This window comes from Lactuca virosa, chromosome 5 (assembly GCF_052849685.1).
Source record: "Lactuca virosa cultivar CGN04683 chromosome 5, Lactuca_virosa_CGN04683_v6, whole genome shotgun sequence".
Lineage (NCBI taxonomy): Eukaryota > Viridiplantae > Streptophyta > Magnoliopsida > Asterales > Asteraceae > Lactuca > Lactuca virosa.
This window is the reverse complement of record NC_136430.1, coordinates 128158117-128230205: the sequence shown is the minus strand read 5'-3', so window position 1 is coordinate 128230205 and position 72089 is coordinate 128158117. Positions and strand designations below refer to the sequence as shown.

The window sequence follows — 72089 nt, the reverse complement described above, 5'->3', positions numbered from 1 at the left end:
CTCCTTGAAGTATAACAAGTTTCCGAATAGAACTAACTGCCAAATGAAACTATTTGCCGCCGCCGCTTTGCGCGGGTAACGACTAGTATATATATATATATATATATATATATATATATATATATATATATATATATATATATATATATATATATATATATATATATATATATATATATATATATATATATATATGAATTTTATGTTGGAATGGTTCAACATAAGGAAATTCTGTATATATTGCGTTCTCAAAATTCGATTATGATTACGGCATCCCTCTTCATAGTCGAATTATGAAAACATGGCAAATAAAAAATATTGTAGCAAAATATTGGTCTAGGATCATGTCTTTATGTGATACATCATGAATTGTGTCCCATATGCTTCGGGTATAGGATCGATCACATGTGCTATAATATTTATCCTTTCTAAATTTTGCAAATGCCTAGGACATTAAGAGGGGGAAAGGTCTAGAATTGGATATGACTAAAATGATTAAGCAATTGTCGAGGACAATCTGAGGTTTACCAAAGATTGGTTGCTCATGGACAGTTGGAAGTATTGTGTAAATTTTTGGAAAGGACCATATTGACATATTCTGAAAGGAGGCAACTCTTGTTCAGAAGTGATAGTCGAAATGGGAATATGGAAATGTTTCATAGGTGGAAGTTATTCATTCAATCTGTGTAAGATTAGAAAACTTAATGCAAGAAGGTTGTTCAAAGGAATCTACTTTGAATTTGAGACTTCGTTTCCATGGAATTGATCTCCATTGGAATACTCTGTAATGTCTGTTGACAAGTCTTTGTGACTTTGTGCATAGTCATTACAAAAAGGATCATCGCATATAAGTTTAGAATCCAACAGATTTCAGTAAATGGCAAAGAATCTTGTATTCTTACATTTATCATAAGGATTTGGGATTGTGAAATGAAAATCATTGGAATTATGTTCAATTGATCTATTCCACAAAGTAAGGATCATAGACAAACATAGTGTGCATACTTGGAGTATGGCATAGCTATTGTTTAGTAAACATAGTGTGCATGCTTGGAGCATGGGACAACTATTGTTTTGATTCAAGTATAAGGTTAATTATTTGAAACATTATGCAATTAATAATGTGTAATCAATATGGTGATTAAACAAAAGGTGTTTTATTTATATTCATAAGTTCTGAGACCATATTGGATTCGATTATTCTTGTGTTTCACTTTGCATGTTTTGACTTCCCGAATAACTAGGTTATTCAAACCGTCCACAGTCGATCATACTTTGGAAGTAGGTATTGAGGCAAGACTGTCATGAATGGGTCTGTAGTTTGTTTATAGACATAGTTGCAGTGTTCATGAGTGCTCCTGGAATGAGATTCGAGTATTGGGTTCAACCCACGCTCATCTAATCACTTCATGGATTTTATCACGGGTGATTAACGAGACGATAATATCTTATATTCTTGAGACCTAGACATGTGAGTTGTAACTGCAAGTCGGTTGCACATTGATAATATGAAAACGCTCCGGTAACTCGGTGTTATAAAACATATTGTTGTGTGTAATTTGATGAGTAAGTACAAGCGAACATTTGGGTCGAAGTTTATCCATTCCTTTAACCCTTGGAGAGATAAAAGTGATATATGTGGGCCCCTCGATTATTTAGTGATGACAAACGTAAGTTCTCGGTCAGGCCTGGACTGATTTGATTTGTTTAATCAGTCAGTCGTCATAAATCGGAAATCGGGAAACAACAAATGGACAGAGAGAATGATTATAATCCATGTCTCAGTCCATATGATATCTAGAATGGAGGAATATATGATCCATTGTCTAATGGAGGCGTCATTGATTTGGTCGGAGTTTGACAGCGGCTTTTAAGAGCTACGATTGCTAGTCAGGTTGCAGAGTCTTACTTGCAATAATAGTTATTAGACTTATCCAAGTGGGAGACTGTTGGATTAGTGTCTAAGTCCATAACTATAGATGGTATGTACTTGACCTGATTTGGCATGGTCCATTTGGGTTGCATGGCATCAGAACAATTTGGATAGACTTTGTGAGAAAAGGATATGTATGATTTATTAATATATTATAATTTCTAATATATTAATATGAAATCATATTATTTAATTAGTATTGATCAAGAATTAATTTGGAATTAATTATGTGATCAAAAGAGACTAAGGTGTTGTTTGTTTTTTTGAAGCAAAAATCCATAAAGTGTGTGGACCACCTCTGCAGCCCTCTGCAGTAGAAGAGGTGGACCAAACGGCTGCAAACTGTAATAAGAAGCGTGTTTGTTTTTTTTAACATCTGCATACTGCTGCAGATATTAAAAAAAAATAAAATAAACTGATTTTATAATCCGAATATAGTTTTTTAATACCAAAAATTTAATAATGTATGACATTTCGGCAATAATTTATGATATTTCAGCAAAAAATAATGATATTTTAACAAAAAATAATGATATTTTAGCATAAAATAATGATATTTCATCAACAAATTATTATTATTCAATATAAAAAAAAGAAAAAAAATTCAACAAGAATAAACAAAAAAACGAAAAAAAAAGTGAAATAAGATTTCAACAATATATAATCAATATTTTATCAAGAAAAAAAAAAGAAGAAGAGGTAGGAAGAGGTAGGAAGAGACAAAACAAGTGCTGCGCCAAGAAGAGCACGCGCAGATGTTTTTTAATCCGAAGACTTCTGAAAAACAAACAGCTGCGAGATGAAAAGTGTTGCGCGTGTGCTGCGTCGCGCAGCAATAAGAGGTTTGAAGAGGTTTTTTTTCAAAAAACAAACAGCACCTAACTAAACATATGGGGATTGATTATGTAAATCATTCATTCTTATATATGTGGGCTTATGATCCATAGTTCTTCATGTTGGGCTAAACCCATGGGTAACCCATGGATACTCCATGGAGGTTAAAACCCATGGATCATGAGGAATATGGAAAGTCATGAGTTACATGGTGTAACCCTAATAGCCACAATATATAAAGACCCCATAGCTCAAGAAATCGGCCCTAATGATTCATATGAGAGGGCTAGCCGATTTGGAGCATAATAACTTTTCTCTCAAGTTATTCCAAGTTGTTGGTGGTGTTGTATGAACCATTTGAGGAGTCACATTTGGGGTACTAGGCTCGAAAGTTCCATGGAATCAAGCTACAACAAAGAGGTATGTCATTCTACTAGATTCTTGTATTGTACATACTTCATATTATGCTAGTTAGGATGAAACCTTGGAATATTGAATATTTGCATGTATAATAGAGAAAACATAGATCCAAGGTTTATAGGGTTGTATGTGCACCATAGGATGTTGTAGTATACCAAAACCCTTCACATATGTCATCCATATACACCATAAGCCACTACCATGTTGACCAATGGCCCTATGTCATCCATATGCAATCCATGGACACCATAAGCCACTATAATGTTGACCAATCATCCATATGTCATCCATGGACACCATAAGCCACTACCATGTTGACCAATGGCCCATATGTCATCCATATACACCATAAGCCACTACCATGTTGACCAATGGCCCATATGTCATACATGGACACCATAAGCCACTACCATGTTGACCAATGGCCCATATGTGATCCATATACACCATAAGCCACTACCATGTTGACCAATGGCACATATGTCATCCATATGTAATCCATGGACACCATAAGCCACTACCATGTTGACCAATCATCTATATGTCATCCATGGACACCATAAGCCACTTCCATGTTGACCAATGGCCCATGTGTCATCCATGGACACCATAAGCCATTACCATGTTGACCAATGGCGCATATGTCATCTATATACACCATAAGCCACTACCATGTTGACCAATGGCCCATATGTCATCCATATGCACTCCATGGACACCATAAGCCACTAAAATGTTGACCAATCATCCACATGTCATCCATGGACACCATAAGCCACTACCATGTTGATCAATGGCCCATATATCATCTATATGTCATCCATGGACACCATAAGCCACTACCATGTTGACCAATGAACCATATGTCATCCATATGTAATCCATGGACACCATAAGCCACTACCATGTTGACCAATCAGCCATATGTCATATAAGGACACCATAAGCCACTACCATGTTGACAAATGGCCCATATGTCATCCATATACACCATAAGCCACTACCATGTTGACCAATGGCCCATATGTCTTCCATGGACACCATAAGCCATTACCATATTGATCAATGGCCCATATGTCATCCATATGTCATCCATGGACACCATAAGCTACTACCATGTTGACCAATGGCTCATATGTCATCCATATAAACCATAATCCAATACCATGTTGACCAATGACCCATATGTCATCCATGGGTATACAATGGACACCATAAGCCACTACCATATATATTGACATGACTCGTATGTCTTTTGTATATAAATTTCGGTTTAAACATAAAAGCATAAAGATGTATAGTTTATTAATGTTTAGTCCTCGTATATAATTTTAAATTAAAATTATACTATGAACACATCGTCAGTCTATGTTCTTTCTTGACGTTATTTATATGTATATACCCTATCTATCAATCCGTAACTACTTTAATAAATTTGAATTACTAAATATTTAGCGGTAATTAGCACAGTTCGAATTTTTTATTAGCGGAGGTTCAAAATATTTCACAATTCCTTTCCCTCCAACCTACACACGTTTATGCTGCATATTAGGGTACGTTTACTGATTAGAACTAGGCTTTACATTTTCTATAATCATCATCTATGGCGGGAAATTGATCGAAATCTTTGTTCATTATACATTTGTGCACTGACTTTGGCGATATAGGTTGTCACTCATCTAAAATTTATTTTTATTTAATTTACTGTTATTGTGATTATCGATCGATTTTTGTTCTCTGATCATCTTCATGTATATTATCATCTTAAATTACAAGTAAATTGGTTTTGATTGTATTCAATAGTTTGCATGCAAAGTAATGCCTTCATTTATAATTTATTTTTATTGTTTGTGTCTCTCTTGTCATCAATAGTTTATCATCTTTAATACATTGTTATTGACTACAGTTTTTTGTTAATTTTTAAGCCAGAAAGATGTCGACCTCGAAAGAAAAAGGAGCATCCGGTGTGAAGCCAACTAAATTCATTGCACCACAAGTTATGAAACGCAACAGGATACCAGCTGCAAAATTCGTAAACACACATTTACAAGATGAAGAAATCGACTTCCCAATACCAACAACCACATCCAAAGCACCTATAACATCTACCAATAAAACCCCTAAACCTATATCATTAACATCACCCATGACTACCACTTCCTCGGCATCACTTACAACATCCACACCCTCCTTAGAAAAAACATCTAAAACTTCAGAAACTGGAACAATACAATCCTTAACACTTACATCAATAACTAAAACTTCAGCACCTACATCATCTAAACCATTCTCAACACCGACACCCACTACCACATCATCAACACCTGTATCTACTACCACATCCTTAAAACCTGCATCTACACTACCATCCTCCACAACTACAGTAACTACCACACCCTCCTTAAGTAAAGGAACTACCACATCCTCAACATATACATCTATCCCAACACCTACCCCAGAATATACCCCATCAACAACACCTATCCCATAATCTACCCCATCACCAACACAACCAACCATGAATGGATCTGTAGTGGAAAGTGTATAAGGTGAAAACAATTCCTCTGAAGATTGTGGACTAGATGGACGTTTAACTGTTCATGTTTGGAAAAAAACGTGAGTTACCAATCAAATCTTAATTACAACTTTATCTATGTATAAACTTTTGGTTTACACGTACTTATCAATTCATAACTTAACACATCACATGATTACTTGCAGGCTAATGCCACCAGGCCCTTGTGCACACTTTATTCATCAGTCCTTTAAACAAAGAGTAGATCCAGAAGGGTACGCTTAGGCAAAAGTAAGCAAAGTAATGCGCGGATTATATTGGGAGGAGTTTCAGGTGATTAACTATATGTGATAAATTGTTGTTTGGTAAACATTTACACTTAAACTTGTGTTTATATTGTTAATGTGTAGAAAAAATGTTGTTGGGATGAAACAATAAACTCGTGGTGAGGCAAGCTTGGGCAAGGAAAGCGGCAGAAAGTTATGGTCAATATCTCTTCAACATGAGGAGCCCAAAAAGAAACAAACATGGCTTTAAACCAACTCATATTCCACAGGAAGTCTGGAACTCCTGGAAATTAAAATGGAATACATAAGAGTACAAGCTAAAATCTGAGCAGAACAAGAAAAATAGGCGTAACGGTGTGGCTGATGGAGTAGCAAAAGCTACACACAACGCTGGATCCGCAAGTCAATTGAAGATAACTTCTGATTTGGTAATTTTTTAAATGGTACATCGTATCAATGTTTGTATATGTTTATCTGTATATTTTACATTTTATATGGTATTTATGTAGAAGAGGAAATTAGGACATGAGCCACCCCATAGTGAATTGTTCATGTATACACACACGAAGAATCACGATGGAGTCACTTTCACAAATGAAAAAGATAGACAAATTCATGTAATATTCATTTCAGTTTAAACTTTTATATTGTAGCTACTCCATAATGGCATACCTAAATTTGATATCTTTTAACTTGTAATATTTTTATTTTGTAGGCGGCCTATACAGAAAAACGGGAAGAGTTGGAAGCTGAAGGTGTTGAATTTGAGGAGGACAAGCGATTTTATGATGTTGTAGGTGGTCATGATAAAAAAAAGACTTTATGGATTAGACGCTTTTGCAAAGGCGGTTCCCAATAGGAATGGCAAAACGGATGTATCTTACATTCCGGAAAAAAAAATGATGAAATAGAAGAAATGAGGGAGCTTGTTGCTAAACAAAAACAGCAAAATGAAGAGCTTAAAGAAATGATGAACGCCCAACAAGAGGAAAACAAAGCAAGGGTCGGGCATCTTGAAAAACAACTTCAAAAGGCATTGGATCTTATTAATGGCTTTACAACAAAACAAGAGTAGTAGGTTGATATATGTTTATTGCAGATTATGTATTTTAGAGTAGCAACTTTCTTTTTTCCATGTAATAAATAATTATTTTATTATTTTATGATATAATGGTTATAATTTTTTTGTTTTTTTTTTGTTTTTCATATATTACTACAAAATTATTTTGATATAATTTATAACTCAATTATCCATCGGTCCATATGGAATCCGGTATATAATATACACCACTAAAATTGCTAGGGATTCATGACCATGGAATTTACTAGGAAGTCATCAAACGAAATTTTCTAGGGATTCATGACCACGAAATTTGCTAGGAAATCAACAAACGGAATTTGCTAGGGATTCAGCACGACAGAATTTGCTACGGAATCACCACCACAGAATTTACTAGGGAATGACCACCATGGAATTTACTAGGGAATGACCACCACGGAATTTACTAGGGAATCACCACCACGGAATTTGCAATGGATTCATCACCATGGAATTTTCTAGGGAATGACCACTATAGAATTTTCTAGGGAATCACCACCACGGAATTTTCTAGGGAATCACCACCATGGAATTTGCTAGGGAATCACCACCATGGAATTTGTGATGGAATAACTACCACGGATTGGGCGATGGAATCCTACTACGGAATACAAGACGGAATACCACCTACCATGGATTTCATTCCGTTGTCACATTTGTGACGAAATTATCTTTTCCGTTGCAAACCCTCGCTACGGTGTTTTTAGGGACGGAAATAGGTTGTTGCAAATTCCGTCGCTATTAGTCTTTTCCAACGGAATTTTAGCTTTTCGCAACGGATTCCTTCCATAGCAAAAACTCATTTTTCTTGTAGTGAACCCTAACACCGAAGCGTATGTTTGTTACTGTAATCTATAGTTGTATATGAAAGTGTTGGTTTGTATGTCTGGATATCACCAATGAAACTGTATAGTATTGTTTTGTAGGAAAAACTATGGTATGAAATCCCTGGTTATTACGCGTAATGTATAGTATATTCTTGTATAAAAACCCTAGAATCCTCCAATATGTATAGTAGTTTTATTCTTAAAGTAAAACCGTGTATTCAATTTCCCTAGAATCCTCCAGTTGTAATGTATGTTAGTTCTATTAATGAAAATAAAACTAAGTGAAGAAATGAATCCCGTAAACAAATGGTTAGTTTATACTATTGTGAGTTTGGTATAACCATGCTTGATATGACCTAGTGACCCCTACGATGTTCTTCAGGCGTCGGATGTTATGACATTTGTCACCTCAGGCATGCCTGCCTAACTGTAGCTATCAGTTCAGGTGTGGGATTGTCAGTCCATCTATTCACAAATCTCACACTCTCCCTCCAGGAGACTCTGGTTATACTGTGTTAGGATTTAGTTCCGTACCCCGAAGGGTACAAATTTAAGTAGTGCCTCACAACCCTGTATTAACTAGTTCACGTGTAGTATTATAATGTTCTCTTGTACTTGAAACTGTATGTATACTTGTAGAGTAAAATAATTATACTCAAATAATTATTTAGTATTGTACTCTTGTTCTCAGAAAGTAGTAATATATGTCATGAACTATATCTAACATAGTTCATATGTTTGTTATTGTATAAACTCTGAACTTGATAAAAACGTGTTTTGAATCCCAAACTATACCTATTATAGTTTGCATGTATGTTATGTATTTGGTTCATGCTTTGTACTGAAAACTATGCAATTATGGTTGTATGTTGAAAAACTTCCATCATGCTCAGCGTATTACAAAAGGGATAAATTATCTAATATTTTACAAAATGTGGTGATCTCTTTGGTTGTATCAATTGCATAAGTTTCAATCCTTTTGAAATACTTTATATAAGAACACAAAAATCCCTTTATGTTTTGCTTGTATTTCCCCCTGAAAACGTTAAAAACAGTAAAAGTGTAGGGGTATGAACTCACTGTTGGTTGCGTGTAAGTGTCGGACAACGAGACTGAAATGAGGACCCTCGAGTTGTTGCACGTGAAATTAACGGAATCCTAATAATAATTAAACACATATGTGCATTTAAATTAGCGAACCCATTAGATAAAGTGTTAGAAAACACTTGCTTTTGGTTAAGGAATGTTACCGAAACTCGATCGAAGTGGAAAAAGTGGGTTTACAGCCAAGATTCCATTTCGGGGTTGATTGCGGCCGTAAACTGTTCTCGGCCGTTAACTGTTCTCGGCTCTTGAATGGTTTGCGGCTTTTGAATGGTTTACGGTCTGTTCTTGGTGAAATATAAAGATTTGAAAGGTTTACGGCCGTGAACTCAAGAATGAAGAGTGTTTGATTTGATGAAACGACGAATGCTTGATGCTCCAAAACGAGTTCCAAGGTGAACAGGATGATTTCCGGAGGATAGAAGAGAGAAACTTGAGTTTTCGGTTGGTGGGTTTAGAGAGAGAAAGTAGTTTTTTCGGCCAGAAATGTAAAAATGAGGGTAAAAACACGTATATATAGGCTGGGTTCACGGTTAGAGGTGGGGCCCCCCAGCCGTGAACTGCTTACGGCCGTAAACGTGTTTGCGGCCGTAAACAACGAGACTTGGTTGATTTTCAAATAAAAACTTGATTTTTCGCACGATTTTAGACCCGACACTTATATAAATTTAATTTATATAATCTAAGTTGTTTTCATTCCTTACGAGCTTGACAAAATAAATAAAATTCGAAATTTTTATTTAACGGAAATGACTTTTGTTAACTAGAAAGTATCGGGTTGTCACAACTTTGGTCCCACTAGAAGAGGATCCATCAAGAGAATTTCCCTTGTAGCTCTTAGAAGGAGCCTTCCTCTTCTTCCCTTTCCCATGTCCAATTGTCAAAACAAGGGCTGTAGCAGTAGGAGTAGGTACAACCGACTTACCTTTCAAGTTGCTTTCTGCAGTTCTTAGAAGGCCTTGAAGCTTGCTAAGAGTGACCTCCTCCATGTTCATATGATAGGTCATACGGAACTGATCATAACAAGAAGGCAATGAATGTAGGATGATGTCAATGGCCAACTCTTCATCGAAGTTGACATTCAACGTCAGCAAGCGGTCCACAAATCTCTGCATCTTCTGCAAGTGGGCCGTGATCGACTCTCCATCCTTCATTTTGGTTGTGATCATGGAGGCAATGATCTCATACCTTTCCTGCCGAGCACTTTGATGGTACATTTCCATCAAATCTTGGTGCATTTCGTAGGGCCAGAAGTCCTCATAGGACTTTTGAAGCTCAGCAGTCATGGTAGCGATCATTATACACGACACCTTTTTCGCGTCCCTCTCATGAACCCTATATTCTTCGATTTGTTCGGGAGTAGCATTTTGTTCATCAATCTCCTTCTGCTCTTTATATAGGACATATTCTTTGTCCTCATAGCAAAGGGCCATACGAATGTTTCTTATCCAATCATTAAAGTTTGACCCATCAAATATAGTTCTCCCAACCAAATTCATGAGGGAGAATGAGCTAGAAGGGTTTGATCCTGAAGCATTGTTTGGGATAGAAATCTGAAAAAGAAAAGAACAAAGTTTAGATGAGATGAGAATCCTTAATATAACACCCAAATAAAATATTAAGGCTAGGACCCAACACAATATTTTACAATTCGGAAGAGGGATGTCGTTATCCAATTGCTAAAATATTTGAAGGTAGGTAAATGACGATTTACCAATTTCCATCATGAAAAACGAAATTGATTATTAAGTTTTAATTGGATTGAAACTCCTACATTCTTTTGAGATTCATTTAACTTTTCAATGGCATGTTTAAATCTCGATTGTGCCCTCCAAGTTTGTTACCGGGATGCCGAGGATCACAAACAAGGTGTGAATAACCATGCAAATGTACTTGGTACTCTTAATGTTACAAATCACCTAATCAATATGCCGGTTAACCACACACGCTCCATTGATCTATGATTAACATCAAGCTACCCTTTGCCACTCTTGCCAGTCCCAGATTAGTGTGCCGGTTAACCAGACACGCTCCACTAACGACTTAGGAAAGTGCAAAGTGCAATTTCATGGAATAGCACCATTTTCACATTTTTCCTAAAGTAACTAAGATTGGGAATTTAATAAAAGTTTAGTTACTTTATAATTATCATTATACTTTTAACAAGAATTGATGTCCTATCCTACCCGTTCGGCTAACGACCCTCCACCAGTCAAGGAAGCGGTGGGTGAGAGTGGACACCCATTAAACTGTCATTTTATAGGCAGTAACCTTATACCCCCTTATAGACCGGCTTCGTGAAAGAGGCCTACTAACGGTAAGACTGACTTGTCTTATACATACATATATATATATATATATATATATATATATATATATATATATATATATATATATATATATATATATATATCAAATTTTTAATATTATAATAGTATAAGGGTTGAATTTTAAACTTTTAAAATTCTAAGGTTTGGAATTAAATGTTTCATTAGTGAGACTTTACAAATTCCAAAACTTGAGGGAAAGTTTTGTAACTTTCAAAACTTTTGGTTTCCATAACTGATGAAAACTTATGAGTTATTAATGTTCATGACTGAGACTCTTCACATAAATTGAGGACAAGTTACAAAAGTCAATTCAAAAACAACTTAGATCAATTTTAGCCAACAAGATTATCATATAATTTAACTATTGATCTAATCTAACTCATAGCAAGGCAATTCATATCAAATAATACAAATAATTACTTAATTATCTTAAAATTTGACAATTGTCCTTTAATTGGATGAGGATCATCATTACCAAATCAGAAAATACATTTTTTATGATTACAAAACAGTTTGTGGTAATGATCCTTAACAAATTCTGGCCAAGAACTCAAATTTCTGCAACCAGAGCCATCTACTTGACGAGTACATGAACCTGACTCGTCGAGTTGCCCTTTTACTGAGTGGACTCGTCGAGTCAGCAAGTGGACTCGGCGAGTTCATCAGTCAGAGGCCAGAAAAATGATTTTTTCAACTTTGAAAATTAGTAAGCATCAAATATAACAGAAAACAATTCTAGTCTCTGATACCACTGTTGGGTTTTAAGCACTATAACACTCCTATGGTGCACATGCAACCCTAGATGCTTTGGATCTATGTTTTCTCTAATTATACATGCATTTTCAAGTTTCCAAAGCATACATCCTAACTAGCATACAATGGAGGATATACAATACAAAACTCATAGTTAGATGAATACCTCTTCATATAGTTTTAGTTCTTGGCCTTAGAAAGCTTGAGCACCTCAATTGTGATGCCTCTAATGTGTCACAAACACCAAATGCAAGAGGAGTCTTGAGAGAATAATCTAGTTAGCACAAAATCAATATCAAACTCTTAGAATGATAGGTGTAACCGATTTTGGCTCTAGGGGGTTCCTTTTATAGTGTTGCAAAGGCTAGGGTTTCATCCTTGAAAAACCTAATGCACCATGACCTTTTATATTACTTAGGCTCCAGGGGTTAAACCTCCATGGACTATCCATGGACTATCACATTGGTTTAGCCCATCCTAATTAACCATGGATCATTGGCCCACACTATAAGAATCATTGATTTACTTAATCAGTCCCCGTATATTTAATTAGTCTCTTTTAATCACTAAATTAATTCCAAATTAAATCTTTATCAATACTAATTAAATAATATGATTTCTCAATTAATATAGTATACTTCTAATATATTAATAAATCACAAAAAGCCTTATTCTCAAAAGTCCATCCTATCAAATTGCACTGGTGAAGGCAACCCAAAAGGACCATGCTGCAATCGGGTCAAGTACATTCCAGTTATAGTTATGGGCTTAGACACCTAATCCAACATAAAAGATAAAAAGGAAAAGAAAGAAATTGGAAAAGAAAGCAAACTCAAACGACGAGTTGTCTCCCGCAAGTGCTTCTTTTTTAGGAGTCTTTAGCTGGACTCCTTCCCGCTCTATGTTGTGGCGGCTTCGAATGGAAATACCATCTTCACCCTTTGCTCTTTCCATCTTCTTTTGTAAGATTGAACTTTCTTTTTATATGCTTTTTTCAAGTCTTCCATTTTCTTTTTAGTGGCCTTTTCTTCATACTTATGCTTTGTTCCTTTCCTTCTTTTAATAAGCATTGTCTTCTCTTCTTATTTTTGTTGCCCCACCTTTTCCACGTCCATCTTATCTATCTCAACTTCCTTCTCACTCATCCCCTCATCATCACTTGAAATCACAGTTTCTGTCTCACTTTCTTCATACACTTGGGGATCGGGTGGTTGAAAGGTAAAGACTTCAAAAGTATTAGACACTAAGCCTCGAGGTTTGGTTCGTTTTTCTTTTGTTGGCTTAATTTCTTCCATTTTTCTGATCAATCTTGTGCAAGCCAATGGAAGATTTATTATTCCTATTGTCATTCCAAACCATGGTGTTCTTGTTTGGTTTAAGATCAAAAGTAACTTCCGCCTTGTTGTCTTTATTTGCTTCACCATATTGCGAATGTGGGTCTAAACATGCCGAGTTTGTGTCATAAACTCGACGAGTTTCTGTTTCAGAATTTCTTGTATCTTTTTCACTCACATTTCCTTCAATTAGATTCTCCAATTCTTGTATGCCTCTTTGAGCATCAAAGTTCTCTTCTAAATAACATGTAAAAACTTTTGAATTGTTTTCTTCCCAAAGCGCTAGTTCCTTTTCTAACAATTCGTCAATCGTATCCACCGAGGAAATCGCATCTTCATTAGACCATGAATGCTTTATCGCTTGATCGGCTCCAAAAGTGACCGACTCATCTCCCACTCAGAGAGTAAGTTTGGACTCTCGCACATCCACTATAGCACAAGCGGTGTTTAGAAACGGTCTTCCAAGAATAATTGGTACTTTATGGTCCTCTTCCATATCTAACACTATGAAATCAGCAGGAAACACCAATTTGTCAACCTTGACCAAAAGATCCTCGCAAATTCCCCTTGGATAATTTACCGTCTTATTAGCTAGATGGATTTCCATATGGATGGGCTTTGGTTCGGGAAGGTTTAACTTCTTGAAGAATAAATATGGCATTAGGTTTACACTAGCCCCCGAATCAGCCAATGCATAAGTAGTAGTCAAGTTTCCAAATTGGCATGGCAAAGTTATACTACATGGACCTCCCATCTTTTCTGGTGGTTTGTTCATGATAGCGGTTGAGCAATTTTCATTTAAAACTATCTCTGATACATCCTCCATCTTCCTTCTACTTGTGAGGAGTTCTTTAAGGAACCTTGGATACTTGGGCATTTGTGTTATTGCTTCGATGAACGAAATGTTAACTTGGAGGGCCTTTATGTGCTCTAAAAACTTATGATACTCTTCCTTTTGTCTTTCTTGTATGGCTCGACCTGGGAATGGCAAAGGAGGCTGGTACGGTTTTAATGGAGGATCTTTTTTCTCATCAGTTGTAAAACTCGACGAGTTGAGTCGACTGTTGGCGAATCTGGATTTTCTTTCTCTTCTTCATCCACCTCTTTAGGATCTTTGTTATGGATTGGTGTCATAGGAGTGATACTCTTGTCAGACCTTGTTGTTATTGCATTTACATGAGCTACTCTCGGGTTTTTGCTCGGTATTGCTAGGAAGTCCGCCTGGCGACCGCTCATTGATTTGCCTTGCGAGTTGCCCTAGTTGTTTCTTGATGTTGAGGATCAAGACTTGTTGATTCCTCAATAATGCTTGCTTCTCTTCCATCATTTCTTGTTGCTTTCATATCGCCGCATCGGTTTCATTGTGTCTCTTCTCAGACGCGGATGCAAAGCGTGTATGCATAACCTCAAAATCCATCTTCTTTTCTTTAACTGGCTTGTCTCTTTGGTAAAAACCTCTCGCCTTTTGTCTGAAATTCTCCTCCTTCGCCTTCTTGTATTCTTCATAGGGTAGCCACTCCTTTTTAGGTTTTCGCCAATCTTCGTCATACCTATCCCCGCTCGAGTAACAAACTTGAGCTTTCGGTTTCCATTCTCGTCCAAGTCACAGTCTTTGGTAAGGTGAGGCCCGCTACAAATGTCACAACCCACTCGGATGGCGTGGATGGATTGGTCCATCTTTGTCATCCTACGATCCATGCTCTCTAACTTAGCCATCACTGCCGCCATGTCATCAGAAACTGAGTTCACCGCCCCTCGAGTGGAGTCGTGTCGCGGGTTATGATATTCTCTTGAGTGTTTATAGAATTCTTCAATCAATTTTTTTATAACCGTGGGTGCCTTCTTCGTGAATGGTCCTTGGGAGTCAAGGAGCTGCCTGGTTGTCACACTCACTCCATCATAGAATATGGAGACTTCTTGCTGAATGTTTAGGTCATTATGAGGGCAGTTCCTCAATAAGCCTTTGTATCTTTCCCACGCCTCATAGAGTGACTCGCCTCCTTGTTGTTCGAAGTTTGCAATGGCTTTCTTCAACTTTGCTAGTTTGGATGGTGGGCAGAATTGATCTATGAATTCTTCGTGTATCTTTTGCCATGTCGTAATGGATCCTGGGGGTACTGATTTCAGCCAATATTTTGCGGCTCCCTTGAACGTAACCGATAGCATCCGAAGTAGAAAAATCTTGCGAGGTACATTAGGGATGTTGAAGTAGTTGGCTATGTCGTTGACCTCATAAATATGCTTGTACGTGTCTTCGTGACCTTTTCTATAGAATGGGATGTCCTTCAGTTGGACGAGAATGTGACCTTTCAATTCAAAGTTTTTTGATGTTGGAATCGTGGGTTACACGAGTCCTGGCCCGGTATCGTCACACATCCTTCGTTTGTATTCGTCCATGGGTATGTTTGCAATGTTTGCCATTTCTTCTTCTGGTTTGGTTTCACTCTCTTCTTCAAATTCGGGTGTTTTTGGCTCGAAATCCGACACCTTTTCGTCTTTACCGGTTGATTCCCCGATCCCTTTGTCCTTATTTTTACGAATAATTGATTCCGGATCTTCCACAGGTGGCACTACTAAAGGATTGGAACTCATATTCATAAACTTCCTGAAACAAAACAAAAATTATGCGTAAAACGAAGAAAAAAATAAACTGGGAACGCGACCAACTCGTCGAGTTCGGAAGTACACTCGACGAGTTCACCGCAAAAACAGAAAAAAATAAAAACGAAAATTTAAAATAGAAAAAAAAAGTAACTTTATGTGAAATAAATCACACACAAAGGATCGATAACACTAGCAAATAATATTAACTATTTAGAACCGTTCCCCGCCAACGGCGCCAAAAAACTTGATACGTGTTGATTGTACTAGTTTTAATCCTAACTAACTTAAACACAAAACAAACACACGAAAGGCAGTGTACCTATCAAGTAGCAGTTTAGTGTAGGCAAGTACGGTATCAAACACAGGAACGGTAAACAATTAAAACATTACTCATATTATCTAAGTAAACAATTATTAAAATGGGGGTTTTTCTCTAGTTTTGCAAGACTAGAAACTTAAGCAATTACTAAACACTTAAACAAAAGACAATTCTCTCTAATAAATGAAGGATTTTTTGTCACTTGTCACAATCTCATTCAATTTGACAAATGTCATTTTGTGGTTATTTTTAATTAATTTTTTTTTCCACATGTCATTTTATGAGTTTTTTCTATTTTATTAAATTCCACATAATATTTTCATATAACAATTGCAATAAATGTAGTAATAAATAGATATCATTTTTATTCATAAACTTACTTTTTAATTTCAAAATTCCTAAAATTGAAACTCATTAGTTTATTTTCTTTATTAAAATTATTTGTTTAAATTTAAGAGATAAAAAATATTTCCATTATAATAATTCATTATTTTTCTTATTTTCTTATAAATTCAAAGTTTTCAAATATTTTGACTTTTATATTTAACTTTTTTTTGAAATTAACCCATGTAATACATGGGTCTCACAACCAGTTAACAACTAAAAGAGGAATAAAAGACAACTAGATTCAATCAAATTAAAGAGACTTTCGTTTAGATTCGATTCACTTATTCCTATGGTTGATTTCGTGGCGAGTGCAATGGATTAGTATGTCATTAGTTACCGATTTCTAATGTGATTAGGTTCATGTTCACTATTACTAATCCTTTAGCAAACAAGTTAATTCAAACAATATCCAGTTGATTAAACTAATAGGTTTCCTAGTGTTCAATTCGAATCAAGTAAGACTTGTAACATTAGTTAATCAAATTGGTTGGTTTAATTAACTCATATGAGGTTGGTCATCACATATGCTCACACATTAACTTACTTATTTTCTAGTTAACCCTAGGTTCATGTTCACTAATACTAGGCATACAATCTTGCTTTCACAAAACTATAAGATTCAAGCAATCAAGAAGATGTTCATGCAACTCAATTACTTAGTTATTAACAGAAAATAATTATCATTAGCATGTAAGGATCTTTTAACAAGCTTAACAAGATAAATAAGCAAATCTATATAATCCAACCCACTCAATCAAACCATATTTATAAGATCATCTGATCTAAATAGAAGTATGAAGTTTTTAAATCATAACTACAACAAATATGTTAGGTCAAAAATATGGTTTATACTTTACTTTTCTAGGCATTAATAGTTTTTGGTCGTGTAATATATTTTTGCAGTTGTATTTACGGCCCAATGGGTGTTTACGGCCGTAAACCCATTTACGGTCGTAAACCCATTTATGGCCCATATTCCCCAAGTATATGTATAGGTGTTAGGTGGTTGAGGAGGGGATGATGAACAGAAGAGAGAAGAGAGCATATTGTAGAGAGAGAAACTAGAGAGAAGAAGAGTGTGTGTTAGTGTGTGTGAATCTTGTATTTGGATCTCCATTCTAATCATCAAATAATACAAGATTCATCATCTTCTTCTTCTCATTCTCTTCTTCATTTGATCAGGCATCATCCGTTTGATCGGGATTCCGCACCATCAAACGGATCTGATTGATACACGAGCAGATCAGAGACTTACAAGTGGTATCAGAGCTTGGATTGTATCAATCAATTTTGTTAGATCTGGAGCTTATTTGATCTTATTTTGAAAAGATTTTTTCGTTTTTGGATAGATCACTGAAAATTAGGGGGGGGTTTGTTCTTCGCGTTTTTCATAAAAACGAGTTTTTGATCGAGTTTTAGAGCAAAAAAGGATGAAAAACGTCGTTTTTTCGCGAAGCTGTTGAAGGTGTGCGGCTGGTTGAAGGTGTACGGCTCGGAGTGTGCAGCTCGGTGTGCGACTCGGAGTGTACGGCTCGGGGTGTGCGGCTTGGTGTACGGCTCGGAGTGTGCGGCCTCGGAGTGTACGGCTCGGAGTGTGCGGCTCGGACGTGTGCGGTCTCGGTGTGCGGCTCGGTCTCGTGTACGGTCCGATCCTCGCTTCCCACCTTGTCTCGTTCAGCAACAGCCTCGCAGCAGCGTTCATTAAAAAAAAGAAACTTGGAGGTGCCGGGGATCGAACCCGGGTATCCTGCACCATGACTTCAATGCCTTACCAGCTGTACTACATTGCAAGATGATATCTTCTTTCCGATTTTAATTCAAAAGCACTCCCTTTCGCACCCACTTTCGAAAATTTAACATTTTTAACCCAAAAATTCAAAATCTTTTATTATAAAATTCCATTTTCATGCAAAAATTTTAGTTTTTAAATTTTGACTTTTAATTTTGACATTTTACTTAAAATTTTGACTTTGACTTCCAAATTTGACCTTTGACTTTCTCATTTAACTTTTAAATTTTTAAATTTAGCTTTTCGGTTTGACTTTTAAGTTTGACTTTTGCGTTTGACTTTTTAAATTTGACTTTTAAGGTTGACTTTTGAGGTTTATAGTCAAAGGACATTTTTAAATTTAAATTTGACTTTTAAGTTTGATTTTGGCTTCTAGTTGTGTTTTTAATGGCTTTTGAGGTCAACAAGGGAAATGAAGAAATGAAAGAGAGTCAGGATATGTTAAGACAAAAATTCAACATGTTCAACTATATCCCTGGAGAAACCCTGGAAACTCAGTTGCAGCGATTTACTACACTTACTACTGAGATGAATATAGCTGGGATCTTCTTGACTAAATCTAAGATAAACAAAAAGCTGTTGAATTCACTTCCGAAATCGTGGGATATGAACGTGGATGTCATCAAGAAGACAAAAGATCTCAATCGTCTTAGTCTTGCTGTTGTAATTGAAGAACTTGACGCTTTGAAGTGTGGAAAAACAATGAGTTCCGCAAACCTTCTGGTCAATGAAGTTTCATGTTCTCAATCTTGTGAAACTACGATTAAATTTCTTCGGGAACAAATTGATTTATTAAAAAGAGAAGTTGAGGACCTGAGATATGAGGGCTATCAACTTAGAAAAGGACAAAAACCCCTAAAGGCCCAGTTAGAAACAAAAATAAAGGACTTTAAGAGAATTCAGGAAGAATACAGTGAGAAATATGAAAATTATGATTATATCAAGAGACATAATGATGAGTTAATTACTGAGCTTGATCCATTAAAGAGACAATTTGAAACTGCAAAATTTGATTTTAAAAGGTTTGATGTGTCAAGCGAGGTAGTTGCCAACATGATTGACCATTGCCTGCAGTTCAAACGAAACCAGCAAAAGGGTTTAGGATACGATAATGTACATCCTCCTTTTAATCATACATATCAGTATCAACCTTTGTCTAAAGAGGAGATTGCCAACGAACCATTCATGGTTTATGGCAAGCCATCTGGTTTTGTTTCAGGCGGATTTATTAATGTTGAAAGTTCTAACCCTTCTACCTCCCCTGTAGAGCAATCCTTAGATCAGTCAAAGCACGAAGTTGAAGGATCTGTTTCTGATAACAAAACTGAGTCTGAACATGATGTTTCTGTTTCGAATGAAAACTCTATTGTTTCTGATGTTAAAATTGATGATACATCTTGTGATGCTTCTGCATCCGATCATGTTAAGTTAAATTGTTTTGACATATTTGATGATTTGTTTGAAAATACTGATGTTCCTGTTTCTAGCACATCTACTTCATGTGTAGGTAAAGTAGCAGAGGATGAAAACAAGGAGAACACCATTGAACAAACCAACATCTCCTTGAACTCTGAATCTGTTGCTCCGAACTCATCTGCTTCTGATCAACCTACTGTTGAGAAATACAGGCCACCAATTCAAGTGAAACAGAGTGCCTGTTGTAATTGTGCTTGTGGGAACAATAAGAGACAAGGCAAAGATACGCCACCAGGGGCAGGAAGAAACAACTTCACAGTGAAGAAAAATACATGTTTTCACTGTGGAACACCTGGACACATTGCCATAAATTGTCCTAATCGCGCATACGTTCCCTACTATGCATACGGGTGGCAGAACGGGCCAAGAGGGAGATACTCCAAAAGAAACCCCTCAAGGTCACGTTCAGACAATGGTGACTGGAACGCACAGAAGGCCAAGAATCAAACCCACAAGGCCAAGAATCCGAATCCCAAGGGCAAGAAGGGAATGTCGGCCAAGAAGCCCAGTCTAAGAGATGCTCCAGTGAAACAAAGACCGGTTAGGTCAAAGTCATCTCAACGGCCGACATCAAAATCAAAAGCAAGTATTGAGCCACCCATCGGATCGAAAAAGAAATGGGTCAAACCTAACTACAAATGGGTTCCGAAAGCTCAATCTCCCAAATCAACTGATGACTCTAATATTTCTACATCTTCTGTTTGTGATAAACAGGACATGTCATGGGAGAATGTATCTTGCATAGATGACAAAGGTCGACCCAGTTTCAAAATGGACTGGGTTCCAAAGACTAACTAATCTCGCTCTGTGTCGGAGCAGCTATGGAGGCATATCATCATACTTCGGTTTGTTGGTAGTGGCTGTTCCAGACACATGATAGGGGACATCTCTCAACTATACAACATTCATAACTTTGTTTGGGAGTATGTGTCCTTTGCAGGAAAAGAAGAAAAAAAGGGATCACACATGGGGTTAATGCTTAATGACATGAAGAATTTTCGGATCTGTTCTGATATTATGCGTGCTGTTCTCAGACCTTCTGGATGCAAATTCAATCGGTGAATTACGGTTTGCGTTTTCTTCTCTATACTCCTGAATTTATCTTACACTGTTTCATTTCAAAGACATTTTTCTTTAAATTCCTTATATGTCTTTCTTTAGTAGGTTGTTTTGGGAAGTCATACAAAGTCTAGTGCTAAAGGGCAATTTATGATGCGAGTAATGCACTAAAGCCTAATTCTCTAGACTCTGTATTCAATGTGCTGGTAGGCACAAAGGATTCAAATGGACTAGACATTGATTGACCACGAAAGGACTAGACAATATAGACTTAGATAGTTTCATTTCGACTGACCATGCGACGCTCGGGTAGATTGATCAGTGAGATAAACATGGGAACCTGCGAGATACACTAAAAGTTAATTATCTAGAACTGTGGCTCAACATTTCCTTGATGTATGGACTTATGTCCTTATTTCCGGTATTGATGGGGCGACTTGGGAATTCCGATAAAGTAGGTCTGTAGGAAATTATTTTCTTGCTTTCTTTCTGTTAGTCATATGTTGCCTCCTCTGCGTGATTGAAATACATCCGACCTGGACTGCAACATATGCAACTCTATTTCCATGTATCTTCTATCTATGCAATTCTTTCTATCTGTTAGCCATATGTTGTCTCCTTTGCGTGATTGAAATACATCCGACCTGGTACACAACATATGCAACATTCTACTTCTAAATCCCTCTAAATCTGGTTAGTCATATGTTTCACCCTCTGCGAGATTGGAAGAGATCCGACCTAGGTGTATAGCATATGCATTCTAAATCTGACTTCTATCATAATAATTGTCTGCTCACCTAAAGTAAGGAGTACTTTGGAAGTTCCTGATTATTGGGGTATGTCATGAAGCGGGAAACATGTTCTAGTACATTTAAAATTGAACAATCACTAGGTTGTCTGTAGATCTCGCTGCTCAATTTAGGTGGACAGCAATATCTTTGGTCGTCGTCAGCTCAATGGTCCTTAAGGAATATTATCTAGGAACTTAGGATCACATTGTCTTGTCATTTATAGTATGTCCTAATTTTGTCACAATCTCTCGTGTTTAAGTGGACCACAATACCGGCGATTGACCAGATCTATTCATGAAGGGAGAGGTATTGATAAACGGATAAAGGCTGTCTAAAAACTTTGATCCCAAATCACTCTTAAAGTTAGATATCATTTTTATTTTTGTTAAATTTGTTCATAGTTTTCTTCTAATTTAAATATCAGGGGAGAATTAAAATTTTTAAAAATAAACCAAATAAAAATCAGAAAATTAAAAAAAATCCAAAAATAGTGTTATTTCTGTTTTATTTCTTTTTCAGAAAATATGAAAAATCCAAAAATATTGTGTGCTAAGTTTCCTTTTAGTTTTGTTTTGTCTTGAAAGGTGAATTCAGGTGTAGATGAGACTCATGGAGTTTGAATTGAAAATTTCTGAGCCAAGGCTTCATCCGTGAGCATCGAAGAATTCTCATTCGAAGGAGCAAGAAATGAAAGATTATTCTTTCAAACATTCAATCCTTCAACCCCAGAAGCAAGGTGAAGCTGACTTGAAGATTATGTGAAAGATTGCATTGAAGCCTCCTCAATCAATTTGCTGCTATCTTGTACCTGCTGAAGTGATCCAGAAGATTAGTTCTCTCTGATGTTCTCTCTAAAGATTCTCAAGCTGAAAGCGCTATCTTTCAAGAATCACTACAAGAAGCCTCCTCACCCAATGTGCGTTCAATGTCAAATTCTGAAGAAAAGCCCAACTGCTCAATATGAAGTCATTTATTGAAGATTCGTCAAGTTCATCTTGAAGCTGTGAAGAAATCGAAGATAAACGCTGAAGCCAAGCTCCCAATGAAGATTGACAAGAAGAGCCAGCTACTTTTTAGGGGGAGCTTGTTGGGTCAATTAGAAAAGAAAGCTATAAACCAAGGGGGAGATAAAAAATTTGATGAATCTTGTATTATTTGATGATTAGAATGTAAATCCAAATACACATATGGTTTAGAAGTAGAATGGTGCATATGTTGTGTACCAGGTCATATGGTTAATCACGCAAGGGAGACAGCATATGGCTAACAGATAGAAAGAATTTCATGGATAGAAGATGCATAGAAATAGAGTTGCATATGTTGCAGTCCAGGTCAGATGTATTTCAATCACGCAGAGGAGGCAACATATGACTAACAGAAAGAAAGCAAGAAAATAATTTCCTACAGACCTACTTTATCGGAATTCCCAAGTCGCCCCATCAATACCGGAAATAAGGACATAAGTCCATACATCAAGGAAATGTTGAGCCACAGATCTAGATAATTAACTTTTAGTGTATCTCGCAGGTTCCCATGTTTATCTCACTGATCAATCTACCCGAGCGTCGTATGGTCAGTCCAAATGAAACTATCTAAGTCTATATTGTCTAGTCCTTTCGTGGTCAATCAATGTCTAGTCCATTTGAATCCTTTGTGCCTACCAGCACATTGAATAAAGAGTCTAGACAATTAGGCTTTAGTGCATTACTTGCATCATAAATTGCCCTTTAGCACTAGACTTTATATCACTTCCCAAAACAACCTACTAAAGAAAGACATATAAGGAATTTAAAGAAAAATGTCTTTGAAATGAAACAATGTAAGATAAACACAGGAGTATAGAGAAGAAAACGCAAACCGTAATTCACCAATTGAATTTGCATCCAGAAGATCTGAGAATAGCACGCATAATCTCAGAACAGATCCGAAAATTCTTCATGTCATTAAGCACTAACCCCATGTGTGATCCCTTCTTTTCTTCTTTTCCCACAAAGGACACATACTCCCAAACAAAGTTATAAATGTTGTACAGTTGAGAGATGTGCCCTATCATGTGCCTGGAACAGCCACTACCAACAAACCGAAGAGTGATGATATGCCTCCATAGCTGCTCCGACACAGAGCGGGATTAGTTGGTCTTTGGAACCCAATCCATTTTGAAACTGGGTCGACCTTTGTCATCTACGCAAGATACATTCTCCCATGACATGTCGTGTTTATCACAAACAGAAGATGTAGAAATATTAGAGTTATTAGTTGATTTGGGAGATTGAGCTTTCGGAACCCATTTGTAGTTGGGTTTGACCCATTTCTTTTTCGATCCGAGGGGTGGCTCAGTACTTGCTTTTGATTTTGATGTCGGCCGTTGAGATGACTTTGACCTAACCGGTCTTTGTTTCACTGGAGCATCTCTTGGATTGGGCTTCTTGGCCGACATTCCCTTCTTGCCCTTGGGATTCGGATTCTTGGCCATGTGGGTTTGATTCTTGGCCTTCTGCGCGTTCCAGTCACCATTGTCTGAACGTGACCTTGAGGGGTTTCTTTTGGAGTATCTCCCTCTTGGCGCGTTCTGCCACCCGTGTGCATAGTAAGGAACGTATGCGCGATTAGGACAATTTCTGGCAATGTGTCCAGGTGTTCCACGGTGAAAACATGTGTTTTTCTTCACTGTGAAGTTGTTTCTTCCTGCCCCTGGTGGCGTATCTTTGCCTTGTCTCTTATTGTTCCCACAAGCACAATTACAACAGACACTCTGTTTCACTTGAATTGTGGCCTGTATTTCTCAACAGCAGGTTGATCAGAAGCAGCTGAGTTCGAAGCAACAGATTCAGAGTTCAAGGAGATGTTGGTTTGTTCAATGGTGTTCTCCTTGTTCTCATCCTCTGCTACTTTACCTTCACATGAAGTAGATGTGCTAGAAACAGGAACATCAGTATTTTCAAACAAATCATCAAATATGTCAAAACAATTTAACTCAACATGATCCGATGCAGAAGCATCACAAGATGTATCATCAATTTTAACATCAGAAACAATAGAGTTTTCATTCGAAACAGAAACATCAGGTTCAGACTCAGTTTTGTTATCAGAAACAGATCCTTCAACTTCGTGCTTTGACTGATCTAAGGATTGCTCTGCAGGGGAAGTAGAAGGGTTAGAACTTTCAACATTAATAAATCCTCCTGAAACAAAACCAGATGGCTTGCCATAAACCATGAATGGTTCGTTGGCAATCTCCTCTTTAGACAAAGGTTGATACTGATATGTATGATTAAAAGGAGGAGGTACATTATCGTATCCTAAACCCTTTTGCTGGTTTCGTTTGAACTGCAGGCAATGGTCAATCATGTTGGCAACTACCTCGCTTGATACATCAAACCTTTTAAAATCAAAATTTGCAGTTTCAAATTGTCTCTTTAATGTATCAAGCTCAGTAATTAACTCATCATTCTGTCTCTTGATATAATCATAATTTTCACATTTTTCACTGTAGTCTTCCTGAATTCTCTTAAAGTCCTTTATTTTTGTTTCTAACTGGGCCTTTAGGGGTTTCTGTCCTTTCCTGAGTTGGTATCCTTCATATCTCAGGTCCTCAACTTCTCTTTTTAATAAATCAATTTGTTCCCGAAGAAATTTAATCGTAGTTTCACAAGCTGGAGTACATGAAACTTCATTGACCGGAAGGTTTGCGGAACTCATTGTTTTTCCACACTTCAAAGCGTCAAGTTCTTCAACTACAGCAGCAAGACTAAGACGATTGAGATCTTTTGTCTTCTTGATGACATCCACGTTCATATCCCACGACTTTGGAAGTGCATTCAGCAGCTTTTTATTTATCTCAGATTTAGTCAAGAAAATGCCAGCTATACTCATCTCAGTAGTAAGTGTAGTAAATCGTTGCAACTGAGCTTCCAGGGTTTCTCCAGGGATATAGTTGAACATGTTGAATTTTTGTCTTAACATATCCTGACTCTCTTTTGATGTCTTCATTTCCCTTGTTGACCTCAAAAGCCATCAAAAACACAACTAGAAGCCAAAATCAAACTTAAAAGTCAAACCCTTTGACAATAAACCTGAAAAGTCAACCTTAAAAGTCAAATTTTAAAAATCAAACTCAAAAGTTAAACTTAAAAGTCAAACCGAAAAGCTAAATTTGAAAATTTAAAAGTCAAAGGTCAAACTTGAAAGTCAAAGTCAATTTTTGAAGTCAAAAGTCAAAAATAAAAGTCAAAATTAAAAACTAAATTTTTTTTTTCGTTGAAAATGGATTTTGAAAATCAAGGAAATTGATTTTTGGGTTAAAAATGTAAAAAATGCGAAATTTGGTTCGAAATGGAGTCTTTATGAATTAAAAAGAGAAGGGATAAAACATCTAGCAAGCTAGATGAGATGGTAAGGCGCTTGTTGTGTAGGGAGGGGACCCGGGTTCGAATCCTTGGCATCCCTAACTTTCTTCCCTTTTTAAATGTACGCTGAACGAATAAGATGCTGAACGAAGAACCGAGGCCGCACACCGAGGACCGCACACCCGTGTGCGGCGGCACACACCCATCCGCACACACCGAGCCGCACTCCTTCAACTGGCCGCACACCTTCAACAGCTTCGCGAAAAAACGACGTTTTTCATCCTTTTTGCTCCAAAACTCGATCCAGAACACGTTTTTATGAAAAACGCGAAGAACAACCCCCCCTAATTTTCAGAGATCTATCCAAAAACGCAAAAATCTTTTCAAAATAAGATCAAATAAGCTCCAGATCTGACAAAATTGATTGATACAATCCAAGCTCTTATACCACTTGTAAGTCCCTGATCTGCTCGTGTATCAATCAGATCCGTTTGATGGTGCGGAATCCCGATCAAACGGATGATGCCAGATCAAATGAAGAAGAGAAGGAGAAGAAGAAGATGATGACTCTTGTATTATTTGATGATTAGAATGGAGATCCAAATACAAGATTCACACACACTAACACACACTCTTCTTCTCTCTAGTTTCTTTCTCTACAATATGCTCTCTTCTCTCTCTCTTGTGGCCGTACACTTGCATGCACTCCTCACCCTATATATATGAGACACCAGCCGTACACCCGTGTACAGCCGTACACACGAGTGCGGCCGTACACACGAGTACGGCCGTACACAGCCACAAAATTACATATTACATTATAGAAAAATATATTTTCCTAGAAAAGCAAAGTATAAACCATATTTTTGACCTAACAAAATAAATCACTAAAATCGAAATCTAATGGTTCAAACATTATTCACACAAAAGATTAAGAGAAAAGTAATGTCGTTTGCCTTTGATCTCTTTAAAATTGCCTTCTAGTTGAATTCTGGTTCCCAAAGCCTCTTGGTAATGTCTCTGGTATGCAAACGTCGCCAAAAGCCTCCAGCATCCGTTAGGGTTTGAATGAGAAACGATCTATATATAGATTCCAAAAATCAACTCCAAGTCGTCGAGTTTTATGACCCAACTCGACGAGTTTTTCTTTAAACACGTATGTCCGCCAAGTCAGGAATTCATCGGGAAACTTCTTGGGAACTTGTCAAAGTTGAAACAAACTCGACGAGTTCTTCATCATTCTTGCATTCTTTCTTCAATCTCCAAATTCCAAGCTTCCAATTGCTCAATCTGCTTTCTTTTTCATCCAAGCATGTCTTTAAGGCTGAAAGTGAAATTTTAAACTAATTAAGCACCTTTTGTTCATAAATTGAGACAAAAACAGTAAAAAGTATTAAGATATTATATGAACTATATGACTAAATATGAACATATCAAACAGCCACCAGGTTTCGTAAACGAGAAATTTCCAAATCATTGTTATATTTTGAATAAGGTTGTATATGGTCTGAAACAAGCACCTCATGCATGGTATGAAACTCTAACTCGGTTTTTAAAACAATCTAAATTTAAACAAGGTTCGGTTGACCCAAACTTCTTTCGCAAGAAAGATGGTGACCATATAATGATCGTTCAAATTTATGTTGATGATATATTATTTTCGGATCCACTAATCCTAAATTAATAGTTGGATTCTGAAAACTGATGGAGACTAAATTCGAAATCAGCTCGATGGGTCCTATTAACTTTTTCCTTGGTTTAAACATAAGACAGAGTTCAGAGGGCATTTTTATTAATCAAGAAGCCTACACGAAGACCTTGCTTGCTAAATTTGGAATGGTGGGTTATTCTAAGGTCAAGATTCCAATGGCATTTGAAACAATGCTTACTCTATCCTTGGACATGCCAGCAGCTGATATAACTCTATATCGACAGATGATTGGATCTCTAATGTATCTAACGTTGAGTCGTCCATATATTATGTTTGTTGTTTGTTATTGTGTCAGGTTTTAAGTGAATCTTCGTGAACCACATATGATTGCTATGAAAAACATCTTCCAATACCTGAAAAGAACAACCTCTCTTGGAATTTGGTACCCTTCCAACTCCAGATTCTTTGTACAAGCGTACTCTGATGCTGATCTTGGTGAATGTGGTCTCAATCGTAAAAGCACATCTAGGGGATGTCAGTTTCTGGATGGCAAAATTGTTAGTTGGCAATCCAAGAAGCAGACTTGTGTCTCCCTATCCACTGGAGAAGCCGAATACATCGCAATTGCATCATGCACTTCTCAAGTTGTATGGATTCAAAACCAGCTTAGGGACTATAGGATCAACATGAAGAGGATTCCACTTTATTGTGATTCCTTAAGTGCAATCAGAATCTGCCATAATCCAGTGCAACACTCAAAGACGAAACATATAGCACTGCGATATCATTTTATAAAGGATCATGTAGAGAATGGAAACGTTGAACTACATTTTGTTTGATCCTCTGATCAGTTGGTTGATATCTTCACAAAGGCATTACCTGAAGCTACGTTCAATCGTATTTTACAAGGTCTCGGAATGATAGAAGCTGACTCAGTTCCAAAATCCCTATCGTAATCGGAATTTACTGTTCACATTCCGAGCTTCAGAATGGTTCGGATTTTACTGTTCATCAGGGTTTCGGAATGCTTCTATATACTTTGTATATTTACCATCTTCTGATTGATTCTAAGCTTCAGAACGCTTCGGAAGTCACTATTCAGTTATACTTCTGAATTTATTATTTTTTATTATTATTTTCTGTTTTACTTTTATCTATTTTCATAAAATCCAAAAATCACAAAAATATTTTCTTTATTTCTGTTTTATCTTTTTCAGAAAATCTAAAAATTAAAAAAATATTTTTATTATTTATGTGTTATTTTCAGAATACGTTTGTGATTTAATTACAACTTCTTGTTACCACGATTCAGAACGATGGGGCAGGTATGATCCGAATCTATATCCTAGCAAAGTGTCCCTAGAAGCATGCTATTACATGTTGTCTTAAACCTCTGGGACTCTATGTTTGAAGCCTTAATGAAACTTTCATTCCGATCGTTTCTTCCCAATTATGCTAATAATTCATATAAGTCATTGAGCTACCTTACTCTTCTCACACCGAGTTAAGAGTTAACTGCTTTGTCACTAGTTTATAGCAGAGGTACACTTTCTCCTTCGGAACCAACCATATATTTCTCCATCAACCTCGCATTCATAAAATGTAACCCTTGAGACTCTCAGCATTTACCATTAAGGATTATGGTTACACAACTTCTGTGTTGATGATCTTGAGATCATTATCACCATGATTTTAAGTGAGACCCAAAATCCGAAACACATTTCTGAATTGATGGTGAACAATCAATTGTTCTAGATATTTTCACTAATGAATCGATGATTAAAACCTTTTTGGTTTGTACAATATCTATATGAAATCTCATTTTTTGTTTTTGAGTGGTCTTAATGAAATGTTCTCGACCCAAGATATTTCTTCCTAACAGATCCAGTTTTTATTTGTCTTTGAGATTTCCATATTATCCAGTCACTTAAACAATATTCAAAGCCTACTTGTTCTTATGGCTACACTGGTCAAACAAGTACTTCTTCCAGATTTTCGAACTTATGTTGAGTTTTGAAATTTGGTTGAAGCTCAAGCCATCGTTATAGCCTACATAAAAGAAGCATTTCACTATTTCTTATTAAATAGATGATCGTTGCCCGGGATCCATCTGAATTTCATGTCATTTTTATTTGACATCACAAAATCCCAAAAATTTATTTTGCTTTATTTCTTTTTCTTTGGCATACCTTGCACAAAAATCTTTATGATTTTTCAAGTCAGGTTCTAATTCATGTGTATTACTGTTATTCCGAGAACAGGTTATGGTGAAGTGATATCTTATTCCTAAACGTCAAAACTGAAAAGGTGGATTCTTGGGTATAAGGATTCAAATAAGGCGCGTATATTTCAAATCCCTAACATCACGCGTGTCAGTTACAACGCCGCCTGACACATACAACTGTCACGTCTTTCATGGCTGATTTATCGGGATATGGAAACGTCAGGTCGGTATTTTCTCTCACCTATCATGATGTATATAAGGGTTTCGATGATTTATTTTCTCTCACCATTCACAAAGTATTCAAATTTATCAAGGAAAAAACTCTTTTCTCTCTCCACTGTTCATCGTCTTCTTCGCTGCTACAATGGTCGGATCATCTGAAACAACATCGTTTGCTGATCAATCAACATCCGCTATCATGCTGAACTTGAAGCCTGGTCAAAATATCATCCTTGATCTTGACTCATCTCGATACAATGAACCGCTAAATCCGATGATTGAATGTCTGAGATATTATCCTCTTGCATAAGCTTTGACAATGGCTGAATCGATTCCTTTGGCTCACCTTTCCAAGGCGTACTCGTCTGCAACATACATTCAGGCTGATGGGATCATCACTTTCGAGGTTGTTTCTAACATGACCTCTATCAACAAAGCCCGTTTCTGTAGGATGTTAGGGCTTGATTGATCTGAAGACCATGTGGACCTTGATTTGATTTCATCAACTGATCTCATCAACATGTTTTACGAGATGGGATATATTGGGGATATCTCTCTTTTGTCCAAGTTTAGGAAGCCCAATCTTCCTCCAATATGCAACAGACTGTTCACATTGCTGTTTAAGGGCTTTTCGAAACGTGTTCTTCATTTCATGAAGAATACCAAGTGTTTTACACTTTATCAAGAAATCACCTTCCAATCTTCATATCTTTGATCCTAAAACACTTGAATCTTCAAGTGTTCTTCATTTCATCAAGAACACTTAACCGTAAACCCTTGAATCTCCTTCATTCATCAAGAACACTCAACCGTACACCCAAGAACACCAAGATCTTCATGGACCGTGAACCCATAGGGCTGGCCGTAAACCCCCTTGCATCCTTCCATTTTTCTTCTAACACTCTTATTTGTAAGTTAAACTTACAAATTAGTCCAATTCGTTATCATTCTTATGTTTATATTCACTAACTATATATATATATATATATATATATATATATATATATATATATATATATATATATATATATATATATATATATATAACGTGAAATGCTTTAGGGGGGGGAATACAAGTAAAATACAAGAAATCTTGTGTTTAAAAATGTAATTTTACTTATTTCGTTATCTTACCGTCAATATGAATTTAAACGCGAAACTTAGTTAAAATGTGGAAATAAACTTATTAACTATAATAGGTATAGTTTATGAATCATATGAACTATTTTACAATGTCCAGGTTAAAACATGGAATTAAACTTATAAACTATAATAAGTATAGCTTATGGAACAAAGGGATATTTTTACAAAATTACTTGTTATTTATAAGAGGTTTTCGCATTATTACTTGTAAAGTCGTTAATCTATTTTGTGAGACAAATATTTGTACACTTATCTAAGTACCAGAGTAAGTCTACCCTTATGAACCAGAATCTCCTGGAGGGAGAGCATGAGTTTGTGTATAGATCTATATGGGACCGACAATCCCTCACCTCAACTGTTAGCTACAGTTAGACCGGCATGTCTGCGGGTGACAAACGTAATAAACGATATCGACGTCTGATTCACGTCATATCAATTAGTATGGTCATAAAACTCACAAGGAGAAAACAACGATATATTTACGTAGTATTATACTTTTCCTAAGCTTTCCCAAGGGATGTTAACTATATGATTACTCAGTATATACAATAAGGTTAGATAAAATTGAAATCCGATAGACAGTGGAATGTGTGACTTCCGTCTCATTTCCTGTTCCTTGTTTGGTTGTGGGCTTAGGGCAGATTCACCCATTCAACTGTCTGTTCGATCTCAGTTATATACAACTCATATGTATTAAGTGATCATAGGAGGGTAGTATTGTTGCATCAGGTTTTCAGGGCAAACAAGTCTTCAACCAGTTTAACATATCAACAAAACTAGATATCATTAAAGTAAGTATATTAATTATACTTGTGCTTTTCGATCTTGGAACGATTAAGACTACAAGACGGTTTTATAGAAAATATAGGATTTTCTATGGTAAACATCGTTATTTTAAAGGTAAACAGTTTTCGATAGAATTTTCTGAAAACAATAACAATTATTACTGAAAACAATGTTTTACAATTGAATAAATGGAACTAGGAACGTATTTACAAAAGGTTTAATACTTATTATCAAACTAGTATAACATAAAGGACCTTTGATGGTTAATTCTATAATTCCTTAGTTTATACATCAGAATTATACATAAATAATATCCGATAGGCAGTGGAATGTGTGACTTCTGCCTTACTTCCTTTTCCTTATTTGGTTGTGGGCTTAGGGCAGATTCATACATTCAACTGTCTGTTCGATATTAGGTTATATATAGTTAGTAAAAACTAAGTGATTGTAGAAGGAACTATTGTGGTTACCATTCTACTAAAGAAAACATATAGCATTTTCTGGAGGAACAGGCGAACTTTTCCAAAGAACAAAGAGTATACTTTTTATAATAAAAATACTTATGAACTCACCAACTTTAATGTTGATACTTTTCCAAACCACTTGTATTCTCAGGAACGTTAGTAGACATGTACCTCTAAGGTGTGGCGAAGACGGTGCTTTACGTCTTAACTTTTGTTGTACTTTCAATGTTATTCAAGTAATGTTTTGGACACAATGTAAATATTATATTATCAATACGATGGTTGTTTTTACTTTGATTACTATGATGCATGTGTTGTGATACTTAACATGAAGTCATCCATCCCCGGACGTTTTCGTCGTTCCGGTTTGGGGGTGTGACAAAAGCTTAGCAATACCCATACAAGACCGAAGCAGAAGGAGCTAACTCTGGGGTCAGACAATTATGGAATAAGGCGCATCAAATTCACAGCTTTTTCGGATCTCTTTATGGCTAAGCTGCTAATGAAATTAGCATCTCTACTAACAGCTCCCCCAAGAAGTTTCATCCCCAAACGCAGCCTCCTGATGCCAGCCGGGAATAGGCCCTCACGTAGCTTTCTACCATCCCATGATGGCCAAAAGAGCTCGGTTTTCTTGATATTCAGCTGAAGGCCCAATTTTGGGCCAATCATCGTAATGATGTCCAACGCTTTGGCCACCTCCTTCGAATCTCCAATAAGTGTGCCATCATCAACGTACCATGCATGGAGAAGAAGCTTGCAATTGTCTCTAATGTTATGCAGGAGTGGGTGCAACATAAGGGCAAAGAGAAGTGGTCCCAAGGGGTCCCCTTGCTGAACCCCAGTAGTGCACCAAATAGGTGTGTTGCCTAGGTCCAACCTTGCTGCTTTACCATATAGGAACTCTACCCACAAGGATATAGAAGGAAACCTCAATCTAACCTCATGAAGTAATGCAGATTTGTCGACAAGGTTAAAGGCATTAGAGAAGTCCACAATAATCATGGAAAGAGATCCTTCATCGTGGCGCTGACTCAACACCCTATTAGCACTATGTAATACGGCTTCAGCGCCACCCGACACCCCGACCCCGAATAGAAAATCATTAAGATACTTGGCCATTTCTTTACCAACACCTTTCATAGCCTACTTGGAACCCAAACGTCTCCATATAGTGCCTACTGCAATTGGTCGTATTCCCTTGTCGGGTTTTAAGAGCGGCTTGAGAGGAGCAGAGGCAACAAATTTTGCGAAAATCGAAGGGCATCTTCCCCCTAGTCATAGATTAACCACATATGTAATAGTTGTTGGGTTTTGTATACTACAACACTCCTATGGTGCATATACAACCCTAATGCTTTGGATCTAAGTTTTCTCTAGTTATACATGCAATAAAATATCCAAATCATGAAGCCTACAACTAGCATACAATTTGATACTTGAATCATAAAAATATATTAGATGATTACCTCTTTGTTGTAGCTTGATGTATTTGGCCTTTAAGAACTTAGCACTTCAAATGTGATGCCTCAAACAAGTCACAAACACCATGAAAAAAGGAGTACTTTAAGAGAGAGTTTCTAGGCACCAAAATTCAGCTATAGCATCTCCAAGATCACTAGTGTGTCCATTTTGTGCATAAAGGGGTTACATATATAGTGTAGAATCCAAGTATCACATATAACCCTAATTCTTACACTTAGGCTTATGATCCATAACTCATGTGGACTAAGGCCCCGTTTGATAGTTGCTGACTGAGAAAGTGTTGACTGAGAAAGGTCTGTCTCAGTAAGAAATTATGACCGAGTAAGAAACCATGTTGTTTGATTATACATCTGACTGAATGTGTTGACTGATGCAAAATGACCATTTTACCCTGATGCTCTATCCGTTTCTATGCAATAATAATAATAATAATAATAATAATAATAATAATAATAATAATAATAATAATAATAATAATAATCATAATAATTATTATTATTATAATAATAATAATGATAATAATAATAATAATAATAATAATGATGATGATGATGATAATAATAATAATAATAATAATAATAATAATAATAATAATAATAATAATAATAATCAGTGTTATACAATATATAAAATGTTTGAACAACTATAACAAAAGAAAGCTTCTAGTTTGGTGGTAAATATGTTGGTTTGTGAGTGTGAGGTGATGGGTTCGATTCCCATCACCATCTTTTCTACTGTCGGATTTTTAAAGCACATGGGTAAGTTTGGAAAGCCTTTCTCCATTTCTCAATAAGCTAACTCCCGACCTCTTTCTCACTCAGATCTTGCTGACCGAGTCATCCACCTAAATTTTGTTTATCAAACAACTTCAGCTGACCGAGTCAGCCAAAAATGTCTGACCTGGCTCGGTCAGACATATATCAAACAGGGCCTAACTCTTTATGGATTCTTACATAAACTTAGCCCATCATGGATCAATAGCCCAAACCATATGTATCCCTAATTTACATAATTAGTCCCCGTTAATTTAATTAGTCTCTTTTGATCACTAAATTAATTCTAAATTAATTCTTGATCAATACTAATTAAATAATATGATTTCTCAATTAATATATTATACTTATAATATATTAGTAAATCATAAAGAACCTCTTTCTCAAGTATCCATCCTATCAAATTGTCCTGGTGAAGGCAACCCGCAATGGACCATGCTACTCTCGGGTCAAGTACATACCAATTATAGTTATAGGTTTAGACACCTAATCCAACAGTCTCCCACTTGGATAAGTCTAATAACTATAACTGCAAGTATGACATAAACACCGACTAGCAATCGTAGCTCATAAAAGCCGTTGTCGAACTCTGACCCAGTCAATGACGCGTCCATTAGATAAGGGATCATATATTCCTCCATTCTACAAGATATCATATGGACTGAGACATGGATTATAATCATTCTCTCTGTCCATCTGTTGTTTCCCGATTTTAGATTTATGACAACTGACTAATTGAACAAATCAAATCAGTCCACGCTTGGCCAAGCGCTTAGGGTGCCATCACTAAATCATTGAGGGCCCCACATATATCGCTTTTATCCCTCATTGGGTAAAAGGAATGGATAAACTTCGACTCAAATGCTTGCTCTAGTTACTCATCAAATCACACACAACAATACGTTTTATAACACCAAGTTACTGGTGCGTTTACATATCATCAATGTGCAACCGACTTGTAAACTAAAACTCACATGTCTTGGTTTCAAGAATATAAGATATTATCATCTCACAATCACTCGTGATAAAATCCATGAAGTGATTCAGATGAGCGTGGGTTTAATCCAATACTCTAATCTTATTACAGGAGTACTCATGAATACTGCAACAAACTTGTGTTATGTCTAACACATTAGACAATCCTACAGTCAGATTCATGACAGTCTTACCTCATTACTTACTTCCAAAGTATGATTGACTGTGGATGTTTAAATAACCTAGTTATTCGGGAGGTAAAACATGCAAATTGAAACACAAGAATAATCGAATCCAATACGGTCTCAACACTTTTGAATATAAATAAAACGACTTCTATTTAATCACCATATTGATTACATATTATTCATTATATAATGTTTCGACTAATCAACTTGATACTTCAATTATAACAATAGTTATCCCATGCTCCAAGCATGCACACTATGTTTACCTATGGTCCTTACTTTGTGAAATAGATGAATTGTAACCATTTCCAATGATACTCATTTCTCAATCCAAATCCTTATAGTAAGTGTAAGAATACCAAATTCTTGCCATTTACTATTATCTGTTAGATTCAAAACTTAAATGCAATAATCCTTTTGTAATGTCAATGCACAAAGGTCATAAAGACTATGACAATGATATTACAAAGTATTCCCTTTGGACATTGATTACTGGACCAGTTCCATGGAAGCGAAGTCTCATATTCAAAGTACATTCCTTTGAACATCCTTCTTGCATTAAGGTTTCTAATATTACACAGATTTTATGATTAACTTCCACTTATGGAACATTTCCATAATTCCATATGACTAGCACTTCTGGACAAGAGTTACCTCTTCTCAGAACTTGTCAATATGGACCTTCCAAAACTTATACTATACCTCCAAATGTCCATAAGCAACCAATATTTGGTAAACCTCATATTGTCCTCGACAATTGCTTAACCATTTTAGTCATATCTCGTTCTAGTCCCTTTTCCCTCTTAATGCCCTAGACATTAGGAAAATTAGAACAAATTAATATTATAGCATATGTAATCGATCCTATATCCAAAGCATATGGAATACGATTCATAATGTCTCACATAAAGACATGATACTTTACCAGTCTTTCGCTATAATATTTCCACATATAGAATTTCCTTGTGTTGAATCATTGCAACATAACATTCACATATGTCCATGACTAAATTCGATTAAAATCTTAATCTAAGCTTTTAGATTCGAAATGAAGTACGAATTCCTCTCCCTTAATTATAGCAAAACAACTTTTCAACCTATGCAACTTTGAAAATTGAAACTTTTGTTTTCTATAATCAGCATTTTTAACTCGTAACACTTACCATAATAATCATGCTCCCACTAACATGATAATTATATCCTTACCAGCATAACACTTATGCCCCCACTAGTTATGACATGTTCCCAGAAATCAACTGGACTTCTAGAAATCAATACTTATTGATTTCCTTACCAAAGTTTAGATTTCTGATACTTGGTGCTTCGATAAGTCTTTTCCAGACTTCTCAAGCTCATACACCTTTTAGATTAAAAAGCACAAGTGTGTGTTTGGACCTTTCTGAACTTAAACTAATAAGTCCCGAATGTTCAAACTATTTGCCAATTTCTCACAATTCAAACTATGAAAAGGGATGCTGTATAATACTCGAAATTGAGAACGCAATTATCACAACTGCTAACCCTAATCCCTTAAAATCTACTTAGTGAAAGCGTTTCCTCACAATCATTTTCATGAATTGGAGAGAAACCTTATGCCACTTAGATTTTATAGTGTATGTGTTTCTATCCATATAAATCTTTCATTCCCAACCACTATCACAAGACAAGGTTTATAACAAATCCAAACTTATATGGACTAAACTTGTTTAATCTTAATTTCTTGCCTTTGGAATGGTCACACAAACAAGAATATGTCAACACGATAGGTTACAAACCTCAAGTCATGTACTAGTGATAAACAATAGGTTCATTATTGACTAGTTCTTGAAGCTTTTCAAGGTCTTTAAGACTCCACTGACCTCTTGACATATAAGATTCTCTTGTCCTTGACAAACAAATATTCAAGAGTTAGTGCGGATTCTTATCAAGAATAAGACTTCGTATAATTGCTCTTAGTTGGTCTTTGTTTTATCCAAAACATCACAACTACCAATTTCAAATGTGCATGAGCAAGAACCATTTCTTACTCCACATTTCATGATGTGTTCTAAACCTACTTAAGATGTGTCACTCAAGGTACAATCTTGAAGTATGACTCTAAGACTTGATATTGGAACGAAGTATGATTCATCTATTTGATTTAACCATCTCAACAATTCTCGATTTCTCTTCTTAGCCATATAAGTGCACTAAGGTGTCTTGAGAGGATCAATTGTGATATGGTTTTCATAATCATTAAGATGATCATAAAACACAATACTAAATTACTCTCCTTTCCTTCCAGATTGGAGAAATTTTTATCTTTCTGCCTAATTGATACTTCTTATTCGTTCTGCTATACATTGAAACTTTTTCAATGATCCAGAATTACACTTAATCTTGTACGTATAACCATATTTACTAAACTTTTAGTAAATCATGACGAATAGTCTTATCGTTCTTTGTGGTGGACCTCACCAGCACACAACCAAGTGTACCCGATCCCCTAGTCCTTCACTTGACTCACATATACATGTGAACAAGGAATTAGTCTTAATTTCCCAAAGACGGAGGTTCTCATTCATCCCACAATACAAGTTGCATGATTCCAAGTTTCTATCCAGCTGAAACTTGGCTGATGAGAATCTTTCCTTATTTGGTAAATCTTGACATTACCACAAACGAAAGAATCAAATCCATTTTCCAATATTTCTATCAATGGAAACATATAAACAACAATTTTCACAAATGCCATTGCAAGGAAACTTAAAATAAGATAAAATCAAAAAAAAATCTTTTATTTATAAAACATGAAAAAAACTTTTCCTTACAATGCAATTAAAAATGAAAACTATGTTCCAAAATATTTCTAAGCAATCTATCATAACTCTTAAGCAGCAGCACAAAAATCTGATCATCGAACCATGCGATCGAAATCCATCTCTTCACGATCAGATTCAACTTACTCTTCCTTTAATCTTCCTTTCTTTTCTTCGATCCTACAAAACATCAAAATGTAATTACATTGCATCATGTATTAAGAATCTCCAAATAGGAACTTAATAGAGTTAGATAGTGGACTTACCTGAAGCAGAGTCATACACTCTGACTTTACCATCCTTATGATCCTTCAGGTAGATACGGCAGCTTCACAACCAATGCCCCTTCTCTTGGCAGTAGAAGCAAACAGATTCTTTTAGAATGGCACACGGGACAATCTCAGACTTATTCTTTCTCTTTACCATTAGGTCAAATGTCTTGACCATGGCCGGTCCCTTTCCATTGGGAAGAGAAGACTTTTCTGGACTTCCAATGTTTCCATTGTCAATGTCCATGGAAGTTTGGGAGGTAGATCTTCCAATCAAATTTTCTTGACCAGTGCGCCAAATCATTTCTGATTCAGCAGCAATTAGCAAATAGGTAAGATCAATAAGGGTCACGTCGCGGTCTGTCATATAGTAGTCTTTAACAAACTGACTATACGAATCGGAAAGTGACTGAAGAGCCAAGTCAACAGCCAACTTCCTCGACACAACGACTCCTAACATTCCTAGCCTGTCAATGTGTGACTTCATCTCCAAGACATGTGCACACACAGACCTTCCATCTTGGTGTTTGTTATCCAATAGGGCTTGAGTGACCTTGAACTTTTCTAGTCGACGAAGTTGTGGGTCAAGGAGAATTACTGGAGGATGTGGAGGAAGTGAAGCATGATTTCCATCTCCACGATCCAATCGTGGGACATCATCTTCATGAGGAAAGCTTTTTCCATATGATTTGGGAAGACCATAGTTGTCAGAACTAGACATCTACAAGGGAGAAATTCAAGTTAAGTTGATTTAAGTCCTTAATATAACACCCAAATGACATATTAAAGCTAGGACCCAACGCAATAATTTACAATTCGGAAGAGGGATGCCGTAATCCAATTGTAAACTATTTGAAGGTAGGTAAATGACGATTTACCAATTTTCACCATGAAAAACTAAATTGAACATTAGGTTTTAAATGAATTGAAATTCCTAGATCTTTTAAGATTCAGTGAAATTTTCAATGGCATGTTTAATCTCGATTATGCCCTTCAAGTTTGTGGCTGGTATACCGAGGATCACAAACAAGGTGTGAATAACCATGCAAATTAGCTTTGTACTCTCGATGTCCTTTATCACCTAATCAATGTGCCGGTTAACCACACACACTCCATTGATCTATGACAAACATCGAGCTACCCTTTGCCACCCTTGTTAGTCCATGTTAGTATGCCGGTTAACCACACACGCTCCACTAACGACTTAGCAAGGTGCAATGTGTAATTTCATGGGTTAGCATCAAATTCACATTTTTCCTAAAGTAACTAAGATTGAGAATTTATAAAATATTTAGTTACTTTATAATTCATTATACTTTTAATGAGGGTTTAGTGTCCTATCCTACACATTCGGCTAACGGCCCTCCACCAATCAAAGAAGCGGTGGGTGAGATTCGACACCCATTAAACCACCATTTTATAGGCAATAACCTTATACCCCCTTTATATACCGGATTCGTGAATGAGGCCTACTAACGGTAAGACTGACTTGTTTTATACATATATATAATTATTAAACTTTTAATATTATAATAGTATAAGGGTGTATTTCAAACTTTTAAAATACTTGGTGGTTTAATTCTATTAATAAATTATACTCTTAATTTAATTAAACTTAAACCATGTTGGTATGGATTTATTAATCTTCTCCTTTAATTAAACACTTTAATTAATTTAATACAATCCATAAGAGGTAACTTGAACTATTCAAAAGACATTAAGGTTCTAAACATAAAATACAAAATTAAAACTATTTAATTAATTTTAAGTTATGAACCCAAGAGTTGCACCTTTTTATTACAAGAGTTTTAGAAATCAATGTTTCACAATTTGAGACTTTTCAAATACCAAAACTTGAGGGCAATTTTGTAACTCTTGAAAACCTTTTGAGTTCCAAACTTGATGACAAGATTTGTAACTCCATAAAAAAACTTTTGAGTTCCAAAACTTGATGGCAAGTTTTGTAACTCCTTAAAACATTTAGATCAATTTTTAAAACCAATAAAATAATTGTAATTTTATCTTTTACAAGTTTGAATTAATGCAACTCTTATAGTAAGATAACTTAAAATCAAATTTTACAAACAATTAGCTTATCATATAAACTACTAAAACTTTCAAGATTTGACAATTTATCGTTTACTTGGATGGAATAATCATTACCATATCAGAAAAAACATATTTTATGATACAAAACAGTTTAAGGTAATAATACAAATCCAATTCTGGCCAAAAACCCCAAAAAACTGCAATCAGGCTATCCGACTCGTCGAGTCATATTATGGACTCGTCGAGTCCCCCTTGCATAGTGCAGTTTTTCAACTTTTCCAGCTTTGAACAATTAAGCATGCATCAATATAATAGAAAGCAACCCATGACTCTGATACCACTTTTGGGTTTCGTATACTACAACACTCCTATGGTGCACATACAACCCTAATGCTTTGGATCTAAGGTTTCTCTAGTTATACATGCAATAAAATATCCAAAGCAAGAAGCCTACAACTAGCACCAAAATTCGGCTATAGCATCTCCAAGATCACTAGTGTGTCCATTTTGTGCATAAAGGGGTTACATATATAGTGTAGAATCCAAGAGTCACATGTAACCCTAATTCTTACACTTAGGCTTATGATCCATAACTCATGTGAACTAACTCTTTATGGATTCTTATATAAACTTAGCCCATCATGGATCAATAGCCCAAACCATATGTATCACTAATTTACATAACTAGTCCCCATTAATTTAATTAGTCTCTTTTGATAACTAAATTAATTCCAAATTAATTCTTGATCAATACTAATTAAATAATATGATTTCTCAATTAATATATTATACTTATAATATATTAGTAAATCATAAAGAACCTCTTTCTCAAATATCCATCCTATCAAATTTTCCTGGTGAAGGCAACCCGAAATGGACCAATGTACTCTAGGATCAAGTACATACCAATTATAGTTATGGGCTTAGACACCTAATCCAAAAATTGCATGTAGGAGGTCTTTGTCTATAGTCGAACCTTCTCCACAAAGAGCATTTAAAATGTGCTGAGCTCTCAACCAGTCTCTCCCACATGAGGGGTACCTTTAGGGAAGGATTTAATTCCCCCAAGGACATTGACAACATCCACTACAAGGGGAGATTCTGAAAGTATGGTGCTTAGCATGGAAGGTGGTGGCTTGTATGGATGCTTATCCTATAATGCCTTCACGGTATCATCCCCAAATGGAGCAACTCCCAAAGAACACAAAACTTTCACTGCCGATATAAAATGTCCATCAACAACCTTATGAAGACGTTGTCTAACATTGGTGTTGCCTAGTGTTCTTTCCTCCTAAATGTACTTTTCTTTTTTCCTTGTTGCTCCAGTCTTGCATTGTCAACTAATTTTTTAACTAGCTTGGCAATATTGTCTTCAGTCCCCCAAGTAGCTAAAGCGCTCAGGATATTACGATGTTGCAAAGACTTCCTATTGCCAAACCTACTTTCTTGCCTATTCTTGGGCCTGAACACCTGAAGAGCGCACCTAGGAAGAATTAACAAAGAAACCCATGCTTCAACGGACCCGGGATGAGCAACCACCTTGGAAACTACTGTTTTTAAAGCCTGAGAGAAAACCATACGAAAGTTATGAAGGATGTTTTTGACGATGGTGATAGGTAGTTTAAAAACACGGTCAAGTAGTTGAGCATCCATCACCAACCCATCATTGAGTTCGGCGTTTGTTCCATTGGGTGGCGACTTTGGAATACCAACAATATGCCCGCTTATGTCATCAGTCCCGTCAATAAACTTAATCAGGCCACCCGGGTGGTGACATGAACGACTCAGGGCATGAAGCCTCATGCAATTCCCACATATCCATTAACCAAACTCTTTCAAAGTTGCTGCCACTAACATTAACAATCCATGGTCAGAAGTAATGGCCTCCCGTAACACAGCTTTGTGTTCATCTGTATGGAGGTGTACGCTCTTGAGATGAGATATCATACGAGAAATCCCTTTACTTCCAACAATACCATTTGGGCAGCAATGAAACCCCCGAAAAGGACACGGCCAAGTCCCGCTCGCAAAGGAATGAGACGACGCCATAAACACACAAATAAAGTTTATTTAAGCCTCAACGTGAGTCCCAAAAATAGAAGCACTAACCCAAATGAAAATGTGACACTCCAACAAAAGGTTGGAGTGTGCACAATGAAACCAGCACCGGACAAAAACTCTGCATCTTCTCGAGTCTAAAATTGGCTGCAACACTTGAAAACCTCATTTATGCATTTTATTAAACTAATTCCATAAGGGTTTTGGAACATTCCTTATTAATCAACTATTGATTAATGAATATTCAACTCTTTGATTAATTAAACTATTAATTAATTCCCAAAATATATTTCCAATTAGTTTCTAATTAATTTTTAACCATAATAATTAATAAACCAATTTCTCCATTATTTATTCTACTCAATTTCGGTCTTAAGGGTAACCTAAAAGGACCATGTTATTATTAGAAATGTCACCAATAGTTAATGACCTTGGACACTATTTCCAACAAACAGAGCCATGGTTTTGGATAAATTTCATATACCCGTGATAGACGAACTTTTGAATGAGCTTCACGGTGCCACAATGTTTTCTAAAGTTGATTTAAAGACCGGCTACCATTAGATTCGAATGAAAAAAGAAGATGTGCCCAAAACGGCATTCCGAACACACGATGGCCACTATGAAGTTTTAGTGATTCCGTTTGGGCTAACCAACAGCCTGGCTACCTTTCAGTCACTCATGAACAAAGTTTTTCAGCCATTGTTACGACGCTCTATACTGGTATTTTTTGATGACATACTAGTCTATAGCAAAACGGTAATGGAACACGTGGTGCATCTCGCAAGGATATTCAAAGTATTACACGAAAACCATCTTTATGCTAACCAAAAGAATTGTTTTTTTGGCTCAAACACTGGTGGAGTATTTGGGTCATATCATCTCGGAAAAAGGGGTTTCGGCCGACTCAGCAAAATTAACGCAATGTTGGAATGGCCACTTCCGAAGACACTGCGCGAGCTCCGAGGATTTTTGGGTTTGACGAGGTACTATCACAAGTTTATAAAGGGATATGGAAAAATAGCTTTACCGTTGACTGAGAAATTGAAGAAGGATAGGTTCAAATGGTCTGAAGAAGTGACAAAAGCATTTCGACAGCTACAACATGCGATGACACAAGCACCAGTTCTAGCACTACCAGATTTTACAAAAGTCTTTGTGGTAGCAACAGATGCATCAGGTTATGGCCTTAGAGAAGTTTTAATGCAAGAAGACAAACCTCTTTCTTTTTACAGCCACGTTATGGGAGTTCGGGCCCGATTAAAATCAGTTTATGAACGGAAACTCATGGTTATAGTGCTTGCGGTTCAAAGGTGGTGACCGTACCTATTGCCTTGACGATTTATAATCCATATCGACCAACGAATCTTGAAGTATTTACTAGAACAACGCACCATTAACAAGGATTATCAAAGGTGGTTATCGAAACTATTGGGATATACGTTTGACATCGTCTACTGACCAGGGAAAGAAAATAAGGCGGCAGACGCCCTTTCACAAAGAATACCCGAGGATCAACTTCAAGAAATTACAACATTGTGTAAAATTAATTGGGAGGAGTTATGGAAGGACCTCGAAAAGGTGTATGAAATCATTAACATCAAACAAAAATTAGTCACAAGAAGTTCAGTTGCGACCGGTTACACACTTGACTAAGGCAAATTGTTGTAACACATTGTTTCAGATCGTTTCTATTTCGGGGTGGTGATCAAGGATAAGGTATTAGTAGGCTTAGGATCCTTGAATAAGTTAGTTTTGGGCTCATTTGGAGGTGGATGATGTATATTTGATGATCCGTGTATTCGGTTTGCGTTTTGGAGTCAAAGGGTATTTTGGTAATTTTTTAGCTCGGGATTTTATGGAAATTTAATGATGTTAGAGAAATGGTAAGGAAAGTATGAGTTGATTAAATTGTAGAGCTTCTTGTTACCTTTTCATGGATATAAGGATCGTCGGAATCGGGTTTGTAACAAAGAAGTTATGACCTTCGAAGTATATTAGGGTAAAGAGGTTAAGCAGTACGCGGCGCGTACATATATGTACGCATGGCATACTAGTTCTAAATCTGTTACGCATGGCATATAATGGTGTACGCATGGCGTACAGATGTGAAGCAGGATCACGCCTTCGGGCACGTACGCGGGGCGTACGTGCATCTTAATAAAAACCCTAATTTTGATGATGTACCCTATATAATCTCATTAATTCTTTTTGGTTGGCCTTTATACGAGCCTCCAAGTTCCCCAAAAACCCTAGAAATCGTCTCTAAGCCTCCATGGTTGTAATTTTGATCTCATGATGTGCATTTTGGTGTTTTTGGGTCATTTCCAAGAAGATGGAGTTTGATGCAAGGTTATGCATCAAGGATGAGCTTATGAATCTAGATCATGTGCTTCATTTCCAATTTGTTTGAGGTAAAAAGCTTGAACCTTGTTCATTGTTAGCTTAGTTCTAGAATGTATGAGTATTTGGTTCATTTTTGGTCCCCATGGATGTGATTTACTAGTTGATACCATTCCTGGAGCTTAGAGTTGCCACTCTTGGTGTTTTTATGGTCCTAGATTCATAAAGTTGACACCTTTAGGGCTTAGAATCCCCCATGCTTGAGTTTGAGCTCATTTAATGGAAGTAGAAGGTTATATTTCGATATTGGGTTCGTTTGGGTCATGCAAAGTCACCAAGTTAGCGACTTAATGATTCTAGATGTTGCATATGATTTAGATCTATGGTTTGGACTTCTGGACTTAAGCATTAAGAGCTTAATGTCATAGACGGCATAAAGGAGGAGTACGCTAGGTGTACAAGTCTGTACATGTAGGGTACAAGCCAGATTGCATGTACGCTTAGCATACAGCTGAGTACGCCCCGCTTGTTTGGCTTGTTTGAGGGTTTTGGCCTTTTGGGCTTCTTGTTGGGCCTCCTTATTGAGCTTGGGTGTTTGAGTTCTTAATGGGCCATCTAAGTATGGGTGTCTTGGACTAGGAATTTTGGTTGGGCTTTAGGCTAAGGCCCATGTAAGGGTTTTGGGTCCAATTTGAAAATCGGGGCATAATTGGGCCTTGGTTGGTTATTTGACTTTTGGGCCTTTCAGGTTATGAGTTGGGCCTTGGTCTTGGACTAAGCTGGATTAGGGGTAAAATGGTCTTTTTACCCTGAGTATGGATTTATGGTTATGGTTTGGAACCCAATTGATAACTGCATGTTGTTTTGATATTGACAGTTTGAAAATCTGTCAGCTAGTAGCCAGGATTCGTGTGTGTGTTTCGGCAGTGCGAGGTGAGTCTCCTCACTGGGTTTAGTGAGTCAAAGGAGCCAATGTCGGCCCATGGTTTTATGTTAGGGTGCTAGATGTGTATTCGACTCTTGCACGCGTTATATGATGATATAAACATACCGGGCAAGGCCAGATGCCAGGCGAGGCCTGAAGAGGATATCGTATGTTTATTATCAGTATATTTCTTATGATTTCCGGGTGAGGTCCGATGCCGGGTGGGGCCCGATGACTGTATGGTATGATATAAGTCTTTTTGATTATTGCATTTGCTATTATGGTTATATTTTTATATGATTATATGGTTATGTGGTTATATGTGTACCGGGCGGGGCTCGATGTCGGGCGAGGCCCGATGACTGAACATATGCTATTTTTTATGATCATTTTATGTGTTAGCATGATTATGTGATATATTGTATGTGTATGGTGGGCGAGGCCCAGGGACAGGCGAGGCCTGATAATAACAGATCTGTAATCCGAGCGAGGCTCGATGTCGGGCGGGGCCCGAAGCCGAGTGGGACTCAAGACCGGGCGAGGCCCGATGGAGGATAGGGGCCCAGTTTGTGATTTATGTATGTGTGGTATGTGGTATCTTGGGTAAATCACTAAGCTTTGTGCTTACAGTTTTCAGTTTATGTTTCAGGTACTTCTGTTTCAAAATGAAAGGGCTCGGGATGATTGCACAGCACACACCACATGTTTCCGCATTCTGTGAATTACTCTGATTTATTGATATTTTGCTAAATCTTGGCTACCTTGGTTTTATGGATTTGTTATGTATTAACGATTTATTAATCTAAAAACAGAAATTTTGTGTCATTATTTTGGGACATTACAATTATTGTACAAGGGTCGGCTTGTGTTAAATCGAGCACCTTGTTGGATTCCGAAATTGTTTACGGAGTTCCATGACGGCTTTGTCGATGGTCACTTGGGATTTCAAAAGACATACCAACACATGACGACATAAGTTTTTTGGTATGGTATGAAAGGAGATATAACTAAAATGGTCGCGGAGTGTGATACTTGTCAACGACAAAAATACTCCACTTTAGCACCAAGTGGGTTACTACAGCTACTCAAGCTTCCGTCTAAGGTATGGTCTGAAATCACCATGGATTTCTCGGAAGGTTTACCAAGTTTGGATGGGTATACCGTTATCTTTGTAATTGTCAACATATTAAGTAAGTACGCTCACTTTGTGCCGTTTAAACACCAATATACAACCCTTTCGGTGGCAGTTGTTTTCCTGAAGGAGGTGGTTCGATTACATGGCATACCTGAGTCAATTGTTTCCGATCGAGATAAGGTATTTTTAAGTCAATTTTGGCGGGAATTATTCTGATTACAGGGAACAACTCTCAAGCGAAGTACCGTCTACCACCTGCAAACAGACGGACATATGGAATTTGCAAATCGTTGTGTGGAGACCTATCTTCGATGCTTTGTCCAAGATACTCCGTAGCAGTGGAATAAATGGTTACCTTGGGCAGAATATTTGTATAATACATCTTTACATACATCGACAAAAACCACACCTTTTAAGGTGTTATATGGGAGGGATCCACCACATTTATTATACTATGTTCAAAGTACAACAATGGTCAGTTCAGTTGATGAGTATTTAGTGGAGCGGTATTGTGTGTTACAAGAGTTGAAGCGGTATTTGCTCAAGGCACAACAAGTAATGAAGAAGCAAGCAAATTCACATAGTCGAGATGATCAATTTACTATTGGTAAGTGGGTTTATTTGAAGTTAAAACCTTATCTCGAACATTCGATAGCAAAACGTCGAAATGAGAGGTTAGCCCCGCGATATTTCGGGCCTTTTGAGGTGATCGAGCAAATTGGCAAGGTGGCATATAGGTTGATTTTACCACCAACCTCCCGTATACATGATATTTTTCACATCTTGCAGTTACGCAAGGCCATCGGAAATCGGATGACAGCCCCTCAATTACCAGCAATTGTAATTGATGATATGGAGGTATTAATATAACCTGGTCAAGTTGAATGTGTTCGAGAAGGAGTTGGTGGACAGGAAGTTCTAATTCGTTGGTTGGATATTGCCAATTATGAAGCTACATGGGAATTATATGATGTTATACATCTTCAGTTTCCAGATTTTTACCTTTAGGACAAGCTGCGTGTTTAGGCGGGGAGTAATGATACACCTGGACGATTTGGTCAGGTGTATCAAAGATGGAAGAAGTAAGTTGCAAGTAAACTATGATTAGCATATTTTTATTTATGGTATTTTTAATAAGGATGATTATCTAGTTTATTTAGTTTCCTAGTTAGATTAAAATACTTTTTCCTCAGTTTTAGGGTTCCTAGTTTATCTGTAGCAGGTCACTATAAATATGGTGCAACCTTAATCTTTTTATTATAGCGATTAATAAAACTAGTCATTGACTAATCTGGGAGATTATTTGTACGGTTCTAATCTTAGAACCATGTCTAATACCTATCACTAAATATGAAAATACCTTAACATGGACTTCTTTCATCTAGAGGCTAGTCTCGTATGCTGTTAAATCTAGGGCGCACATGGATTTCATACATATCTACATATAGCAATAAAGAATTATAAATGAAGACACGTAATACCGTTCGAATCTCTAAAATTCAGCAGGGATTGTTCCTTTCAACTGGTTCCCATAGACATTTCTGGCAATTTGAAATGATTCTTGCTGACATATTCAAATTTAGTGGAAAACTGTTGAGATTAACAAAACTTACAAACTGTTGAGATTAGTGTAAGAGCTAAGATTATCAGGTATCCTTCCCTCAAGTTTATTTCCAGCAACATTCCTACAATCACATAACATAATTAAGAAAAAACAAAACAATAATTAAGAATTAAGTCGAGTTGCAAAGTTTACAGGTCAAGATAAGTGAATGAGTTTCCAAGTTTCGAAAGGATATGACCTATGAGCCGATTATCATTCAATTTCACGTAGATTTATCAGATACAAGATTTACAACTTCAACATCCAACAAAATCCTTACATTAAGCCATTATATAAAAAATATACTAAAATTGTTGAACAATATATGCACCTTTACTTGTTAAATGCCTCTGTCAGCTCTTTTCTTCTTCACCAATAATCCAACAGACAATGTTTCATGCCTTAGAACAACGGCTTCAAGATTATTATCAACAATTGAAGGACCATAAGGATATGTTATATGTTCAACTTGTACTTCCAGATTAGGCTTTATAGACTGAAAAAAATGGGGTATAGTGGTATACATATACTTACTAAATTACTAATAAAGGATGTAAATTCAAAAACCTTAATTTAATCTTCAACTCTCTTTCATTGATCGATAGGTTTAATAAGACGGGAAAACTGCAAGTGAATCTTGAATAAAAAAGAAATAGAAATTTGTCAAAATGAGTGTGTGTTGGTTTGAAAGTGTGAAGAAGAAGGGTCAACCCTATTTTTTGGTCAACATATACCCATCAAGAATACCAACTACAAGTAGGTCCCTAGCCAACTATGAGGCTACCTACAGTTAGCCAATTAAACTATCCATACAAAAAACAATAGAAAAAGCCAACAGAACCACCGTACGATAATTACGTTTCCCTTCTCTTTGTTTGACTTCAATCTACAATTCATAACACAAAACACTATCCATGATGTAAATTAATTGAACTAACAAAATTCCAACAGAAAACACCGAAAGCAATTACCTGCAAATCTCAAATCCATAGAGGCATAGAGGTCGAAACCTATATTAGAAATAAGATTGGGAAGAAAGTTGATAGACTTAGTAAGAGAAAAAAGAGAAGGCGGATAGAAGTTGGTATGTGGAAGAATATAAAACCTTTTCAATCGAAATCATCTTTCCTAGTCTTATCCACAACGGCGACGATGACAGTTGTGCTGGTGGAGTTGTGAGTGTAGAACGACCGGGAAAATGAGACTAAGAAAATGAGAGATGTCGGGTGTAATTTTGTCCTTCAAAACGGTGGCTCGTCGTCTTCTTCTCCATGGTGGTAAATTAACCCTAATCAAGTCTCTTGTAACACCATTCAAAATAGGTCAACAACAATCACATGTGATTATGTTAATCAAGTAATATGATTGTGTCAAACAAGTAATGTGATAAACTTACTATGTAGTTCATGGTAAATTCTAATGCAAGTATGAGTTCTCATACATACTTTTTAATATAAATCAAAGTATACGTCTATACAAAACTCAATCTAACTTCGCGTGAAGAAGTTATGATAAACTTTAACACTATAAATCTCTATAATTAAAATAAGTTAAAATATAGTCAGAGTTACCTATAGGAATCTAAAAGACAGTTGTAGTACTCGTAAATACCTACGCATGGATATAAAGAACGTCAAAAACGGAGTTTGTATGCAAAATATATGATCTTCCGGAGATGTATCAGTCTAAGAGCGCGACACGTGGCAGAAACCCTAACTTGGCATGCTCCACGACGTGAACATGAAGGTTCACGACGTGAATGTGATCTAGGACACTACTCAAGGCTAGAATGCAGAAGGAAAATCTACGGAAGTGATGTGTTAAAACTCCATGACATGGACATAAAGGTCACGACATGAAATCGGTATCTTGACACCTTCCGAAGCTAGGACCCAAATGGCAAGTCTACGAGGTGATGCAGCTATGCTTCACGACGTGGACATATAAGTCCACAATGTGGACTAGTTTTGGGCAGCCTATAAATAGCAAGTTCGACCTTAACACTTCTTACACCTAAATCTCTTCTCTCTCTCATGTTTGCTGAAGGCATTCCGCATCCCGAGCCCGACGATCGTGAACATCTGACCGTTTCTAGTTAGATTCTATAAACTCACGCTACTAGGTTGAGTTTCACGGCCCCACTTTTTAATGTTTTCGGGGGAAAACGCATGTTGAATATTATAAAAAAGTTAATATTATGTTTATATGATAGTATGTTCGTATCAACATAGATAGTTATATTAACCGGGATATAGTTGTTTTGTATCATAGATACCAAGAATATATCAGATATATTGAAAATATACAACTATCTTAAAATTATTAGCATGTTATTATAGTAATGTAGACCCTAAGTTATACTCGGGGGTTCTATATATATATATTATGTGTGATATAGCCCTGGAGTTATACTCGGGAGTTATATATACTAATTGTTAACTATATTGTTATTATTGGTTTTATGTCTAGAAAAAAACCTGGTAAGTTATTAATATAGCCCTGAAGGTATATTCGGGAGTTATATATATAGTTGTTAGGTATATTGTTATTATTGGTTTTATGTTAAGATAAAACCTGGTTTTACTTCAAGTTATAGTTGTTATGCTGCCAAAGTATTATAGAAATTAAGAGTAACGTTTAAAGTATAGTCTAACAACTTAGGGTTTTAGACACGAATATGCTTTCACTATTAGAACCATAAGAACCCGACAAAGTCTTCATGGGCTACCTTATTCACCAACTAAGATTGGAAATCTTAGTGGAAATCCTCTGACCTGTAACCGCTAATCCCGTGTGAGCGCGGAAGACGTGTATGAAACTATACGGGTTGACAACCCCACCCGTGGTTGTTAGCTACAACCCAACATTTTTCGAGTGACGAACTTGCCCAATTTACTCCATTCCGACGTCGATGAAGCGTGTGGAACCTACTACAAGGTGTGATCCTTGTAACATTAATCAAAGGTCTTGTATGTCATATAGCCGAGGTTACGGACTCATGGTAGCACAACTCTAGAAGCATTATACTTTGTCGATATACAAGTATGAATGTTAAGTATAAGTTTCCCAAACACTTATACTCTAGGTCAAGAAACTGGTAGGTATACTAATTGTCCATTAAGTAGACAATTATACCTATCCTACATACTCGTATAGAATTGAAATAAGATTTATACGTAGCCTACTACAAGGTGTGATCATTGTAACATTAATCAGAGGTCTTGTATGTCATATAGCCGAGGTTACGGACTCATGGTAGCACAACTCTAGAAGCATTATACTTTGTCGATATACAAGTATGAATGTTAAGTATAAGTTTCCCAAACACTTATACTCTAGGTCAAGAAACTAGTAGCTATACTACTTGTACATTAAGTAGACAATTATACCTAGCCTACATACTCGTATAGAATTGAAATAAGATTTATACGTAGCCGTTTTTACTCGTATATAATTGGAATAAGATCTATACGTAGTAACCTTCATTTGTATTAGATTACAAACACTTATATTCATAGTATATGAGACTTATAGGTATACTACTTATTTAGTAAGTAAAACATTATACCTAGGATATATATATCCTATATTTTAGAATCAAGTATGAGTCAAAATAATATTTTCAAACTATGTTATAAACTTTTCAAACTTCGGAAAAAGTACTATTTTCACTCAGAGTCAAAACCTGTGAACTCACCAACTTTATGTTGACGTATTTTCAAAATGCTTATGTTTTCAGGAACTTGATAAGCTGAATGTTTCTTGAACAGGAGAAGTTTTACTATTATCGTTTCTGTTCGTATGGAACATATATTCGTTAAGACGTATGCAATAGCCGGATATTATGTAATAAATACTAGGAAACAATAATAATGTAATTTTCGATCATCAATAAAGGTATGTAGTTTATAAAATTCTTTAGCACTGTTCAATGTATGTTATATATCTGTGAAACAAATATGACGTTACACCGCCCGATGTTTCTGCCACCGGTTGGGGGTGCGACATCTCTATCCTTCATTGATCGGAAACACTAATAATCCAGTTGTAGCATAACAACACCAAAAATCGAAATTTGTTGAGATCAAACGGGGTGCGTCACACCTCCAAACCATAATGGCAGAAACGTCCGGGGGCGGATGACATCATGTACAGTATCATAACAATTGAGTAATAGTAAAGAAAGCAAACACAACAATCATAGATATAATTTAAAAGGTTACATTTTTTCATGAGTTACATGTTTCCAAATAAATTACAATATGATGACAAAATGAGTTTTGAACTGACGCCTTAGCGTCCCGTCCTCAAAAGCTGATGGTTACATGTTTTACTCGTTCCCTTAGAATACAAGTTGTTTTGAAAAAGTGTCAATAATTACGTTGGTGAGTTCATAAGAGTTTGTATGAATGTAAACCTTTCCGTGTAAAGTAATCGTGTTTATTTTCCAGAAAATCCGATATTTTCTATAAAATGAATTATAGTCTCAAAATGTTCCAAGACCGAAATGTATAAGTTTTCCATACTTAAAGTTTGTAATATGTAGTTTTAATTTGCATAAAACCTTTTAATTGTACGTTAGCCCCATAAACCAAAATGTATTGTTAATACCCCGTGTGAGTTATTATAACCATGCTAGCGACTAGTTGGCATGTGACGACGTTCTTCAGGCGTCGGAATGTTATGACATTAGTCACCCCAGACCTGCCGGTCTAACTGTAGCTAACGGTTTAGGTGCGGGATTGTCAGTCCTGTATAGATCTATACACAAGTATCACGCTCTCCCTACAAGAGATTCTGGTTTATAATACAGGACTTAAGTTATATACTTAAAAGTACTGTGAAGCCAAATGTCTCACAAAATTTGTATCAACATGTTCACGTATGAAAAATCCCTTTTTCTTGTAAATTTATGTATTACCCTTTCATAGTGTAAAAATAGCGTGAATATTCCACAAACTATACCTATTATAGTTTGTAAATGTATGTTCCGTCGAAATGAAAACCTTTGTGTATAAACGAATTTGCATGTAAAAGTTTGTAATTTTGGTAGTAATGTTAATTTACGTATTTAACATTTTCACATAAAATGTATATATATAAAATGTAAGAAAAACATAAGTATCGATTCGTATTTTAACACAAGTTTCCATGTGTTTCACTTGTATTCCCCCCCCCCCCCTAAAATGTAGAAAAAAGACGTGGAAAATGGAGGGGTAGAAACTCACCTCGACTGTGATCGCGGTTTGATAACGAGGTAAAAATGGTGAATCTTCGAGTTAGAATACGGGACGCTGGTGGTATCCTAATAGTTTCAAACACATAATGATATGTGTAAATGAGAGGATATACCAAATACGTGTTGTATAAACATTAGATTATATAGATGATACTTACAACAATATCTTGAAATCAATTTGAATGAAAAACCTTGAAAGGTTTAAACTTGATCTAGAAGAAATAAAGACTTGATCTTGAGAGAATAAGTGTTTGATATTTGAGAGAAATGATGGTAAATATGTTTACTAGGAATGGTTTTGAAATGGATCCCAATTCGTGAAATATATATATATATGAAAGAAGGGATAAGGTGATGTGAGGTTTTGCATTGGTTTGTGTAATTAATCACCTTGGGAAATTAAATCAGCCAATCAAATCAAGAATTATCCAAATATCTATTGAGATTTCGGCCAAAGTAATACCAAAATCAAATGTGATTTCGGTCCACACCCACCAAAACCACTTTGTGATTTCGGCCATGGCACAAACCGAAATCAACATGGTGATTTCGGTCTTGGCTCAAACTGAAATCACATGTGATTTCGGCCTAGTGCAACTGATGCGGCCAACCGAAATCCTATGGTGGTTGTGGTTTGACTCTTTTGACTTCTTTTGACTTGTAATATCTCATGTTGTTTTACGTTGACTTATTTTATTTGGTTGGCTTTCAAAGGTTAATTACAACATGGTTTTCAAAGTGTATATATATATATATATATATATATATATATATATATATATATATATATTATTAACTTATATAAACATTCCCTCATGGTTTTCAAAGTTTTATTGCATCAAAGTTAAGATGTGGTTTTACTTATACATAATACATCTTTAGACTTTGCTTGACTCCAACTTTGCCAGTTGTCACAGGGTGGCTGTGTAAACGTTGTATTTGACGAGTTTTCTAGGTTATAAACAAAAATTACATGTGGTGGAAAAAGACTTAAACCCTTAAGTTCACATGCAACCTACAAATGATCTATGTTTTCTCTATTGATAGCAACTAACTATGAATATCAAGAAAACCCTAGGAGAGATGCTATGAAATAGAAATTCATAAATAAAATTAGGGTTACATACCTTTTGATTATTATTGTAAATAATCAAAGTTGAATCCTTCTTCTAGATCTTCGAAAGCTAGCACCAAAGGAATGGATGCCTCTAATGGCTTGTACCCAAAACTCTAGTCGCAATATGACTTCAGGAGAGAGGAGACTAGAGCATAAATTCAGCTCTATGAAAGCAAGTAAAGGCGTGTTGAAAATAGGTACCCATGGTGTCCTATTTTACTTGCTTAAGGAAACTCCCATAGAAACCAAAGAGTCCTTCGAATGATTAATTCTAATTAATCTTAGAATTTAATCCAAATCAATTCTAATTAATCAATTAATCATTACTATTTCCAATTAATATATTAATCATATAATATATTAATAAACCATATATTTCAATTTCCAATTAGTTTATTATTCACATAATAAACTAACAAATTATCCTCTATCTCCAACTGTTATTCTAATTAGTTACTAGTTTTTTAGGGCAACCCAAAAAGGACTTTGCTTCTAATTCAAGAATATATCAATTTAGTTTTGGCTTAGACACCTTAATTTAATAGTCTCACACTCGGATAAGTCTGTAACTACAATTGCAAGTATAGACCTTGAAATAAACAACAAAGAGTGCTTTCCAAAGCCAATGCGGAACTCTAATTAAAATCAGTTATTGGCCCTAAGATAAGTGATCAGCTATTCCTTCATTATTCAAGATATCGTATGAACACGAGACATGGATTAAAATCACTCTCATTGTCCAAAAGTATGTTTCCCGATTTCTCGATTTGTAAAGACTTGATTGGACTTCAAATTGAACACATCAATTAGTCCTGGTTGGGCTCAACACTATATAGTCAACATCAAATCATAGAGGGGCCCAATGATATCGCTTTTCCTGTTAGAGCAAAAGGAACGAATTACATTGACTACATAGTCATACAATTCGCACATTAAATCACACATGGAATTACCCTTTATAACCTCCAGTTACGAGATGCCTTTGAGTAAACCAATGCATAACTAATATGTAAACAATGAACTATATATCTCTCTCTTTAAGAATAGAAGATGTTAACGTCTTAGAATTACTCGTAACAAGATCCATGAACTAATCTCTAAGCGTGGGTTTATCCAATACTTAAAATCTCTATTTTCAAAGTACTCATGAATATTGTAGCAATTCAAATTGCAATGTTTTAACCTCAATCGACAGTCTACAATCAATTCATGACAGTCTTAATTAACCACTTACTTCCAGAAGTATGATCGACTGTGGAAGTTTGAGTAATTTAAATTACTCAGGAAGTGTAAACATGCAAAAAGAAACACAAGAATAAATAACTGAATAAGGCAGTACAATACTCATAAATAATTCTCTATTATTCATTCACCAAATCAATTACATTTATTTTGTTACAAGTTTCAAACATATCATCTAACTACTAAAACTAATATCGTCTCTGAGGCCTATGCTCCTAGCATGCTATAGTGTTTGACCCTGCTCAGAGCCTTTGTGAAAAGATCTGCAACCTTACCTTCTGATGATACTCACTTCACCAGAAAGTGTCCTTGTTCTACCCGATGTTGAATGTAATGGTACTTTCTATCGATACGCTTGCATCTACCATGATCCTTTGGATTTTTTCTAAAGCAACCGCACCTTCATTATCAGAGAACAGTTCCATTGGTTTATGAATAGTTGGAACGACTCCGAGATCTCTGATAAAGTTCTTCATCCAAGCTGCTTCCTTTGATGCTTCACTCACTGCAATGTACTCAAACTCATATGTGGAATCAACCACTGTATCTTGCTTGGAACTTTTCCAAGTAACCAATCCTCCATTCAGTAAGAATACCCAACCAGACTACGAACAAAAGTTGTCCCGATATGTTTGAAAACTAGCATCACTGTAACCACTCACTCTTAACATATCACTGCCACCAAAAACTAGGAACATGTCTTTCGTTCTTCGCAGATATTTAAGAATATTCTTCACCGCAATCCTATGGGCTCTGCCAAGATTTCCATGAAATCGACTAACCATGCTCAAAGCATAAGACACACCAGGGCGAGTACAGGTCATTGCATACATGATCGATCCTATAGCCGAAGCATATGGGACTCGACTCATGTCAGCTATCTCTTCATCAGTACTTGGACTTTGAGTCTTACTTAACTTGATATGAATGGGAAATTCCCCTTTCTCTGACTGAGACCAATAAGACGATTCTTTCTATCCCAATGAATCCTTAATCCTAGAATATAGGATGCTTCCCCTATATCCTTCATAGAGAAACACTTCCCAAGCCAAGACTTAACTTCTTGCTAGGTTGGAATGTCGTTTCCTATAAGGAGTATGTTGTCAACGTACATGACTAGGAAAGTCACTATACTCCCACTAGCTTTGACATTACACGGGACTCATCTTCACTTCTAGAGAAGCCAAACTCTTTGACTCTCTCATGGAAGCAGATATTCCAACTGTGAGATGCTTGTTTTAATCCATAAATGGACTTCTCAAGCTTACACACCCTATCAGGAAACTTGGCATGTATAAAACCCTCTGGCTGACTCATGTAGACATCCTCAGATAGCTTCCCACTAAGGAAATCAGTTTTAACATCCATCTACCAAATTTCATAATCATGAAATGCAACTATAGCAATCATAATCTTGATAGACTTTATCTTAGCGACTGGTGAAAAGGTTTTATCATAGTCAACCCTTTGGGTTTGAGTAAATCGCTTTGTAACCAGCCTAGCTTTATAGGTGTGTACATTCCCATCCATGTCAGTCTTCTTTTTGAAGATCCATTTGCACCCGACTGTCTTTCGACCAGGCACATGATCAACCAAGTTCCATACTTGGTTATCATACATGGGCTGAGTCTCACTGTCCATTGCCTCCTTCCATTTAGCAGGCTCAGGGGCCTGTCATTGCTTCCTTGCAGTTAGCAGGTTCATCCAAATTTACCAGTGTACGATCACTAACAAACGTGTCACCATCTGCAGTAATATGGAAACCATAGAACTTAAGTGGCATGCTAACCCTACTGGAACGACGACAGGGTAATGAGCTGTCAATTGGCTCAACTGGAACCTCTTCCTCCTGTTGAGTGCTAGTGTTGTCCGAGGTTCCTTCATTGGATGACTCCTGAATTTCTTCAAGATCAATAGCACTTCCACTGTCCTCTTTGAATATGAGCTCTTTCTCAGGAAAGACTCATCTTCGAGCTACAAAGACCACGTTATCACTAGGTCTGTAGATATAGTATCCAAAGGACTTCTATGGATAGCCAATGACATAACATTTCTCGGCTATGGTTTCAAGTTTATCATGTGTCTCTCGTCTTACGGGTGCTTCACAACACCAGACCTTGATATGTGCGAGTGAGGGAGCTTTCCCTATCCACATCTCATGAGGTGTTTTGGCAACCTTCTTTGTTGGAACAAGATTCACGATATGGGCAGTTGTCTCTAAGGCATACCCCCATAAATGAATAGGAAGAGACGCTCGAATCATCATGGAACGAACCATGTCAATTAAGGTTCGATTACTCCTCTCTGCCACACGATTAATTTGTGGTGTTCGTGGAGGAGTCAATTGTGAAACAATTCTGCATTCCTTAAGTTAATCGTCAAACTCGATACTAAGATACTCACCACCTCGTTAGATTTAAGCATCTTTATCTTCCTGCCTAATTGATTCCCGACCTCATGCTTAACCTCTTTGAACTTTTCAAAGGTTTCCAATTTATGTTTGATTAAATATTTAAAACATTGTCTAAATAGTGCATGAAATAAAATAATGTTTCACGTCATATCTGACGAATAACAGCAATTAATTATATTAACCCTAACACCACTACTAAGCCTAAGCCCATAATTTCTAATCTTGGTAATAGGTGAAGACCTACTATTCCATAATATTATATTGAGCTTCCCACGCTCCACTTACTCACTTTAACTTAGTCCGTGCAAATCAGAACAAATATGGAAACCACATCTTGTGTCAAGGACCCAAGAATGAGAAAGTTTTGTGTTATTAACATGAATAGTGTAAATACCTGAAGATGATGCCTTGATCTTGGCATCTTTCAATTCCTTAAGGTACTTAGGGCAGCTTCTTCTCCAATGACCCTTTCAGCCCAGTGGAAGCAAGTGGCCTCCTTTGGATCACTGACCGCAAGGACATCAAAGTTGGGCTTCGACTTTGACCCACTGCTAGACCCTCCTGCATGGGCCTTCCCTTTCCTGGCGGATCAGGAAGGAGCCTTACTTTTCTTCCCTTTGTCAGATCTAATGGCAAGTACAGGAGCATTTGTTGTATTAGTGGCATAATTTTTCTACATCCCCGACTTAGCAGTTTGCAACAAATTATGAAGCCCAGTCAATGTCGTCTCTGTATTGTTCAAATTATAGATCAAAACGAACTGATCATAACTAGGAGGTAATGAGTTAAGGACAATATCAATGGCCAACTCATCATCAAACGACACATTGAGGTTATGGAGTTGCTCCATGTACCTTTGATTCTTTTGTGCGTGAGGGCAAACATGCTCTCCTTGATGGGATTTATGTATACTACAACATCCTATGGTGCACATACAACCCTAAATGCTTTGGATCTATGTTTTCTCTAATTATACATGTAATATTGTTTCCAAAGCATTAAGCCTACAACTAGCATACAAAATGATATAATCAACATAAAACAGAGTTATAGAATTACCTCTTTGTTGTAGCTTGTAGAACTTCTTGAGTTTGGCCTTTAAGAACTTAGTGGCCCAAGTAATGCACCTCAAATGGAATCACAACACACCTTTTTACAAACGATGACTTTTGAGAGAGAGAATATTCTTGCACCTAAAATCGGCTCATGGAACTCCAAGGATCACTAGTGTGCCATTTTGGATGCTAAGGGACTTCTTATATAGTGTGGCATGATTAGGGTTATATCCATGTAAACCCTAATGCCCGTGACCTTTCATATTACCTAGGATCCATGGGTTAAACCTCCATGGACTATCCATGGATTACCATATTGGTTTAGCCCATCCTAAATAACAATTGGCCCACATTATAAGAATCATTGATTTACCAAATCAATCCCCTTATATTTAATTAGTCTCTTTTGATCACAAAATTAATTCCAAATTAATTCTTAATCAATACTAATTAAATCATATGATTTCATATTAATATATTAGAACTTATAATATATTAATAAATCATAAATAACTTCTTCTCAAAAGTCCATCCTATCAAATTGTCCTGGTAATATGCAACCCAAATAGACCATGCTACTCTCGGGTCAAGTACATACCAATTATAGTTATGGGCTTAGACACCTAATCCAACAGTCTCCCACATGGATAAGTCTAATAACTATTATTGCAAGTACGACTCCACAACCCGACTAGCATTCGTAGCTCTTAAAAGCCGCTGTCGAACTCTGACCTAGTCAATGACGCGTCCATTAGATAAGGGATCATATATTCCTCCATTCTAGATATCGTATGAATTGAGACATGGATTATAATCATTCTCTCTGTTCATGTGTTGTTTCCCGATTTCCAATTTATGACGACTGACTAATTGAACAAATCAAATCAGTCCAGGCTTGGCCAAGCACTTCGGGTGTCATCACTAAATCATCGAGGGGCCCACAGATGGCGCTTTTAACCACATGGGGTAAAAGGAACGGATAAACTTCGACTCAAATTCTTGCTTGTATTTACTCATCAAATCACACACAACAATATGCTTTATAACACCAAGTTACTGGTGCGTTTACTTACGTCAATGTGCAACCGACTTGCAACTACAACTCACACATCTTGGTTTCAAGCATATAAGATATTATCGTCTCACAATCACTCGTGATAAAATCCGTGAAGTGATTCAGATGAGCGTGGGTTGAATCCAATACTCGAATCTTATTCCAGGAGTACTCATTAACACTGCAGCTATGTCTAAAACACCTAGACAAACTATAGACCCATTCACGACAGTCTTGCCTCAATACCTACTTCCAAAGTATGATCGACTGTGGATGCTTTGAATAACCTAGTTATCTGGGAAGTCAAAACATGCAAAGTGAAACACAAGAATAATACTAATCCCATGTGGCCCCAAAACCTTTGAGTGCCATATTGATTACTCATTATTCATTGTATAATGTTTCGAATAATGAACTTAATACTTGAATTAAAACAATAGTCATGCCATGCTCCAAGCATACACATTATGTTTGTCTATGGTCCTGACTTTGTGAAATAGATCATTTGGAAAACATTTCAATGATGCTCATTTCACAATTCCAAATCTTTATTGCAAGTGTAAGAATTTCAAATTCTTGTCACTGCTAGGACACTATTATGCAATATTGTTTTGTAATGTCTAGGTACCAAGAGTCACAGAGACTTGACCAACGATACTACAAAACTTTCCACTGGAAATTGTTACAAGACAATTTCAAGGAAATGAAGTCTCAAATTCAAAGTACGTTCCTTTGAACATCCTTCTTGCATAAAAGTTTCTAACTTTCTCCTCTATTCTTAACATCCAACTCCCAATAACAAAACATTCCATATTTGCTATACGACAACTCATTATCAATAAAATCATGTCTATTCATAATAATGTCAATATGGTCCATCCATTACTATACTTCCAACTGTCCTTAAGCGACCAATCTTTGGCGAACCTTAGATTGTCCTTAACAGTTGTTTAACCACTTTAGGCATATCCGGTTCTATTCCTTTTTCTCTCTTAATGCCCTAGGCATTTGGCAAATTAGAACAAGAGAATATTATAGCATACGCAATCGATCCTATACCTGAAGCATATGGGATGCGATTCATAATGTCTACCATAAAGACATGATACTTGATCAGCCTTTTGCTATAACATTTGTATTTGCCATATTCTCACAATTCGAATTATGAAGAGGGATGTCGTAATCATAATCGAATTTTGAGGACGCAATTACCATTTCCATATAGAATTTCCTTATGCCGAATCTTTTCAACATAACATTCATATATGTCCTTGACTAAATTTGATTAAAAAACTCAATCTAAGCTTTTAGATTTGAAATGAAGTATAATATCCTCTCCCTTAATTATAGCAAAACAACTTTTCAAACCCTGCAACTTGCGAATTAAAACCTTTGTTTTCTATAATTAACATTGCTAACTTGCAACACTTATAATAATTATGCTCCCACTAGCATACTAATTATTATCTTACTAGCATAAAACTTATGCTCCCACTAGCTTTGACATGTACCCAGAAATCAGCTGGACTTCTAGAAATCAATACTTATTGACTTTCATTACCAAAGTTCAGATTTCTGATACGAGATGCCTCGATAAGACTTTATCTAGGCTTCTCAAAATCATACACCTTTCCTTAGATAGCTCACATGTGTGTCTTAACAATTTTAAAACTTACAACCATAAGTCTGAAATGTTTAGACCTTTTCCATTTCTCACAATTCGAATTATGAAGAGGGATGCCATAAACATAATCGAATTTGAGAATGCAAATATCACAATCGCTAACTATTAAAATCTACTTAGTGAAAGCGTTTCCTCACAATCATTTTCATGAATTGGAGAGAAACCTTATGACACTTGGATTTTATGGTATATGTGTTCCTATCCATGTGAATTTGTCATAACCATAATCACAAGACATGGTTAGTGACAAATGCAAACTCATATGGACTGAACTTGTTCAATCTTAATTTCTTGCCACCTGGCAGCACAAGGTCCTACCAGTGCTTCCAAGTTGTTATGCAAACAATTAAGAGCTCATAGAACTCACATGCATAGTCAACTTTAACTAGAATGGGCACCGAAACAAGAATATGTCAACACGATAGTTTGCAAACCTCAAGTCGTGTGCTAGTGATTAACAACAGGTTTACTATTGATCAGTTCTTGAAGCTATTCAAGATCATTAAGACTCTCACTGTCCTCTCGACATATAAGATTCTCTTGTCAAGAAACATTACTTGACAAACAAATATTCAAGAGTTAGTGTGGTTTCTTATCAAGAAAGACACTTCACACAATTGGTCTTAGTTGGTCTTTGTCCTTACCAAGACATTACAACTTACCAATTTCAAATGTACAAGAGTAAGAAACATGTTACTCTACATTTGATGAGTGTTATAAACCCTCTTAATTTAGTGTCACTCAAGGCACAAGCTTGGAGTATGACTCTAAGACTTGTTTTTGGAACGAAGTATGACTCATCTTCTAGATTTAACCATTTCAACAATTCACGATTTCTCTTCTTAGCCTTACAAATGCACTAAGATATCCTTATATGATCAATTGTGACATGGTTTTCATAATCATTAAGATGATCATAAAACACAATACTCAAGTACTCTCCCATCTTTTCAGATTGGAGAAACTTCTATCTTTCTGCCTAATTTGATTCTTCTTATTCGTCCTGCCATACATTGAAACTTTTCCAATGTTCAGAATTATACTTAAACGTGTAAGCATAACCATATTTACTAAACTTTAGTAAATCATGACGAATCGTCTTATTGTTCTTTGTGGTGGACCTGACCAGCGTACACCCATTGTACCCGATCCCCTAGTCCTTCACTTGAGTCACATATTCATGTGAACAAGGAATTAGTCTTAAATTCCCAAAGATGACGGTTCTCATTCATCACACAATACAAGTTGCATGATTCCAAGTTTCTATCTAACTGAAACTTGGGTGATGAGAATCTTTCCTTATTTGGCAAATTCTCGACACTCCCATAAATGAAGGAATCAAATTCATATTGCTAACATAGAAACATACAAACATCAATTTTCACAAATGCCATTGCAAGGAGATATGATAAAATAAAAAAAAATTATTTATTTATAAAATGCGGAAAAACTTTTCCTTACAATGCAATTACAAATGAAAACTATGTTACTACATATTTCTAAGCAATCTATCATAACTCTTTAAGCAGCAGCTCAAAAAATTCGATCATCAAACCATGCGATTGAAATTCATCTTCGCGATCAGATTCAACATACTCTTCCTTTACGCTTCCTTGATTTTGCATGATCCTACAAAACATCAAAATATAACCTTGTCACATCATGTATTAAGAATCAACAATTAGGAACTTAATAGAGTTAGACAGTAGATTTACCTGAAGCAGAGTCAAACTTTTTGATTCTACCTTCTTTCAGATCTTTCAGGTAGTAAGGGCAGCTTCGCTTCCAATGTCCCTTCAAATTGCAGTAGAAACAAACAGCTTCTTTTGCATTAGCACATGAGACAATCACAGGCTTAGACTTTCTCTTTACCATTTGGTCAACCGGGTTGACTATGACCGATCCCTTTCCATTGGGAAGAGAAATCTTTTCTGGACTTCCAATGTTGCCATTGTCAATGTCCATGGAAGTTTGAGAAGTAGATCTTCCAATCAAATTTACTTTTCCAGTGCGCCAAATCATTGATGATTAAGCAGCGACAAGCAAATAGGTAAGATCAATAAGGGTCATGTTGTGGTCTGTCACATAGTAGTCCTTAATGAACTCACTATATGACTCGGGAAGTGATTGAAGAACCCAGTCAACAGCCAACTTCCTTGAGACAACGACACCCAATACTCTCAGCATGTCAATATGCGACTTCATCTCCAAGACATGAGTACACACATGTCTTCCATCTTGATGTTTCATTGTAAGTAGGGCTTGAGTGACCTTGAATTTTTCAAGTCTTCGAACTTGTGGGTCAGGGAGAATAATTGGAGGAGGTGGAGGAAGTGAAGTACGATTTCCACTTCCACGATCCAACCATGGAACATCATCTTCAAGAGGAAAGTTTATTCCAAAAGATTTGGGAAGACCATATTTGTCTGAACTAGACATTTACAAGGGAGAAATTCATGTTAGTTGATTTAAGTCCTTAATATAACACCCAAATGAAATATTAAGGCTAGGACCCAATAAAATATTTTAGAATTCGGAAGAGGGATGCCGTAATCCAATTATAAAATATTTAAAGGTAGGTAAATGACGATTTACCAATTTCCACCATGAAAAACGAAATTGATTATTAAGTTTTAAATGGATTGAAATTCCTAGATCCTTTGAGATTCATTGAACCTTTCAATGGCATGTTTAAATCTCTATTGTTCCCTTCAAGTTTGTGACTGGGATGTTGAGGATTACAAACAAGGTGTGAATAACCATGCAAATTAGCTTGGTACACTTAATGTTACAACCACCTAATCAATGTGTCGGTTAATCACACACGCTCCATTGATCTATGATTAACATCAAGCTACCCTTTTCCACACACCGTCAGTCCCAGATTAGTGTGCCGGTTAACCACACACGCTCCACTAACGACTTAACAAAGTGCAAAGTGCAATTTCATGGGTTAGCACCAAATTCACATTTTTCCTAAAGTAACTAAGATTGGGAATTTAATAAAAGTTTAGTTACTTTATAGTTATCATTATACTTTTAATGAAAATTAATGTCTTGTCAAACCCGTTCGGCTAACGACCCTCCACCAGTCAAGGAAGCGATGGGTGAGAGTGGACACCCATTAAACTGCCATTTTATAGGCAGTAACCTTATACCCCCCCTTATAGACCGACTTCGTTAATGAGGCCTACTAACGGTAAGACTGACTTGTCTTATACATATATATATATATATATATATATATATATATATATATATATATATATATAATTATTAAACTTATAATAATATAAAGTATAAGGGTAGAATTTTAACTTTTAAAACTCTAGGGTTTGTCACTAAAGTATTCAAAAGTGAGACTTTTCAAATTCCAAAACTTAAGGGCAAGTTTTGAAACTTGTCAAAACTTTTCATTTCTTTAACTTATGAGTTTAATAAGGTTTTTATGGAAAAAAAAAACTTTTCAAGTTCCATAACTTGAGAACAAGTTATGGAAGACTTTAAAACCATATAAGATGACTTTTCAAATGAGACTCTTGAAATTCCATAACTTGAGGACAAGTTATGGAGTTCACAAAAAAACATTTATGAAAACTTTTCATTTTCCATAACTTGAGGACAAGTTATCGAATTCATAAAAGGCATTTAGATCAAATATATCAATTAACACAATAATCAAATATTTTTTCTATAATCTAGATTAAACACATAAGTCAAGATAATTCACATCAACTATTTACAAGAAATTAGTCTATCATATAAACTAATACAAATATTGAAACTATGGCAATTATCTTTTAATTGGACAATCATGATCATTACCATATGAAAAAACACATTTCGTGGTTCAAAAAACAGTTTGGGGTAATGATCATAATCCAATTTTTGGCCAAAAGTCGAAAATCTGCCCACCGGAGCACCAACTCGGCAAGTACATGAACTGGACTCGTCGAGTTGGCCATTTTATGAAGGGACTCAGCGAGTCACCCAGTGGACTCGGCGAGTTCACTGGGCAAAAGGCCGAAAATTTTATTTTTTCACTTTGAAAACCAATAAAACATCAAGTATAATAGAAAACAATCCTAGGCTCTGATACCACTGTTGGGATTTATGTATACTACAGCATCCTATGGTGTACATACAACCCTAAATGCTTTGGACATTTTTCTCCAAGTATACATGTAATATTGTTTCCAAAGCATTAAGCCTACATCTAGCATACAAAATGATATAATCAACATAAAACAGAGTTATAGAACTACCTCTTTGTTGTAGCTTATAGAACTTCTTGAGTTTGGCCTTTAAGAACTTAGTGCCCCAAGTGTTGCACCTCAAATGGAATCACAACAAACCTTTGGACAAAGGATGACTTTTGAGAGAGAGAATATTCTTGCACCTAAAATCGGCTCATGGAACTCCAAGGATCACTAGTGTGCCATTTTGGATGTTAAGGGACTTCTTATATAGTGTGGCATGATTAGGGTTACATCTATGTAAACCCTAATGCCCATGGCCTTTCATATTACCTAGATTCCATGGGTTAAACCTCCATGGACTACCATATTGGTTTAGCCCATCCTAAATAACAATTGGCCCACATTATAAAAATCATTGATTTACCAAATCAATCCCCATATATTTAATTAGTCTCTTTTGATCACAAAATTAATTCCAAATTAATTCTTGATCAATACTAATTAAATCATATGATTTCATATTAATATATTAGAACTTATAATATATTAATAAATCATAAATAACATCTTCTCAAAAGTCCATCCTATCTATTGTCCTGGTGATATGCAACCCAAATGGACCATGCTACTCTCGGGTCAAGTACATACCAATTATAGTTATGGGCTTAGACACCTAATCCAACACTCCTTCCTTGAGTTTGAACGCCATGAAAGCTTTGACCACTTCGAATATGTCTTGTCTCGCCTTCTTCTAGAACTTTGTAACAAGGTCGAGAGCCATATCGTATGGCCAGTGGTCCTCATATAACTTGGCCAAATCAGGTGCCATAGTGGCCACCATGATACAAGCAACCTTTGTGGCATCATCAAAATATTTGTTGAATGAGGCAATCTCCTTAGGAGTAGCGGTGGATACATCGAATTCGACAAGAGGCTTTTCGAGGACATATTCCTTGCCCTCATACCGAAGAGTCATCTTCAAGTTCCTCATCCAATCCATGTAGTTGGGACCAGTGAGCTTCTTTTTTGACAAAATAGAGAGCATAGAGAAGTTTAAGTGGGAGGAGCCGACTTGAGTAGCAACAAGTTCACCGTTTCCAGACATCTTTTAAAGAGACAGTTTTAGTTAGTGATATAAATCCTTAATATTTTAACCTAAAATAAATATTTAAGGCTAGGATCCAAAATACAGTTCACAACAAAGAAGAGGGATGATATAATCTAATTGTGAATTTATTAAGGTAGGTAAAGTCATCTCACCAATTTCGATCACATGAAACTTCTAGATCTTTTGACATTCACTGAATCTTATCAATGACATGTTTAATCTCGATTATGCTCTTAGCAATTGTGATTGGGATGCCGAGGATCACAATTAAGATGTAAATAACCATATAAACCCGCTCAAACACCCTCAATTGATTTATGATCTCGCATTGATGTGTCGGTCAACCACACACGCTCCATCAACAATCATAAACATGAGTTGTTTCACTATTTCACCTTTTATAGTCCCAAAATTAGTGTGTCGGTTAACCACACATGCTCCACTAATGACTTATAAGGAAACAATGTGTGTTTTCATGGATTAGCATACAATTTCACATTTTTCCTAAAGTAACTAGAGTGAGATTTATAAATTGTTTAATTACTATATAGTATCATACTTTGAAGAGGTTATGTCCTATCAAAACCGTTCGTCTAACGACCCTCCACCATACAAAGGAGTGGTGGGTGAGAGTGGCCACTCATTCAACGGTCATTTTATAGGCCGCTTCCTTATACCCCTCCTTATAGTATGGCTTCGTGAATGAGGCGTACTAGCGATTTGACTGACTTATCTTATACATATAATATATTAAACTTTTAATCATATATATCATATAAGGCGTATTTTAAACCTTTTTAAAATACGAGGGTTTAAATTTAACTTTTTCAAATTAAACAATTAATAATAATAATTTTAAACTAAATAATGATTTAATTTTTTATCTTAATTAAACAATTAATTAAATAAATTTAAATCATATTATTTACCAATTAAACATTTAATTAAATAATTTAATTTCATAGATTAAATAATTATTTACCAATTAAACAATCCTTTATCCTTATTTTGATCAATTCATTTTAGTACATAATCAAATAGAAAACCTATGGCTCTGATACAACTGATGGGTTTTCTAGGTTATAAACAAAAATTAAATGAGGTGGAAAAACACTTAAACTCTTAAGTTCACATGCAACCTAGAAAGGATCTATGTTTTCTCTATTGATAGAAACTAACTATGAATATCATGAAAACCTTAGGAGAGAGGCTATGAAATCGAAATTCATACATAAAATTAGGGTTACATACCTTTTGATTATTATTGCAAATAATCAAAGTTGAATCCTTCTTCTAGATCTTGGAAAGCTAGCACCAAAGGAATGGATGCCTCTAATGGCTTGTACCCAAAACTCTAGTAGTAAGAAGACTTGAGGAGATAGGAGACTAGAGCATAAATTCGATCTATAAAAGAAAGTAAAGGTGTGTTGAAAATAGGCACCCATGGTGTACTATTTATACTTGATTAAGGAAACTCCTATGGAAACCAAAGAGTCCTTTGAATGATTAATTCTAATTAATCTTAGAATTAGATCCAAATCAGTTCTAATTAATCAATTAACCATTACTTTATCCAATTAATATATTGATCATATATTATATTAATAAATCATATATTTCAATTTCCAATTAGTTTATTATTCATATAATAAACTCACAAATTATCCTTTATCCCCAACTGTCATTCTAATTAATTACTAGTTTTGAGGGCAATCCAAAAAGGACTTTGCTTCTAGTTCAAGAATATACCAATTTAGTTATTGTCTTAGACACCTTAATCCAACAGTATTGGCCAACAGGGGCGGTGGAAAGAGGAGTTGACCAAAACAGGAAAACCTCCAAAATCGAATGTTGGTTCTCCCAAAACAGGAATGGATGCCTATAATGGCTTGTACCCAAAAGTCTAGTTCTCCCACCATGCGTAACCATCGATGATTTCAGTTGTTTAATGACATAGGCATTTGGGTGTGGTAACGTTAGCCTGCCTTCTTCTCCCTCCGATGCCGACAGCGAATGGAATCAGAAGCAACTGAAGTCAGAAGAAGATGAAGTGGGTAAATGAAGAAGCCATTTTGGAGCAGGAAGACACAATTAAACAATTCCATCCCAAAATCGAAGGCTATATATTGATGCATCACGACGACACAGATTAAACTCTGGTGGAGCGCTTCTCTGGTCCATTGGTAAACACATGAGACCAGACCTTGGTGGAGAAGGCGGTGGAGAGCAGAGTGAATCCATTGTCGCTGGCAAGAGAAAGTCACCGATTAAAAAGAAACAATGACTGTAAAGATCAAGAAGAGGATTAAAGTTATCGAGTTATTGAGGAGATGGATCAGTTTTTTGTTTGCATCTAATTGGAAGATCAGTGGAGGGACTAAACCTGGCAAATCCTAAAATAGTATGGCCAGAATCCGAACAACACAAAGTGAACTGTCCATAAGGGGAAATCAATCTTACACAGGTTTTTAAAAAAATAATATCAAGTTGTAACATTAAGCAATTTTTAATGTAATACTTTGTTGGTAATTTTCAATTTTATTACAACACAAGTGGCAGTAAAAGATTCTTATTTATTAGGATAGAAGATGGACATGACATCATATTTGCACTTTTATCCCTTAATAACAACATACTTTCATGTGTATCACAAAATGACATTTTACTTTCATTTCTAAACTTTCATCCATATAAATCTAAGTTTACAGAACATTTCACATCAATTTGTAAATTAAAAAAATCGATTGAAAGGATATAACAATGAATGAAATTACTAACATGTTGTGGTACTTGGTATTTTAATGTTGATTTTTAAGAGCTTGGTATTAACACCGAATGGAATTAAGAATTCATATAATTAAAAGAGATACAATATTCCATGATTAGAAGAAAACAAAATTCAAAATTTGATGAGATACTAAAAAAATCGCTATAACAGTCAACATTCCATATATTATACACTGACATTTATTCGAATTCAATGAATTAGGTGTAAAATTGAAAGGCATTCGAAAATACAAAATACCGGCAAAAATTAAGGAATGTTTAACTGATTATATAAAAATATTACTTAGGTGACATTTTTCTAAATAATTGAAAAACACAGATTAATGAGGGAGAAATTAACAAGTGGCAGCAATGAGTTTTATTAATTAGGATAGATGAAAGATGAATACAAATGCATCAATTTGTTTTTGTCTACATAAGTGCGGACCTAAGTGACTTATTGATATAACAAATAGGACGCTTTCATATGTTACTTTTATTTTATTTTATTGAGATCTCAATTACGATACATAATAAGGCATAAATTTAATTGTATCTGTCATCAGATAATTCAAATGTATAATAATTACAATTTATTGTGTGGTACCAATGGATAAATATAGGAATTCAGTCAAGCAACATAATATGTTTCCCATCCAGTAGACCATGTTGATTTGTAGCAACTATAAAATAATACAAAAATAGTTAATTTTCTCGAACGTAATAAATAAAATATTGTCTAAGGTTGAAACTTGAAACATCACATTTTCATATTTTTTAGAACGGGTACGCACATACATTTTAATATTCTTCTAAAATTAATCACTAATTCTACATATATCGCATATAATACTTAAATCTTAACATTAAAGAAGAATGATATTTCATCATGCCGTTAGACCCAGTATATTTGTCAA

General features: G+C 36.0%; 1 protein-coding gene, 1 non-coding gene and 1 pseudogene across 2 annotated transcripts; 2 read left to right on the top strand and 1 right to left on the bottom strand.

The window, feature by feature from the left end:
* Positions 1–13833: 13833 nt before the first annotated feature.
* Positions 13834–14760, bottom strand: LOC145111731 (uncharacterized). Its single transcript, XM_079047983.1, has 2 exons — positions 14593–14760; positions 13834–14433 (listed from the first exon to the last, which is right to left on the bottom strand). The coding sequence occupies exons 1-2, from the start codon at positions 14758–14760 to the stop codon at positions 13834–13836; spliced, it is 768 nt and encodes a 255-aa protein (XP_078904109.1).
* A 606-nt stretch (positions 14761–15366) lies between these two features.
* Positions 15367–15473, top strand: LOC145118090 (small nucleolar RNA R71). Its single transcript, XR_013713073.1, has one exon. It is a non-coding gene; the product is annotated as a small nucleolar RNA R71 (small nucleolar RNA).
* Positions 15474–44051: 28578 nt separating this feature from the next.
* On the top strand, positions 44052–44609 carry LOC145111729 (putative mitochondrial protein AtMg00860 pseudogene; annotated as a pseudogene).
* The last annotated feature ends 27480 nt before the right edge of the window (positions 44610–72089 follow it).

Bases quoted from the DNA above. Each gene is read 5' to 3' on its own strand.
- LOC145111731 (XM_079047983.1), bottom strand. From the start codon at position 14,760: ATGGAAGAGAAGCAAGCATTATTGAGGAATCAACAAGTCTTGATCCTC. The intron at 14,434-14,592 runs GTCTGACAAGAG...AAACCGTACCAG, and splicing joins GTAAATGCAATAACAACAAG to CCTCCTTTGCCATTCCCAGG.